The following is a 67,324-nucleotide window of genomic DNA, read 5'->3' on the forward strand; positions in this document are numbered from 1 at the left end:
AACTGGGAACCTTATAACGGGAAAACATCTCTACCTGCTTTTCATAGAAAAGAAATTATTTTACAGAAGTAGTTACCATTTAATGAGTCTTCCCAGCTGAAAAAAGAAAAAAACCCAAACCACCAAAGAAACAAAAAAACCCAACAGAAAACCTTGCAAAATGCATCTTTTAGGATACTTCACGATAGACCATTGAAGCCGGAGTCTAAATACGCAGATTTTACATTTTGCCCAAAGTAGGGCTTTAAAAAAAAATTGGTCCATGGGTTGTCTATTTACTTTGGAAACAGTACAAAGTTTTTAGTTTCTCATGCAAACATCAAGTAGCTAATTCCCTGCACATTCTGCTGAATACCTGAGGTAGCAGACACAGCAGTGTCCCACATTTAAGCTTACATCTAATAACACTTTACATAAGCAGCTGTAGAAAGTGCTGCTTAAAGACATACGTACTTCCCTCAAGCTAAATTCAGGGTGGGCAATGAGGGCACAAAGGCTTTTGAGATTTAAGTAGAATTTAATTGAAGCTGAGTAACTGAAGTTAAGAAAAGTAATTTTCCACACATATGCTAGAACTGACAGTTCTGCAGACGTGCAGTAAGCTATGGAAAAAGGGGATTGTTCTCCCCCCCCTTTATTTTATAAAGATGACTTTGGCACTGAAAGTAGGAAGGTTGGCACAGCTTGTTGGCACAGCTGTGACATGTGTCAGTATACCATTTTACAAAGGGAAAAATTTCCCCCAGTTTACAATGCGTAGCCTAGCTGGAGTCCATTCAATCATTTCACGCCTTCAGGAAAGCTTTATGTGGCTTATTATCAAAATGTTTACAAATCCCTGAAATCTCAACAGATGTTTGCACTGAACTCCAAGGATTTCTCACCCTTTAACCAAATACAAGCCCACCAGACTAATCACTGTTTCACGGAGGAACGGCTCCCTAAATCCCTTGTGAAGCACTGCAGGGGATAACTACTATGCATTGACCAGGTAACACCCCTGGGATACCCCAATAGTTTGTCAGGTGCCATGGAGCGTAAGATGGGTGGCAGCAGCCTCTCTCCCCCCGCACACACATTTACCACCGAGGCCCTCCTGTATGGCAGATACTAAATGTTACTTTCACCAAGAGAAGGACAGCTGAGCAAGAAAGATCTGCTTCAATTCTTCAGGGAAAGGTAAATTCATGGGCAAATCCACAGCTGCAAAGGAAACTAACCCTAGGGAACTTCTCCAGTGAGAAAACATGCGACAGCTGGCAACATTAGGGACGCCCCAGATAAGATTTGTGAGGGAGCAGCAAAAAGAAACAGAACAGTGGGAACCAGAGGGATCAAGGGCTGTGGGATTCTCTCACCTTCCATGCTGCAGGTAAGTCGTAAGGAAAAGAAGGATCACACTGACAAGATCTTGTCCGTAAGAAAACTTTACCCTCAGGGTAATTACAAAGCAAAGCCTCCAGAATCAGAAACATGTACTTCCAGGGGGAAAAAAAAAAAAGCAAATATTTAGCAGGAATAGTGTCCCAGTAAAAATCTACTTTGTTCTAGTCCAGTCCCTTGGTTCCAAATTCTTTTTCTGAATTCATTTCAGCTTTAATGTGTTTATCAACAACGAAGAAGTTGAATGAAATGTTTCCTTCTCTAACAGAAATCTGAACCTAAGCTTAAAAAAACCCCAGCATTTCTGAACTCAGAAAGCAGCATTTCAGTACAAGAATCTGTTTTATTTTTACAGTGCAGTGATTGAAACAATGTAGAAATTTAATTTGCAAAACTGAATTGATACCACAATGTCCATCAGAAGGCAATACGTATGTGTTGTTTTATTTTTAATCATAAAATATTTCTCTGGACACCAGAAATTACAAACTCTTAACACTATACACTTCACTTTATTTTAGAGGCTAATTCATCATAATTTAAATCTATCTTATAAACAATTTATTTTAAAAAACATGTGGAAGATAAAAAGAACTCAAGTATTAAACTCAAGGCCTTGATTATTATTATTTTCTTTTTTTTTAAACAAAGATATTTTAAGAAATGTATCAAAATGATAATTCTGCGTGTATTATAACTACTAGTCAGGCTCTGTAACACACTGCTCCACAATTTCACGCAAGTTTGGATTCTCCATCGCAGCTGCTACTCTCTCTTTGTCATTGATTTGCTTGTTGACTGCAAAACATCACATGGAAAGTAAAGTCAGAGCAGTTTTCAGTGGTACTTTACACATTCTGCATCAGTAACATGACAAATGCAAGATATCATAGTGCAGTGACGATTTTCCAAACCTAGTGAGTGGCCAGCTCAAAGACTGAGAAAATGCTGCTGTACAGTAACAGTACATTGTGTCAACTTTCTTTTCAATTTTCTTTCTAAGTGGAAGATATTATTTGCATAATATCCAACACTGAAATTTGTACAATAGCTGATAAAGCACTGTACAGGCAAACATTTAAGTTGCATGGCCTAGAATAAGAAGGTTGTGTCAGACACAATAGAAGGACGACAAGACAAGAAGAATATGAGGATGCTCAAGAGCCGGCAGTCAAGGGACAGAGGATTAAAAGAAAATTGGGAACAAAGCAAATGAAAGCTCAGTCACAAAAAAACAACCATCAGAAACCAAACATTTTTGTTACTTCTCTAGTTTAGGAAAAGAATGTAAGACACACTGATGACATATCTTAAAAATCAAGTGTGAAGTTCTTGACAAATTAGTAGTCCAAGTTCTCCAGGTTCAATTTCTAGTCATTTAATCGAAAGAGCTGATTTTCCCCATACAAAGATACCTAATGCTTAAGAGCAAAAAAGCCTGGGACATTGCCTGGACAAAGGCTTTATCAGCTGTTTAAGACAGTGATTGGCTATAGCTTTGAAAGAATTTCGATGTTCTGTAAGTTTTACTTTAAACACTGACTAAGAAACACCTATTTTTTTGTTATGATGATGTTCACATAGTGAGATCAACCAGTGAGGAAATTCTTCATCTTAATTATTCAGCAGCACAGTAGCAACTTCTTTTATTATAAACACAACTCAACACCTGCAAGAACTTCGGGGTTTTTTTGTTTTAAAAAAACCCAAAACAACAACAAGCATATGTTCACAGGACCAATACAGCTTTTGAAACGACCTCAACTACATGTTTTATTTTAAAGCCTCAACAGCGCATTCATTTCTGAAAAGGATAGCAAGGTAGGGTTAGAAAAGGACTTCTCAAAAGAACAAAAACACACAGTCTAAAGCAGCACTCACTCATAAGCTCTACTTACTGTCTTCTTCAGTGGAATGTGTACCTTCAGATATGTAGATTTCCAGCTAGAGGAGAGATCATTAATGTTAGACGCATACATCAACAGTTGAATATATTCATTACTGGAAGGAAAAAATTGTACAATACACATACAATGCATGCGATTCATACTTTTAAAAATGTTCACAGACATCGAAAGGGGATCAATATCAAGAGCTAATCTTAGACTTCACTGCAACACAATCACAAGACAATCGCCTCCCCCGTTTCTGAGAGGCCCCAATAATCTTTCTTCAAAATTGTGGAGGCATTCATTCCTCACTAATACCAACTGCTCTTGTGAAAAAGTCATTGCAGTTGGGCTACTGGAAATGGAGAGGAGAATTGGCACTACATTCCCAACAAGTTCTCTGCAGGCCATAACTCAGAACAATTTGTTTAAAAGCCACCAGAAATGCAAGTGTCACTTTCACAAGCTAAGCACCCTTGAAAAGACATCCTTAGGAAGAGATTCCTAATAAGTTTTGCTCAATGATGAGAATCACAGACACTCTATCTGAAAATGGTAGCGTAATGCAGTATCTATTTCCTGCATGAGAACAGATTATAAGACTAGAATCTAAACAGACCTAAATCACCTTCATGCATTTAAAAGGCCTGGGAAAAACAACAAGAAAACCCTCACACATGTTGAGCTGCAAGGAGATTTCATAAAACCGATGTACCAAAGGAAAACCAAGTAAACAATTTCTATGCCTTTTATCTTATCTCACTGAAGCTAAACCTATTTGTTACCATGTGTCCAGCATAACCAATCACTGTCTACATAATTTCCTAGAAATGCAAGTGTCACTTTACACTGTTTAACTGCAAAGAACAACAAAAAAATCAACACCAGAAATCCTCAACTAATTAATTTATACTTTAAATTATTTTAGGCAAGTTTCTAAAGGTCTATAAAAGACTATGTTCATCATAAAGGTCTACTCTTAGTTCCTGCTAAGACCCAAACAGCTTGCTTTAAGGATATTAACCCCCTGTTTCCTGTAGAGTTTCTTGCACTCCAGCAGCATAGCAAGGGCTGGCCCCTGTTAGGGACAGTATATTGACGAGTGTCAGGCCCGTATGCCATCTATACAACAGTTCCTAAGACACAGGTCATAAAGAGAGTCCCTCAATGCAGTTCCAATTTTGAATTCTGCAGTTCTCTAAATGCTAATGAACCTGTTCTGAAGTTTTTACTTCCTAGATGACGCCTACATAAAGTAGTGGAACTCTCCGTAACTGGTTTCTAACTGACGACAGTAGTTCTCTTGATTTCAGGGCTGCTCGCTCACAGAGGGTTGGTCCACTGGAGACAACTCTCAGGTATTCCAAATGGTACAGCAGAGTCATTTTATATTTTTATATTCTATTTTTATATTTATGATGCTTAGATATATTGAAATATTGCAGAAGGCAAAATTCATTTTCCCCCAGGGAAAAGTACGACTTTGATTCTTTGTAACACTGGATTTGAAAACACCCTCTCTTCCACCAAGCAAGAACCTGAGTAATAGCTGGGGAGGAAATCCCTTGAAACTCAGTTATTTCAGAAGTGCAGCAATAAACGGTCTTTTGTAATGGCAAGGAGGAACCACCATTATTCGCAGACCCCTCCACGTGCTACACTGTACTGCAACATTCACTCCCTCCACAGGCAAATGACAAGCTTTAAAAAGACCCCATCCTTAATCACAGCTTGCAAGTTATTTGATCCCGCAGCATACGCTTTTTTTAAAGAGAACCTGGCATACATTCACGTAGTTTAAAGCAAGTTCCAAAACAGATACTTTACCTTATGTCTAAAAGGCAAACATCTCTGAAGTTTTATTCTTAAACAAAGGCCTGTTTAAACAAAAGAGACAAGAGATTTTCTTGTAAAATTCAAGGTTTGAGGTACGTTTTCAGAGAATTCTTATTTAACAATCAAAAACCACCAGTATAATTGACAACCTTCTCCTTTTGTATTCTGAGCAGCACAAGCCACAGAGGAAATGAAATAATTTGTGGTTTGACCCTTTGGATGTAGCTTCTCAGTTAAGCTCATCCTGCCTTATGAGCATAGGAGGTCTCTGGTCTCCAAACACGTCCTAGAAACACTAAATACAGACAAATTCCTCCATTTCCATCTTTCTTTGATGTTTTTTCCAGAGCTTCCCAGCTGTCACTGTGGCTGCATCTGTCCCAAGAAGAATGCTTGGGTTTTTTTCTAACATTTAAAAAAAAAAAAAAAACCAACATAAATTGCTTGAAGAACACAAGCTTGCAATGACTTGGGGGCAATTCCAGCTCATTAACTTCACTATTTAATATCTAGCATACAGACTGAGCAAGGACCGTTGTCATTCATCTTTGGGAGTAAGAGCCACGTTTGCGGACAGCCCTACCACCAGCCCACTGCAGTTTCCCCACAAGGCCTGGCTTTGCGATGAGCTACGCATGGACAAAGCCATACCGCAGCCCCAGTTTGTCCTCAGGCTGAGCTGGTGGTAACAGCAATAGAAAATACTCCCCAAAAGAACCACCAGCTTAGAGTCCTCTGTGCAGATAAGGAAGTTTGGAAAAAAACCTGTTTACTGCCTAGATCCTTACATATACCGAACTATTTAAAATAGTTACCATAACCCTTTCCTATAACAGCATGAGGAACTGTGCTTCGGAGGTCACACAATGCTGATAACGACTGCACAATCAAACAGACATCAAAGACCTGGCTGACATTTAAGTGCTGAGACCATGATTAGCACGAAGTTTGAGATTTGACATGTACATCATTGATCCTCAGGTCTGAGCCTTAACCCACTGACATTCCTAATAGGGTCAAACTATAAATAAATTGTTACTGTTTGGCATGCTAATGCTTTACTATCTATACTTTACCTTCTACATAAAACTGCAAAGGTTTATTTGGGTATAAATACATGTACTTCTTCATTAAATTAAAGACTTATTTTCCCTTAAATCTTTAAAATAGACTGACAAATCTTAGCATTGATACCTAATGGTAAGAGTTGGTAACCTTGGTACATTTAAACAAGTCATTTCAGAGGTTTCAGATGTGATTTCACCACAGATGTCACCTCACCACAAATAATAAGGGGAAAAAAAGCAAAATAAGCCAGCGTAGATTCTCATTCAACTTAATTGCTTTCAAACATCTAACAGTCCAGAACTTACTTTGGTATTCTTGGACTGTAGGTGGGGTTTTTTGTACATGTGTGCGAATGTAGAACAGCCCATAAGGTAAGGGAAAGATAAGGGAAACAATCATAAAGTTTTAACTTTTTTTTTAAAGAACTGACAAATTTTCAATTTAACATTACTAAAATAATTTGGAAAATAGAAAGAAGGAATTCTGTACCACTTCCCAGTAGATTTTTGAGAGCTTTTCTTTGAAGACTTTCCCTAACTTAATAAAAACAGATAGATGTCCCCACATTTCTTCTGGTTTTTGTTTGTTTGCATTGCTAGTAGGGTTCTCAAGATTAAATTCACAGTCAAACTGCTGGCAAAGCAATACTGAATTTTAACTAAGACTGATATTATTCAAGCAACCTAAAATTAACTTTACGCTCATTGTTACAGATTTAATGAAATTAAGATCTTACCAATGAGAGTAGCCAAAGAGCAATGAGGTACTGTTGGTGTAAACCTGATGATAACCAGATATTCATCTTCACCTATCTCATGTACTTCAACACAGCTTTCCGTTACTACTTCCAGTTCTTCTAAAGTATTAGGTTTCTCCGGGTCCCGGATAGTACGGATTATATCTAAAGCAGAAGACAAGTGACCAACAATAAAGTAGCTTTCCTGAATTTAATAAAAGGTACTTTTACTAGAAGCCATCTTCCCAGCATTATTTTGCTCCTCTTCAGAAAGGCAGAGCTGTAAATATCAGTGATACATTATCTCACAAGTTGCTTCAGAACTGGGGAAACTGAGGCGTTTGTTGTTCACTGTGCATGTATTTTTCACATTCCAGTTCTAAACCTGCTATTAATTTTACAATCCCATTATAATAAATAGAAATCAAAACATGCCTATTAGAGGATATGTATTACCTTCAGAACTATAGGTCATATAATATTAGCCTGTCCAAGAGATATACACAGAGGTAGTATTTCAGATAGGTTGCTTGCCTTTCAGGTTTTTCCAAAATCTAACTTGTTAACAAGACAAGCCAGATTTCCTTCTCGTCATCTTCTCTCCACTTCCCAGCTTGGGCCTCACAGATAAGATTTTGAAGCCATCTTAAGAAAAGCCAATACAAAAATAATGCACTAATCCATATTTATCTGTATCAATGGTCACTTCCTTAACTTGTAAAACATGGGGATCAACTAGGTTTAATATACTTGTACAGAAAATGATAAGCAGCATTGCCTTTTATAGAAGCAATGTGTTCTGGATTAGTGTAAGGAGGTTTCGTCATACAATGAACTGAATTACATTTATTGTTGCTTCTCCATAGAGCAAAAGGTTTAAAAGTAATACTCAAAAGCTACAATACTTGATTACAGGACACTGAAAAATAATGCATAAGAGAATATATGAATTCAGTAAATTTCCTAAAAGCCTGGAAAAAATAAGTCTCTGAATTTCAATGTGTTTGCTGAGTAACATAGCATAGAAGGAAAAGCAATGAGATCTCTAGCCTATTCACATCTGTGCCATGGACCCAGCATAACTTGAAGAAACACTAATTTTGACAGCGAAGGCCAAACCTAGGAAGTTCCCAGCTGTCACCTCTCACTCGCTTCTGCCTTGTATGTAGTTGTTTCCCCCTCAGAAGCACAGGTACAGTCAGTTCTGGTATGAAAATGTTAACTAAAGGGATACAGGTTAAGAACAGTTTAAAAAACAGGTGAAAAAAAAGAAAGGGAAGGTTATTTTTAGCTAGCTGTAGTGATTTTCTTTTTAGCATACCCTACCAATAGCTCTACTACAATAGCTAACTGTATGGCTAAAGCAAATGTGACACCAGCCTTCACTAGGACAAATTACTTCAGTCTATCTTCAGGTACAGACAGACCCACCCAGCTCCCCAGAGCTGCAAAGCTGCCTTCAGTGCATTCCTGCCATTAAGCTGATAGGCCCAGTCTCTCAGCAGGGATCACAGGCATAGTACAACATGGCACTAATACTGCTATATTACTTCCAGGCAGGAAGGAAGCAGGCAGCCAGTGGGCAGGAACGGTAGTTCATGGCTGTCTGGACTCCACCCGTCTGAGAAGGGTATGCCTAAAGTCAGAGATCTACCCTCAAGTCTCTGATCTGCAAGCAAGGAAAAGACTTGTATTTGTACAGTTGTATAAGCTTTCACTCCTGGTACAGGAGTACCTCTCAGAACCTCTCACCCTCCTGCAATGGCTACTCAAATAGCTCTCAAGACCTAGGTAGTCCTTTCAGCAGGGCTGGGAAACACCTGCTTTCCAAAGTAAGTTGTCATCACTCATACCATAAAACAAAACTTGGGATGAATGAGAGAACTGAGCCCTGTTCCCTGACTCCCTGAGAAGCAGACAATTGCTTGAATCATTCTGAAGCCCCCAGCCTCTGTTTCTCTCTCTACATCATGAGGATGTGATGCTAATAAATTACAAACCTAGGAGACACAGTAGATGTCACAAGGCTATTTGTTCTGTGTTACCAAAGAACTGGTAACTGGCCCCTCAACTACCTTAAGGATCATGATGGCAACAAGCAAACAAACCATCTAGCTTTATTTAGAAAGTTTACTAGCAAACAGATTAACAGTCTCATTTGTCAGACCAATTAAAAGTATTTTCACCTTTTTTCCATTGTTCTGGCTCTAGTATCACTTTTTGCTTAAAGTCTTAGCCAACTACCGAATTCTAGTCAAACAAGAAATTACTTCACATATACATACAACATAAGTATCTTTGCATACACATTTCCTTGTAATTTCTGACACATTTCTTCCTCTATTTTTAAAATTTATCCTCTTTCTATGTGAAAAGGGCCAAGAGGAAATCAATTATTTCACCAAGCAGCAAGAGGAACACTGAAGTTGATTTAGTTCAGCAGTGCCTTCATGGATGCCTCCGGTCTTTTAAATCTAAATTTTACCCAGACAGATGCTTTACTTCTACAAAGATCACGCACAAGCATAACCCTGTGGATAAACTGAAATCAACAGGATTACTTACATGCTTAAGGCTCATAACCTAAGTTATTACTTAGAACCACTGATGTTTTAAAGTACCTATATTTACACATCACTCAAGTTTTATAATTGAGTTTGTTTGACATTGTTTCCTCTTTTATTCTTTTTAGATAGAACTGTGTACAGTGCTGCATAAAATCCTCACACTACTCCTAATTGCCTACAAAATAACACTGCCTTGAAGCTTGACGTTTTCAGAATCCTCTAAGGTCCTATATGCAGCATTTCCAGAGGTGAAATCTCTCCATATTTTACAAAAAACTCAGTCACTCAGTAACAGACATCTCCATTTCGTTGGACTATCTGGCTGACCTTTCTGGAATTACTTGCCTTTCCAGGTGTATCCAGCTCCTCTTCTGCCTAAGGTGATGAAACACTAAGGTAACTCCCCCCAATGCAGGGACTGAGCCAGCCCAGCAGTAGTGCAGCCCCTTTCCCACTCGCTCAGGAGCTGGGAAGCAGCAGCATCACCCATGAGCCAAGCAGAGCATTAAGACCATTCTCTCAGCACGCTCCTTGCTCAGGATCCTAACAGTGGCCATGGCACACGCTCCATCCCAAGGTCACAGCATCCACCCCATCTCCAGACACAGCCTGGGGCTGGCAGTGGGGGTGGGGAAAGCTAGCAGGCACCCAAGACAGGCCCTCGCCCTTCCCTTCACACTTCCTGGAGGCTCCAGCACCCCAGGGGTAACCCCTCCTCACCCCACATCCCTGGCAGTAATACCAATTCTCAAGCAAGCCAAGTATACTTCCTTCCTGCCCCACATCAAGAGCAGCCACCTTCACTCCAGCCCCTCAGGGACCCCGCAGGAGTGCTCCCACACACTCAGCCCCACACACCGCTCTCGGCCCCCCCCAAGGGCTGGGCAGGGCCTGGCTTCCCCCACCTCACACCCCCCAAGGGCACTGCACCAACGGCCCCCAGAGCCCCTCACACCCCCCCCCAGTACGGCCCCTCACAGACCCCCGCGACCCCTGCCCCGCGCTCCCTCACACCCCGCTCCACAGCCGCTCGCGGGCCCCTCACGACCCTCGCCCCCCGGCCCCTCACCCCCGGCCTCCCCGAGGGACGACCCTTGAACCCCCAACAGCCCCACGACAGTCACCGTAAACCTCGAGCGCCTTGTCCTGCTCCATGGCCTGGTTCCGGGGGGCATGGCAGCCCCTACGCAGCCCGGAGTACCACAGCACCCTGCTCAGCGTGTGCGACAGCAGCCCCAACACCAGCGACATTCTCCCGCTCCGCCATGGGAGAGCGCGAACCGGACCCTCGCGGCCACCGTCCCCCGCCGCTGCCGCCGCCAGCGGGAAGTACCTCGCGGGGCGGGGCCAGGCCTGGGGGCGGGGTCTAGGTTGTCGAGGCCCCGCCCAGAGGCGGGGACAGGGTCTTGAGGGCCTGTGGGCAGGGTTATGCTAAGGAGGCTCCGCCCAGAGGGCGGGGCGGGGGCGTGGTTAGTCGTTCCCTCAGCGTTGGCGGGGTTTTGCTCCTGCGCGGGGGTGGCTGTTCTCGGGGGTTTCATTGCGCTGCCCCGGGTTGCTGAGCCCGGTCGGTAGCCCGAGGTGGCTCAGCAACCCCGGGCAGTGCTGTCGGCTGTGCCTGGGTCCCCGGACGCAGCCGCCGACCTTGGTCTCAGGGAGACTACAGCTCCCAGCTCGCATTGTCGCCCCCGCCCACCGGCGCTGGGCCGCGGTGCCTGCTGGGAGTTGTCGCGCCACGGCACTGGTCAGCGCTGTCAGCTGACCGGAAGGAAGGGTTGCCCCCGTCCAAGATGGCGGAAGGTCGGGGCGCGGGCGGCCGTTAGACCGGGGGTGGCGGCCCTCCCTGAGGAGGATGGAGGGGGCGAAGCGGGAGCTGCGCGTACTGCTGGCGCCCCTCTCGGGGGAGGCGCAGGGCTCCCTGCGGGACGCAGCCTGTGTCCGGCTGAGCAGGGGCCAGGACGCTCTGGGCAGCCTCCTGGTCCCTGGTGGGATCTACCTGGAGTCCCTGGTGCCGGGCGGAGGCGGCCGGGCCCGGGGCAGCGTCCTCCCCGGAGCCTGGGCTGAGTAAGTGGCAGGGGGCGAACAGGGGAAGGGGAGGCCGGGAGAGGTCCCCCGGCGTCACTTTGGTGAGAGGCTCCGGGTGGACCCCAGGGGCTGAGGGCGCTCCCCGAAAGGGAGCAGTCCTGCACAGGCGAGGACAAGCCCTGAAAGCTGCAGGAGGCTGAGCGGGACTTTCAAACCCTGCCTTGAAGTGGGATGCTCTCCACTTAAAATCCTGTTGTTGGAGGGGCCGTTGATTTATATCTACTTATTTGTTTAGCTGTGGGTGTATTCATTACAGTAGATCAAAAAAACAAGAAGAAAATTCATCTGTTTTTGTCAAATTGCTGGCTTAAAATTTCATAGTGCCTTGGCTACTTGACTTCCTTGTTTGCTGATCAGGGGCAAGTTCTTGTGCGTCACATTCAGTGATCACAAGATGTTTTTAATCAGCTTTAGTAGCTTTTAATGCTGAGTCAAACCCACAGTCACATTGCAGCGTCAAGCAATACCCACACTGTTATGGTGCTCCAGTGTCCTGTTTCACTCTGCACTATCCTAAGTGGCCTTCTAGCTGTTCCCTTTCTGCCTGCTTCCCTCTCTGTATGAGACCAAGTGTGGAGACAGACACCTGAAGAGTTTCTCAGCCCAAGCAATGGGGAGGTAAAACATACGGAAATGGGCAATGTGCTTTGCTTCTCCTTAGCTGGCAGTGCTGGTATTCCTCCTCCTGGAAGTCCTGAAGCAGAGCATCACTCACGTAGCATGTGTCATGGATGACTAAAGGAAAGAAACAAGGATAGAAAACCCGTGTATTCTTGAGAGGAAGAGAAGTAGGGATTCCTCAAGCGCTGTCTTGCGTTGCAGTCTCTGCTAGGGATTAAATATGTTCTACCATTGGGGAGGGATGGGGCGGCAGCAAAATCTTTACTGCAAAAAATTAAAATTATACTGTCCATCATTAGTACGCTTCCAGAACTGTTCAGTGTATGAAATGAGGAAAGAGAACAAGGTCAATAAACATACCGAATGTTGTATCTTCAGCTTCGTGTGGGAGAATACAGAAGATGATGATCTACAAGCAGACAAGAGAAAAATACTGGCTCTTAGTAAAAGTCATGAACTGTTTGTCTATGAATTCACTATAGAAGATGGAAAATACAATCCAATTTCCCTGCACAGTTGTAAGGAAGATACACTTAAAAAGCTCCTTGAAGTTAAAAACATTAGTGAGTAAATTTCAATGTGTATTCTATATTTGAAATTGTTATAGGTCTAATTCTGCTTCAGCTGGTGAAACAAATCGAGGCAGTAGGACTGAACATTAGGGAAGTGTCAAATACTTTCACACTGATTTAAGGTGATCAGTAGCAGTATTAATAAACTTGAAAAATAATAGAGACATTTCTGTATTCAAAGATGACATTGTTAGAGGGAATTAAACTGTTGTAGGGTAGGGTGTTTGGATGATACAAAGTTAAAAATAAACTTTAATAAAACATATTCCTGCAACCCTGCTATCTCAAATTTTCCCTTTAATATTGGAACTGATGGGAGGAAAACAGAGGTACGGCTCCTCACTAATCCTGCAAGGACTAATAGTGTGTTTAACCGTATGTTCTATGCTTAGCAAAAATAGCATACAGTTAGAATGCACAGTCTTTGCAGGACCTAAACCTTTGATGTTTTACATGTTCTTAAACAGTCTCCCTTGCTAAAGTATTTTTATTTCCAAAGATTGTAGTTTTTATTTTCAGTGCTGACTGAAATATTGTTTTGTGATGATTTTTTGTGTTCTTCCTAGTACTGTCCACTTAAAAAGCCTGCACTGTTTTAGGAAACTTCTAAAATTAGTGCTCCTGACATAGAAAGCGAGATTTAAAACAAACCAAGCCCCGCCTCCCGAATCCCAACTTTTATTAAGATGGTAGCAGAGGCAATGAATTCAAGCTGTAATTTTCTTGTGATATCTTTACAAATCAAAAGTATCAGATTGCTATAATCCTAAAATACCTTTAAATTTACAGGTCTGTCTTCAATTTTCTCTTTGAGGATACTGTCTTTTGAAAACAACAAATGCATACTTCTGCTCAATAAGTTTATTGTTGTGCATCTTACCTTTCCTGGAAAAGACTCACCCTTAGACACATGTGACTGTTTTACCCTTGATTTGCCTCCACAAGTTTTGGAAAGAATAACAGACACAAACTTCTGCAGGGGGATCCTGTTTCTGTTAGATAGTTCTGGCTGGATTTGTATCCTTTGCAATGGAGACTAGCTCTCAGTGTAAATGATCTGGAAGAACAAAGTCGTTTTTCTTCTCTGTCAGGGTTAAGCAGAAATTTCTGGAAAGAAATTCAAGCGTCTGTTTTGAAGATGCTTTCAGTAAAGGGGTTGTGTGGGAAAGTGCTACTTAATGTAGTAAAAAATGCCATAGTGATGTATCAAATGTAGTTTCTCAACATACCCCTGGAAATCTGTTTCACATTGGAGTAATGGTTTTCAGCGTTTTTGATATATGGATCTGTGTATAACAGGCTTAAGCCTGCTGTTACTAGCCTTTCTTTTCTTAATTAGTTCCTTTAGAAATTATCTACAGATAGGCGGGGAATCACAGCTTGGAAACCAGGTAGCTGTCTTCTGTGTTCTAATGAACAGGAGCTCAGACCTGTCAGATTGTTTCACAAGGTGCTCAACTTTAACATATTCTGTGTCAATTTTTTTCTGACGCGTATGTAAAAAAAACGGAATAAAGTCAGGTTCCTTTTTCTTCCTAATTATATAACTGTCAATATATATTTGTCCCAGTTCACTTCTAAGTTTAAGGTAACTCTTTTGAGATGGCACAAGTTGCGTGTTTGTACAGCACCTAGCACAATTCACTTCTGATCTAGCTGAGCTTAGAATGCTTTTGTAAAACAATTCTAAATTTTTGGTTGTGCAGAGATTGGCTTGGACCACAAAGTTAACAGAAATTCACCATCTTCCCCTTCTATGTAATTTCTTGTTTGTTGGGCAGTCTGAGGCCTGGTGTTTTCTTTGACGCTGTTTAAAGATGTATTTGACTCTTTTGATGGTGCAAATCTAGCAAACGTCAGCATAGCACTCTGCCAGGGAGACGTGCCAGATGAGAACAGGAGTCCAGCCATCGCATCGCCACTCACTGCGGTGAAAGTGTCGCATGATCTCTCTGTTGCTGTGATTATCAGTTCTTCCAACTATGCCATCTCTGTGGATCTAAACACATACTTCAGGTACGTTTGCAGCAGAATTCCTAAATGGAAGCTTTGAGTACAACTAACATTAAAAAGTGCCTAATCTTGGTCCTACAATAGTTGAGATGCTGTCAGCTTTTTATTTTGAGTTCTGGCTCTGTGGTAGAGCAGAAATTTCATATTTGTTTAAAGATTGCCCATTAATATTTGCTCCAATTTATGCTCTGTCACTTTAACAAATAGAAAAACTTTGTATTGGACTTTATCTTTTTCCTAGGAAGGTTAGGGTATGTGCTGTCAAGTAGTGCCAGTGGTGGTTGGTTGCATGTTTTTGAAATACTGTAGAGTACAGGATTGTTAAACTATTTTGATACAGCGTTACTGATTTTGCTTGATAAATTAGGTCTAGGTTGTAATTTAGAGGTGTGTTGTCCACCTCAGAGGAAATAGCATCAGGTTTTCACGGCTTACCTGTATATATTTTTGTGGATGTTACTAATCTGAGAGAAAACTGCTTCTCTCATAGCTCCCATTTTCTCAACTTTCATTCCTGGAGGAGTTAAACATGAAGGGAAAAAAAAAGTCTTAAAATAACTGAGGGAGATGAAATTTAATATTTATTTCTTTACAGAGAGTTCCCTGGGCATTTGCTCTGTAAGAGAGATTCTGAAAATCTTCCAGTGAAGCCTCCTGAAGGACTTGATGAGGATGACCTTGCTAGTTCTGACTATAGCATGGAGCTTTTGTCATTGCCTTTCCGCACAGACAGGTACATAATGAAAATACTTCCTAAAACAGGCTGGGTTTTGCTTCCTTTAGATCATTGATTAATAAACTACTGAATTTTTTTTTTAATTGTAGTTGTGGCAAGTAAAATGACCTCATTCTGCTTTAAGTCTTTTGAATGTTAGGATGACGTTAGGAAGTGGGCTAAGACAACTTTACATCTGTCATCGAACAGCTTCCAAAGAGTAGTTACTGTTTAGGCTGTTACCTTTAGTTTGAACCAGCATTGACAGATTTTTGTATTCCAAGTACTTTACCGTTTGTTGCATGTATAGCACAGATGAGCACACGTGGACTTCAAAATACTGTCTTCATGTAAAACATTTTAACCGTGTTGTGACCCTTAGTAGTAGAGGTATTAATACTAATAAAATATATTGGGGCATTTTCTCTGAGAAAAAGAAAATTTTCCACTAAAAATGCTCAGCTTCATGGACTTTGTCAGCTAATCCAGCTATGATCATTCAACTTGGCTGCAAAAAGTACTTAAATAGAAATAAACAGGATATGTTAAGGTTATAATGCAAGGTGCTGGATGGAATCTATAAGCTTAAAATGCATATTATTTGACTGAGGAAACTTTAAAAATTGATTCATCTGGATTGTTCTTGGTGTAATACCTGGTATTATTGGTAGCTTCATTCTTCACCCAGGTCCTGGAAGGCACACTTATCCTCACTATGTGATGCAGTAAGGAGAAGACGGCCGGGTTCTCCAGATTTGGTGAATGACTTGAGTTTACCTTGGTATCAGTTTTTTACCCATCTTGAAGATCATGATCCTGAAATCTATGAAAATTCTGAGAAGATGGTGGCTTTTGTTCCACGGGCTGTTACGTGGGCCCCTTCAAAACCATTGCAAAGGGATGGTACAAACCTCAGCAATGCAAGACAGCAATGGAAACAAATCCCTGTAGAAGCACCACAAGAAGTGGTGAAACTGGAGTGTAAATTGGTAACTGGAGTTAAAGCCCTGTTTGTAGTATTAACAAATGACAAAGGATTGACTCTTGCTCTCTGGGATTTTGAGTCGCAAGATGTGACGTATTACCACTTCGGCAAAAATAGTGTTTATGTGGATTGCAGTGAAGAGGTGCCATTATGTCTACTTCTGACAGGTGAGGCGTTTTTTGATATAATTGTTCTGATGTAGCCTTCTGATAAAAGGTTGGTTTTTGTTTTTTCCAGTGTTCTTCTTTCTTGTCTGCTTGGCTGCTGTTGGCTAATTTCTAATGCATTCTTGCTGAGGTGAAATCCAAATGGAGCCACTGCAGCTTTGCGTCATTATTTTGGAAGAGAGGCAGTAGATAGAAATGTTGCTGTGTAGCAACTTGCTTATATATTTTTAATTATGGTTTGATTCTTTTATTTAGAGCATGGTCTGTCCTTAGTTCTGTTTGGTTTAACTCAAGAAGAGTTTTTGAATAGATTGATGATGTATGGCAGCGCTGGAGTAGTAGATTCTGTTTGTCATCTCAATGGATGGAAACGATGTTCAATTCCGATACATGCACTAGAGGTAAAGAAATCAGTTTCATGTCTTACAGGTAACAAAAATACTTCTTTAAAGTAATGCATGCAGTTTAGCAATGTTAATGGTGTTTCTAAACACAATTAAAAGTATGCCTCGGTAACCCAGGGGCAAAAAGTAGTGGTTTAGTTATTAAATAAACAATAACAAACCTGAGTAACCCAGATGAGTAACCCAAAAGAAGAAATACAGCAACAAAGTTAACGCACATTAAAGAAAAAAAAAAGTTTTTAAACTAGGCAGTGCTCAAAAATCCCTCTTAATTGGACCCAAAAGCATTTTTGCTGGTTTCTGCAGCAGTTTTTGTCCTCTTGCAAAATGTCGAATATTAAAATAAATCCTTGGAACTAGATTTTTGTTTTTACCATACCACTCTTGTAAAGCCAGGAGGAGAACTTAAAGCTACCAAATGTTGCTTGGTATCCCTTAACAATAGGTGATAAAATATTTTTAATGTACCAGATCACAAAACAAATCTCCTTGTGTTTCTGCAGTTTTCCAGTGCTCTAGTTCTACTTTTAGGTGACAGAGATCCTTGTTTAAAAAAACTGTTGTTCCAGAAGTCTGGGACTCCGCCACGGTCTGTCCACACCATCATTCAGTACAGTCAGTGTATGTTTTCACTTGTGTTTGGAGGGAGGGAGCTTAGATGAAGACATCTGGTAGGGTTCTTTTGGTTTTATTTGAAGGGTGTGATGGAAAGTGAATTGATGGGGGGGAGGGTCACAGCAATTTTCAGTTGCTGTAAGGTTATTCAAAGTCCTGATTCTCACAGTACTTACTTTATGTCCCAAATCAAACTCTGTAATAAATTGCTGAATTAACATTTTGTCTCTGAAGATACGGGGCAGGGTTTCTGCAAAGCCTCTTAAAGGAGCATAGCAGGTACTGAACAGGTCACCTTGTTACTTCAGGCTACAGGTGTTGCACATAGTTTAAATTTCTTCTTTTTTCTGCATGTGTACTTTGTTACTGAGTATGAAGTAAAAATACTAGCAGTAAGTGTACAATATATATTTTTAGAATACATGCGTAATTGTTCTACTGCATGTTTGTGTAGGCAGGTTTGGAAAATCGTCAACTAGACACAGTAGACTTATTTTTAAAAAGCAAAGAAAGTCTTTTCAGTCTGTCTGCACCCTGCTCTGGACCTGAACAGTCTACTGATAGTGCATCCCAGTCTTACCTGAAAAGTAAGTAAAATACCTGCAGCTACATGGAGGTTTAAATTTAATTGCCTTTCTATTTATGGCTATGTGTTTGTAAAAACAGATTGAATTGCCTGTGCTCTTGTATGTTTGGATGACGCTATATTGCAACTTCCCTACTTCTGGAAAATAAGAGAGAAATGGTGCATAACGTGTGGGGTTTTTTGTTGTGTTCTGATATTGGCATAGGTATTATAAGCATTTTGATGTGAAGGTAAAGCGTGTTACATATGTTGTTTGACACGTTTTAGAAGATTTTTGTAGCATACCTTTATGACTTCTAACTTAAATTTTAAAAGTACGTGATCAATCATACGGTAGAATGCAGATGTTTTAACTTTTTATATACATATTGCAGATTTGGAAGAGCTGAGGCCAGCTTTAAACTTGCTTTGCTCAGCGATCAAAGAAAATGATATGGAGCCTCACAGTAAACACTTTTCTGAGCAGCTGCTAAACCTCACGTTGGCTTTCCTTAGCAAGCAACTTGAAGAAATTTTTGTGCACACGGAGGGTAAGATTACTCATTTTGAATCATATGTAGTTATGTAATGTGTCATTGTTTAGGTAAGTAAGAACAACTAATTTTTTTAACTTAAAGCCCACATTTGCCTAGAATTACAAAAAAAAAACTTGCTAGAGTTAAGTAAATGAAAGATGGTATTTAAGGGGAAACAAGAGGAAATTAATCTGAATACAGTATCTGTGTTAGCCCAAACAACCATGATCAGGCTCTCAGATCAGACAGGACACTGTCAACAGGATCATTCTGGGATGCGTAAGAATGGCAGAATGGGACTTTCAGGCTATTGCTGGATATTTGATCATAGTGCAGTTAAATGGCTTGAGTTTAGCCCTCAGCTGCTCATTCTTTTCTCAATGCCGCCACTTGAAATATTCTGGCACAAATGTTTATGTGGCTGTGGAATGGAGTAGACTAGTTTAAGAAACTGATACAGCTGAAAAAATAGCCTACCAGGTTATTTTTTATCTGGAGTACTTCCCAGTCTGATTTGCTGTGTGGCAACACAGTCACACATCCCAGTATAACGCGAGGGGTGGCACAGAAGCAAGAAGCAGCGTCTGATGGGGGGTGCAGACTGGATGTGGGAATGCATGACTGCTTATGCTGGCACAGTTCCTGAAATGTTGCTCTTTGAACTACAGCCTAAAAGGTACAAGAATAGAGTAACAGTATTAAAATGACAGAATTCCAGAGGACAATTCTGTTTTGCTAGCGAAAACTATGGAGAGTGCGGTGACATGTCCCCACACACAGCGTGCTGTCCTGCTGCTTGGGTCTGAATTGCTGTCTCGGTGGTGCATTTTCGTCTGCGGGCTGACAGGCTATACATGTTAAAGCAGAACTGATTTCTTCTGACAGTAAAAGGTGCAGACCATTAACTGTTAATAATTTTTTTCTACATTATTTTTAGTAGGTTTTGTTTCTTAGTACATGAATGTTATGTTTAAAAGTCTCTGCATTTTAAATGGGACTTGTCTGACTAAAAATTGGTTGGATTAGTAAAAAATTTCAGTTCTCATTTACTTGTCCCTGAAGGGGAAAACACATCAGTGAGGACAGGGGGACCTCTCTGGAGCACTGGTAGGATTGTGACTGTATCCTGACAGTATGCTGGTAGTGGTGGACAGTATCAGTACCTCTAGAGGTCAGATTGCAATACGGAGCTGATGTGCTCTTTCCTCTGAGGTGTGTTCTGTTTATCAGTCAGGAGAATGCATTGCTAAGCATTAAAAATGCTGTATTGTTCATTTCTGCTTAATGATAATCTTGGATGCTCTTGACAGAACCTGATGAATTCCTGCAGAAAGGTGCAGATATTTTAACTGATTACATTATTAAACTTAGAAAATTTCTGAGAAAATATCCTCGACCACAAATAAATACGGTAGACACAGGAAGTGATCTTAATGAAGACCTACCTGCTTTAGAAGAAAGCCACATGTGGGAAAAACTAGCACCAGAGGTAAAAATGAGTAATCCATTTTTTGGTATTCTTGTTAAATATATTTAAGGAAATTATTAATATGGAAATGTCTTAAACTATCGGGGGGAAAATCAATATAGGGATTATAAAGGTAGTAACACTGAAGATTAATGAGATCAGTTTGTTCCTTTTTTTTTTTCCCCCTTTTAGGAAGTCATTGCTGAGGCCATCTTAAGCAACAAAATGCCAGAGGCCCAGACCTTCTTCCGAATGCATCAGCATCCTGCTCAAAGTCTTCAAGAATTTATTCAGAGAGGTTTGAATCTAGTCTATGACCGTCTTCTGAAGGGCAATACCAGAGAAGCCTCAGAACTTCTAAGAAACATGGTGAGAGGTGTTCAGTAAGCATGCTGATAGTTCTTAACACTTCTTTATGACTAACGAAATACATGAATGCTAAGAGTATGGGGAGCATTTAGGTGTCTTATGGATGTATTGATTCTACCACGTACATATATTACAGTGATAATTAACTTGCTTTAAAGAACTGCTTTGATCTCTAATGCCTTCAAAATGCTGAGGGAGCCTATTTATGAATGTGTATTGACTGATGTCATGATCAGCAAAGTGTAAAGGAGATTCTGGCAACTCAGGTATTAAAGGGTACACATTTTATACCCAGATGTCCTGGAGACATCACGCAGATCACTGCATTATTATGACATCTTTAGTGAAGTGAGTATCACAAGCATGCTTGTAAAAGGTTGTGAGCTTTGGAAAGAAAGAAAGCAGGCGAATTTATTCTGTCAACGTACAGCTGCATTTGTACAGTTTACATTCAAGGAGTATCTTATTTTTTGTCAGGGCTTTGATGTGAAGGAGGAATTGCGTAAGATATGTTTCTACACAGTTGATAAACACGTACGAGATTTGTTGGTAAGTGCAGAAAAGGCTTTTTTTGTCTAGCTGATGTTCTCAGGTCTGAAGTCTGATGTGTATTTATGCTGAGAGAAGGCATTGTATTGAACACACTTTCAGACAAACAGGTTTTGTCCCTGCATCCTTACAATGTAGTTGCTGAAACATGTCATTGACATGCCTATGTTCTTTTGTATTTGCAGTTATAGTAAAAATTGGTTAAAATGTCATTTCTTTGTTCTGGCTCTGATCTAGTTCTCATCTGCTTGCACAAAGGATGAAGTCCTGGCCCTCTTGTAATTTAAGTGTATTGACCTTAGTGCTTGCAGCATTTTTCCCTACAGTTGGTTAACTCTTTACACTTGCAGGATCATTTACAACTTTAATATAATATAAGCAGATAAAAATTGTAATTGGAGGTAATACTTTAATTTGAATTAAAGGTGAAAGTTTTACAAGAAGAAAATTATTTTTCTGAAAAAGAGAAGAAAATGATAGACTTTGTGCATCAGGTTGAAAGCTTTTACTCGGAATCCTTCCAAGAAAATAAAGAGATTCAATCTCTTTCCAGGTAATGTGGGTCATCAGTTTTAATTATTAATTAATAACGTTAATAGGATTTAAAATATGCTGACTTCTACATTCTGTATGATTTACTGCACTAACAAATACAGTCTTCTGTAATTTTATTAATTTCACACTGGTCTTCATTTGCAGAAATAAGGGTCAGTGTGGGAACTTGTTACTTTTCTCATTAATGTAACAATTGCTGTCTGTTCTTTCCAGACTAAGTCATGACGTACTATCATCTCATCAGTGTAACAGGTCTTCTGTTCATGTCATTGTCACCATAAATGAAGTATTTTTAGTAACAAATGATCTTATTAAAATTACTAACCAAATGAAACATGTTCAGATGGAATGTTTGCTCTGTGATATCTATAATATAGCAAACTAAAGTAACCTAGAAAAATCATTTTACAGTTAAATAATTGTAAAAATGCTACGATACTTATCATTTGCTATGTCAGTTTTCGAAAAAATCAGGTAATTCTTTGCTCATTGCTGTCATATGCACTCTCAAACTTTTAGCTGAAATAGGTCCCTCTACCACTTCCAGAACACTCTTCAAAATGGACTAGCAAAATTTGTTGACCCTTTCATCATCTTCTATTTGTTAGATTGTGGACTGTTTTTTAAGAGTACTAGAAAACATCCTAATGCAATATTTTATTGCAGTTTCAGGAACTGGAGAAAGGAACAAGACTTTTCCAGACATACAGCTGTTCTAGACTCATTGTTGAATTGTGATAGACATCGCGTTCACAACAGGAGAGTCAGAGTGATGTTTAACTGGGCTCAGTGGTGGGATGAGCTTATTCAGGAAATGATTCTTCTCCCCAGAAAACCACGCCATGGCAAGTATTCTGCTACTAAGGCCTTAAAAGAAATTGTGAACTAAAAATCTGTCTTTGATGTAGTATATTGCAGTTGTGTAGGAGTGGCATTGATATAACTAAAGTTGTGTGCTATCACAGTAGGTTACTTATTTTTTGTTAGTGAAAAAGCGCGAACGATGTGTTTTCATCCTGTTGCGTTCTGGCAGGGATCAGTGGTTTTCCTTAGAAGAAAATTTGGAACTAGCTGAAAGGGACTTGTCTAATGCATGGCCACATGTTGCAAATACCATGCTCTGCTACATTCTGTAAAGCATATTACACTCTGTAGTATTATATTTAGCTTTTCCTACGTAAAGCTCTAACAAGCTGTAACAGCATACTTAAACTCAGCATCATATTTGCAACCGTTCATTAAAAATATGTACATGTATAAAGAAATGTCAGTATTTCCCTAAGTAGTGTTTGTGTTGGTTTCATCAGTTTGCCTTTTTGAAACACAGAACTCAAGACATGTAATCCTGAGGTTCTTTGGATGCACTTGACAGCCCAGCATGATTGGCTTAATATTTGTTCATGGATTGAAGAATCTGAGCCCAAGCAGACTTTGTGTGGTCAAGCTAACTGGCCCCCTCTTACTCCAGATATTATTGACCGGAACACGTTATGTAGTAGCTATATGAGAAACGATATATTAAACAAGCTGGCTAGGTATGTGCCCTTAATGCATTATACTAACTTTCCATCTTATGCGTAGCCAAAATCAGATAGTTACAGAAGTACACATTAATAAAATCTTTGATATGTATTAATTTTTATATTGTATTTAGTGCCCTTTTTTGAAACAGCACAAATCCGTTAATAAATTTAGTTTTAGTCTTGTACCTGCACTTTCTGTTATCTGAAAACAGTAAGAAACAGGAGAGCAACAGAAATCCTTTATCAGCTGTTTGATCTTTTATGATGATTATATTCCTGATGCTGATTTTAATGCAAGGGAGAAAACACATTGCATTTCACTCCTCACGCCTCATTCTCTGCAGTGAGCTGTAGTAACTACGATGTTTGAGCACTATCAAATATATTTGGCATGTTGTGTTTGCCTCAGTAGTGAAGTAATCCACCAGAAGGAAAGGACTGCTTTGTAATTTTGAACTGAAAACACTCTTTAAAACTTCTTAAAGAGATAACCGTCTAATCAGTGTGTATGCTTTTTCTGTTTTCTGATAGAAATGGAATTTTTGTCTGTTCTGAGTTGGAAGATTTTGAACTTCTTCTCCAAAGACTGTCTTACCTTGGGGGAGTACTGCAAAATCCTCACCCTGTTCCAAAATACAATGCTGCAAGTGGTTTGGACTTCCATGCTCGTTTTGTCCTTCACTGTTTAGAACATAATTTGCAGTACCTGTTATACACTTACTTAGACTATTACAGGTATGAATGCTTTTCATCCCTCAAATCTCATGCAGATTTAAATAATGAAACACAATTTTAATGGTTGGCTGTAAGAGTTTTCCTTGACCTTTCCTGTGTGGCGGGAAAGACTACTTGGGTCACAGCAGTGTCATTTAATGAAAAACTGTGGGGCAGTGAGTTAGATTTCATGCTGTATTTTGAAGCTTTGTTCAGGTTGTCAATACTAATTTGTGTGTCAGTCATCAGAGGAAACAATTACAGTTGTAATTAGTATAATGTTTTAAGCAATACAATCTTAAATGAGGCAAGACAACTAGTTCTTCAGAAACTCACTTGAGCACAAGTATGAGTTCATTCTTGGTACATTTACAAATAAAGAAATTGCTGGTTTCCATCTAAATTAGGATTAGTTGGGATTTGAAGAAGAAAGCAATATTAGGTATTGGAACTATATGAATACTTTCCAATTAATGAATACTTTGCAATTAAAATTTCTTAGCTGTAACTCCGATCCAACAGTGTAATTATTAAGAAGGTAAAAGTGGAGCAGAAAAAAGCCAACAAATCTTTCTTAGGTTTTTTTTGTTTGTTTGTATAATCAGTTTTCATTTGCATAAAATATTTAGACTATGCAGAGTGGTATTTGTGAGTCAAGTCCCTTCTTTGGAAAGTGTTTGGGGTTGTCAGGTCTGCAAACTATTACTTTGATTTACGGAAACAAGCAAGCACAGAAACATAATCTTAAAGAAGGGAACTGTCAGAGGTGTCTTACCAGCTAAATCTGTACACCTTGTAGAGAAGGGTGATGTGATTTGACTCTTTGTAAGAATGGGTGAAATAAGTCACTGTAACACCAAGTCAGGTGCTCTTTATTTTTAATGCAGTGTTATATTGGGGCAGAGCAGGGTTACAAATACTGTATTTTCACTGTGCTGCTACTCATGTTATTTCCAGTTTAACTCCTTCAAATTGCCCTATTTTGGATAACAAGGAATTGCATGAAGCGCATCCCTGGTTTGAATTCCTTGTGCAGTGTCGAGGGGTTGCCAGTAATCCACGAGGTAGGAGTCTGGCCTCGCTCAAGAGGTGGTCCGATGTTTACGCTGCTAGCTGAGTGTTTGGCACAGCTGGGTTTAATTCTCTGCTCTGCTGCAAACCTTATTTTGACCATGGCAAATCATTTACATGTGCATCAGTTCCTCATCTCTAAAATGTAGATTATAATTCCTACTTAATCTGGATTTGGTGGCTGTAGATATGTGAGAATTATTTTGTGTATGATCATCATTACCTCCAATTTGATTATATTCCCAACAGTATGAACAGAAGGAGAATTCATAAGAAAATGCATATACTATTAAAATTAAAGCTTCCTCTAGTTCTTGTGGTGCATTTTGACTTCTCTGCCCCTTGGATTATGTGTTTGCTTTTTTTTTTGTTATTGTCATTGAAAATCATTAGAATTTGTGCCCTTAACTCATTCACTTTTTTTTAAAACATTTCATCTTTTGTAGAGTCACAGGTTAACAAATGATAAAAATAAGCCCACGTGAAGCTTTTCCAGAAAGCATGATCAGTATAGGATAAAGAATTGAATCAATGCAATGCTAAACTGTGGGACTCAATCCAAATCAATCTGTGTAGGTAAAACTGTGATTTGAGATCAGGGAAAGATTGGTAAGATTTAGAACAGCTTATCTGTATTTAGAAGTATATTGAGAAAAATCACTATTGAAAATTTAGCATTTTTCATAGTCGTAGAACAGTTTTAATGCATGATTTAATGATTTAATACTGGTGTTTTGCATGAAATTAAATCTCACTTTTTTTCTTTTAAGATCCAAAGATGATTTTTCAGGCTAGCCTAGCAAATGCTCAGATCTTGATTCCTAGTAATCAAGCCAGTGTGAGTAGCATGCTACTGGAAGGACGTACACTATTAGCACTTGCTACTACAATGTATGCACCCGGAGGTATTGATCAGGTACTGTGTGCAACAAATTATTGATAAGCTTTTGGAGAAATTCTCAGATGGTGTTGAAAACTCAAAGGAATATGTTAATAAAAAAGAGTAGAGCGGTTCCAGGTTACATGGTTTAGAAATAGCAAGGCACAGTGGCTGTGAGTTGGAGTATTTAACTCCTTCATAACAGTTACAGCTGAGAGTGTTTATAGGCACTTGCGTTCCTCAAATACTTTTAGTTTGGAAAAATATTTTCAGTAAACTTTTCAAATGGTGTGCCTGTATTTGTTAGACAACTGTTCCCTTTTGTAGTCATTTGTAGTTAAGTAAATGAAGCAATGGGTAACTGGACTGCTCTTCTGCTTGGATCTGTACAGGTGTTACTCAGCTTCCATATTTTATTTTTAAAGGCTGTAAATGTGGACACATATCAAAAACTTCAGCTTAATGGTTAGATTGTGTTAACCAGTTGCATTGTGCTATAGAAATCAACAAGCACATTATAAACAATTATACTTTTAAAAGAACAGTGCTTGGTGAAACACATGTTGGAACAGAATTTATTAATACAGATAGCTTTTTGATGCATAGCACAGTAACCTAAAACATCAGGTGCTGTTGAAGATATGTCTGATATAACTTAAAAGGATTTTACAGGAAAAAATGATACTTTCGGTGTTGTCACCGTATGTCAAATTCCCATGAGGTAGTTTTTTTGGTGCATTCAGAGATTGTTTTTTTGTTTTCTTAATACAGTTTCTTTCTCCTAATGAAATAATTTTGCTTCCTTGCAATGTAGGTTCTTCAGAATGAAGGTATGGAAAAACCTCTAAAGAAAGTTGATCCACAGCTCTTAAAAATGGCATTGACTCCTTACCCCAAACTCAAAGCTGCTCTCTTTCCCCCGGGTACTTCTCATGGAATTTTGCCACCTGACATCTCTCTTTACCATCTTGTTCAGGTACACAAAATGCTTCTCGGTAGTGATTTTTGGCAGAACGAAAGTAAACTAAGAGAAGTTTGTTTTCAGCTAAAGCCTGGAGGGTGGGGACCGTATGTTGTTTCCTTGGAATCCTTAATTTGGAGCTAAAGTTTATAGCTTCATTCTAAGCAGTTTTTTAAAATGGTATCTAAATGCTGTGAGTCTGGCTTCCCCTCGCTTCCACAGACGTATAAAGACATCTGGAATGTTTAACTTCAGCAGTCCTGGAATGTCAGAGAAGTGATATTCTTGCAGTGTTCAGTGGGCAGGTTGTTTAGTATTACAAAAATTAAAATGTTTTTAATTGTCCAAGGGAAACTGAAATTTAGAATTAAAGGTTAGTGTCTCATGGAATGTCATGACACATTTCTGGGCAAATGCCTTTTACTTCAGATCTGTGGTATGAGAGAAACTGAAAGTTGGAAGAAATGCTACAAATTATTCATTATTAAGAAAGTGTTAACTTTGCTAAGATCGCAGTTTAGCAAAATACTTAAGCATGCTCTTTCCCTATTTCCTTAGACCAAAGTCTAAACCTTTCCTTGCACTTGTTTGCATCCTGATCCTGCGGAGTACATAAATATGTACCTTTGAGAGAGAACTGCACAAGACATGTCACTGCTTGATAGCAGCACAGGCCATTCCGAATTGTCTGCTATTATAGCTTCCTAAAATATTCTATAGTCTGGACTGATGTGAAAATCTTAAGCTGTCCCAATATATTTTGTTTCTTCTCTTTCAGTCATTAGTGCCCTTTGATCCCACTAAATTATTTGGCTGGCAGTCAACAAATACTCTTGCTATATCAGGTATGTTACTTTATATGCTTTATAAGTTTTATATGCTTTTCTAGCCTGAGCACCTAGGATAAAATACCTTACAGTGCAATGATTTGGCAGGTAAACTTATTCAAAAGGCCATTTCTTATACAAAAAAATAGTGTTGTTTACTAAAATTTTGTTTTGAAATTAAATCCTAGATAGGTGTAACTTTTCCCATTAAGCTCTTCACAGACAGAATTTTTTCTAAATGTATTATGAGACAGAAAAGCAGTATTTTCTTTTAAAAGCAAGTTGAGGGCGTAAGAAGTGATCTAGAGTTCCAATTTTGGAATTTCAGTGGGGTTTGGGTATGCTGGATTTGAATTAGAACAAGAGGAGATGTATTCGATTGTCATCTCATGTTTTGTAGCTGAAAGCCATTTTCTATGTTTAATTCAACTGTTTATCAGCTCATAATAATGATGATATTCTTTCTAGATGCATCAAGTGACTTTCCTCATTTTTCATCCCCTGAACTGGTGAACAAATATGCTATAATGGAACGACTGGATTTTTTGTACTATTTGCACCATGGACGTCCATCATTTGCTTTTGGTACATTTTTGGTCCAGCAGTTAGTAAAGAGCAAATCCCCCAAACAGTTGTAAGTCTTCTCAGAAATGACAGTCGGATGGTTCTTTTGAAGTTATAATCTAGCACATGGAGTAACAATAATCCTCCCCAACAGCAAATAAGTGGTGTGCATTGCATCACTTGAAATTTTAGGTGTCCTAGGAGTCTATTCAGTCTAGGATCGAGTAGGATAGAAATAAAATATCACCTAAAAGAAGGTGAGCTTTATTTTGAATTACCTAAATAAAATCTGCACAGTGAAAGTGGGGAATGAAAAATGTTGCAGTCATATCAAACACAGCTAGGCTTTTCTTCTAGGGACCTGAGCCTCTAGATGACTGTAGAAAAAAGATGCCCCTTTTCTTTGACATTTCCTAAGGATGACACTTCTTTAGTTAAATTAATAAGACAAATAATGTACTGGAGCTTGAAGGAATGAAATGTTCTGGCTGAAGCTTCAAAATCATGTGTTCAAAAGGATATAGTCAAATTACACATCTTGCTTGAATATATTAAATTTAGTATTGAATATATTCAAAATTAATAGGAGGGACATCAGAACACATCACTTTGTTTCTAGAATGTCTTGTTTGTTTATTAGTCATTATTTGTTTCTTTTCAACCTTTCTATACAAATCAGTTTCTCTTGTGTAAACAGCTAAGATATGGGCAAATAGAAAAACACACGTTAATGTAAACTGAAGTACCTAATAATTTAAATGACAGTCAAGCATGCACGATTTTTTCAGTTACTACTCCCAAGTGACTAGTGACAGGACTAGAGGAAATGGCCTCAAGTTGCGCCAGGGGAGGTTCAGGCTGGATATTAGGAAAAAGTTCTTTACTGAGAGAGTAGTGAAACATTGGAATAGGCTGCCCAGGGAGGTGGTAGAGTCACCCTCCCTGGAGGTATTCAAGGAGCGTGTGGATGTGGCATTGTGGGATGTAGCTTGATGGACATGGTGCTGTGTGGTGTTGGGTGGGTTGTGGCTTGTTGTTGGTGTGTGGTGGGTTTTTTGTTTTTTTTTTTTTCAGGTTGGACTTGATGATCTTACAGGTCTTTTCCAACCGTAGTGATTCTGTGATTCTGGTTTACATGGGGAATATTCGTGTTTGAAAGTTGGTTAAAAACTGTACGTGTTAACTGGTGTTCTTTTTGTTTCAGGATTCAGCAAGCAGGAAATGAAGCCTGTATTTTAGCTCTTTCTTTCTTCAGTGTACCTTCAGTAGGAGCAGCCTGTGTGTGTTTTCTAGAATTGCTCGGTCTCAACAGCCTCAAACTCAGGGTCAATATTAAAGTTGCAAACATAATTTTCAGTTACAGAACTAAAAATGCAGAATCTCAGCACAATCAAATGAGAGAATCTTTGGGTAAGGATGTCTTTTGTTTGTTTTAAAGTAGGGTACTATGTATTTATTGGGAAGAGAAGCAGAGGTGGATTGAAAGATGGTGCCTAACTTCTCAGGAATGCAGTAAAAGCATCCTGTCCTTTGAAGAGCTAAGAATTTTGCTCTTCTTCTATTCCTGCTGCTTCCTAATTTTGAAGGTGCCTTTTGAACCTGGCATACCAAATAAGGCAGGAAGACTGTAATGTGACATGCAGCCAGAATCACAGGAGTATCTAATAGGCGCTGTCGAACAGCTGCCTAAGGCTCAGTGTAATATTTAGTAAGGTTCAGCCTAATGTTGTAATAATATAACTAGAGGATTAAACAAAGGGACGTTACCAAGTCTCTTTTCTCTTTCATACTTGAAAACTGTCTTACAGCTGCAGTGAAATCAGATGTTCAAAGCTGTAAGGAAATTAAATTTATCCTAGGAGTAACTTCAGAAAGTTGAATTTCTGATTATAGATCCACAGGTGTCTTGGTTTTTGTGCCAACTAGGAAACTACTGGCATTTATTTATATTTTCCTGATCATTCTAAAAACATGTATGTTTTTTAAAACTATAGGTAGAGCTTATTTTAAAAAAAAAAAAGGTATGTGATTTGAAAGTTGAAATTATTTTTTGAAATCATGTAGCCACTTTGATGCCAGACTTGGCATAGTTATTGAAACATTTAAATTAATAGGATTTGTTCTGCTTGTTGATTCTGGTACTTTTGAAAATACTACCCTTACTCTAATCTCAAGTGGCATTTCAGAAATAGTCTTACGTTCTTTTAAACAGTTGAAAAGTTAACAAAATTGGCTGATGGTGAAAAAGCAGCAGCAGCAGAAGTTCTTGTCTCCTTAGAAGAAGCCTTTTGGGATGCAGTTGAGCATCAAGGAATAAAGAAGTGAGTAAAACATAATTTAAAGGATTATGCTGGCAAATTGAGATCGAGCACTGAATTTTACCATTTGTGCATTCAGGTAATATTAGAGAGATCCGTGTGTGTTTTATTGCTGTAAACTGAACAACAATATTGAGTTTAGAATATAGTCTTGGTATTTTAAATAATAGAGGTAATATATGCATACTGGCAAGTGCAGTCAGCGCGTTAGACTCACTGTTCCACAGAGCTGTTGCGGCACACTTGGAAGGGAAGACTGTCAACTTCTTTTCAAAGCCTACATTGTCAGGACAGGACAGTTTACCTGCCGTGGTAGGTGGGAATGTCCACAGGGTGTAGTATGGAAGCTTCCATAGTGGAATGTGACCTAATCTGTAGTGAAATCAGTGGAACTGCTGGTGCTGCCATTTGCAGGCAATGGATCTCCGGCCACATGATGAGTTTGTACATTGTTAACATCGGGTATAAATACCAGTTTATTACATCTGAAGCTCTTTAAATTCCACGCAGGACATCTAGTGACTCTGGAAGGCAGTGGTCTTTGGTAATGCAGTTCTGTAAACTCCATAATATCGGACTGAGTACATCTTACCTAAAGGAATGTGCCAAATCCAACGACTGGCTGCAGTTCATCATCCAAACCCAGCTGTACAGCTACCAGCCAGATGAGGTAAGCTATCCTTGTATGATCTTAAATGAAGATAGAGTTTATCAAGAACATTCTTTGTCTGTGATGTTCAAAAAAAAAAAAAAGGGGGGGGGGGGGAGAGAAAAAATAGCTTCTTTTAACAAGAGAATATCATATTGTGGATACAACATAAAATTGAAGCCTCATCCATTTTCAGGGAGTTAGAAGTTGTCTCAGGATGCTTGATAGCCTCTGATGATGATAGCCTTTCTCTTAGAGCCAGATTTCCTATCTTTTCTACTTTTCTCTCCCTCTTGGTATGTGAAAAGCTAACACAAGACCAAGGAAATTGACTCCAGAGGGAGCTGACTGTTCAGCAGATATATAATCATATGCTTCTAAGAGCATGAAAGCTAACTATTAAAGGAGAAGATTAGGAAAAAAATTCCCTGTTTGAAAAATCTTATGTGAGATTATTAATCAGTAGTGGAGAAAACAATTTTCAGAGAGGCGTGATTTGAGTGTCTCTCTGAAGGGAATTGAACACAAAAGTATTTGCCAAGAAGGGACTTAATTTTCTTTTTATATTTAGTTAAAGTAATGACATACTGTTTGTAAGTTTAAAATCATTTAGTTAACTGGTTTTTTTATGGGAGAGTTACTGTATGTTCATTGTAAGTTTTAATAAAGCCACTTATCTTTCCTTTCAAAACTTGCATCGATTTTTGTATAAGGATACTTAAGCTTTTGAGAATCCAAATCTTCCGGTTTTGGTTTTGAATGTAATTTAAAAATTAATAAAATATTACCAATATGTAAAAATGAAAAGCAATTTGGGAAAAGTAATGTGAGGAAGCTAAGTGCAAAATTCCAGGTAAGATGATACTTAGCAGGCCTCGGATTTTAACTTGGATCTCTTCATTGTTTTCTTGAAAAGAAAAATACGTAGTTACACAACAGCAACTAACCAGACACTTTTCATGATACGCTGTTAGCAGTACGAGAGATACGACAAGAACGAGTGTCCCTAGGAGGCATTTTAGCTTCATGTAAATGGATAAGCTTCAATATTTTATTAGAATAATTCACACTTTTTCCTCTCTAAGTCTCCAAAAATGTTCTAAAAAATCAAGTTTGAAGAATGTTTTATTTGTCTTTTCTGTGTACTTAATACTTCAGTCCTTCTTCCCCCTCCTTCTCTTTGGATGTCACTCTGTAAAGATGCTTTTGGTTCTGTTTTCCTAGGTCATTTCTGTCCTTCAAGATTTCACTCCCATTTTACGAGATCACTTGATGCTGGCATTGGAGAAGTTACCATTTTTGTGTCCTGATGCAGGGAGTCCTGAAAACAGTGCTGCCAGTGTGTTCAAGAGCAAATATGCAGATAGTCTCTTTCAAATCCTTTTGCAATGTCAGGGGAACCCCAACCCTTCATGTTATCTTTTGACTGAAGGATTGAGAGAGCACGCTCCCATCCTGAGTGTTTTAGCAGCATGCTTCCCAGTGAGTATTGATGAAGTTATTTATCTTTTAGAGGAATAAGTAATAAAAAAAGTGGTGGTGTGCATAATTATGTTAAATGGTAGATATTCATCGAGGTTTTTTCCTCAGTTTTTGTAGTAATTGTGAATAGTATGACACATTTGGCCGAGTGATACATAACGAGGTGATGTTTGTCTCTGGTTATTATAAAACCATCATTTTGCATTTGACAGGATGCAAACATTATTCATTGTCTCTGTGTTTGGATAATTACTACTGTGGATGATGCTACCAGAGCTGAAGCAACAAACCATATTCAAAGCTCAGCAGAAAATTATGAATGGGATCTTCATGACCTATCAGTTATCTGGAAAGTCTTTTTAAGAAAGCAAAAAAGTAAAACACTTCTAAATGGCTTCCAGCTCTTTTTAAAGGTAAGGTAATGTCTTTTTAGTGGTATACTTGAGTGTATCTCAAATCGTCTTGGAGAGGAGATGGCCTATAGATTTCCCCTCTGTCTTGCTATTTGTGGCCTAGATAACCTGGGTGTAATCCACTGAAAATCCCAGTCAAGTAAGAAAATCTTTGCATGGAAGTTCTTCCAATTATTACAAATTTGCAGATCATATATCAACCTTGCATGCGTTTTTAATAAATGAGAGCTTTATTATTCTGGTACTGAGGAAGACAAATTCTACATTTATCGAGGTACTTTTAGGAGAGAATGATAACCTATTTTTGTGTCTTAAAGGATTCCCCTTTACTGTATATACTGGAGATGTATGAACTATGTATGAACTGTAAAAAATATAATGAAGCTAAAACCAAACTGGACAAGTTTCAGGAAAGTCTCACAAAAGTAAGCAAATTATTTTTCTATAATTGTCTTTGCTTTCATCTTCCCTTATTAGAATGTGATAAGCATCTAATGTCATATATGAAAATAATGAAAAAGGGTATGCTTAGAATGATCTAGGAGCTGATTTGCGAAGCAGGAGGTTTCAGCAGATTCTTTTCATTTCTGGCAGTTGATGGAAAAATGTTTTTGACAATTCAAAACCCGCAATGCATTTTTCTAAATCATTTTAAGTTAATATGGCAGATTGAAATACAATGTCGTCCTCCTGGTGTGAGCAGTTTAGTGTTTAAAGGTTGGCATTGACTCAAGTAGGACAACTGTTGGTAAATTTAATTATTTGTGGTGAGTAAGTGTGGGATATTCTCTATTCTATATTGACCAGGGCATGTCAATACTGAGCTGATAAATCAGTGACTTACAGGGAATATCTGTTTAAGAAAGACAACTTTTGTGAATATGTTTCAAAGTTTCTGAAAAAGTCTGTGATACTGCTTTAGTTTTGGTAGTTGCATAGACTTTTCTTTGAAAATGACTCAGTGAACTGTATTACACACTGATTAAAACACTGATTTAGCAGTTGATTTTAGGAGGACCAAAGCGTTTTCATGCAGTGTTCCTTGTTTTTCACATACAGACTTTTTCACAAATTATTTCAGTTCTTTCCTTTCCATCACAATTTTCTAGTTCCCTGAGTATCTTGGTAACTAACATTCCATGTCATTAGTGGTTTTCCTTCCTGCAATTCAAGCAAAGGCTAGATCAGTTTCCTTTCCTGTCTGCTACTCACATAATGGATATGCTTATAAAGTATACAGTTGTATGACAGGAGCTATTAATCTAGCAATTTATTTTATCTATCCATTTCTGAGCCTTCTTGCATCTTTTATCTCTTCCATGATTATCAGGAGTAATTGGTGGTCACCGTGCCATAAAATTTACTACTTTCAGATCAAAGTCAAACATACCTCAGGGGTAGATCAGTGCCCCCTTGGGAATGGCAGTTCATTGTTTTTTAAAGAAGGAGGTAGATCTGGTACACCTTCCCTTTCCAGTGTGATTCCCACCAAAATGCAGAATATATTTGCAAAAAAAACCCCAGCACTTAAAAATCTTTATCTCCACAGCTTAAAAGTGAAGATGAACCAGCAGCTTCAGAATTGCCTGTGCAGTGGTTGGAATCACAAGCATTGGTCCTTCTTGAATTGATGATGCAGCAATGTAGAACAGAGTATGAATTAGGAAAGCTCTTACAGCTGTTTGCTGCAGCAGATAATCTTCTACTCGATGGTAAATACAGCTTCCTCTGTTAGATGATATTACTGCTTTAATCTCAAGACCAGATACAATGTTTCTGGAGTGACCAAAAATGTTTAAGTGTATTCATACTGTTTTATTTTTGTATAAGAATTTATATAACCAGAGGTGGTCCTTACGGTGAATCCAGTGGCGAAAATGTAATTGTGTGAGTAAGTCTGTTTGGGAGAACAATTACGTGCAAGTGTTGGTGACGAGTGCACAGATTACGTACAGAAGTACTTTAGTTGCGGATTTAGAGCTTATTTGCAGTCCCATGAAAGCTTTAGAGTGTAAAATCTGTGCTCCTTCTCTGGCAGGGTTGCATGCTGAAATAAGTAGCAGAATTTCCTCAGGTTTAAAAACCAGCTGCCTTTAATTATTTATACTCTTTTGAAACAGGCCCTTACGTGAAGAAACTCTGTGCACTCAGTGAGACCCTGAAGGATTCCTCCATATCAATTAATCGCTCCATCCTAACAAGTTACAATATGGAGACATTTCAGAGTGAGTGCAGATCAATTCTGGAGCAGCTACAAGAGAAAGGAATGTTCTCGCTGGCTCGGGAGGTAGCAGCACTAGCTGAACTGCCCGTGGACAACGTAGTTACCCAAGAGGTACAGTATAGTTAAATAGCGATACTCACCTCTTAATATTCCTATTGCTGGCAGTATTGAGAATGTTACTTCTCAGTCTTCCTGAAACACAAATTTTTCTTCAAATCACTTTTTATTTTAAATGCAAGTACACCAAACAAGTTGACTGTAAGTGCTGAGCTGAAAAGGACAGTGTAGCTTTCCTTATTCTCTTACTATTTTTACTTGCTATAAAATCAGTTTTATTTGGTGAGAAAAATAAATGGATTTGTTGCATATTGAGACACTTAATCTAAATTCAGTTTTTAGGTATTTTAGCCATCCAGTGGGATTTTTTCTTTTTTGGAAAGATGGTTGTTTAAAAGCTTTGTGAATTTTGCAGGTTCTAAGAGATCTACATCATTTAAGAGACATTGGACAGTGGCATCAAAAGCAGACAAGAACTGAATTCTGGAAAAAATGTAATGACAACTTCATGAAAAATTCAATCTCCAGCAAAGCTGCATCTGATTTTTTTTTTAACCAGGCAAACACAGTATTTGAATCTTTAGCTCATGAGAAGATAAACAGCATTATGGAGAGACATTTGTTGCTTACCCTAGCTGGCCATTGGCTAGCCAAGAATGACTCGGTGTCACTGCAAAAATTAGAAGAAATAGAGAAGCAGATCTGGATTTGTCGCATCGCACAACAAACGTTATCCATAGATGAGGGGTCAGGCAAGTCGAGATTTTCCTCCCATGTTGTAGTGAACAGGGATCTTACCTTTGATAACTTAGCTAAGGAGTTTGCTTTTTCAAAGCTACCTGCTCTGAACACACCAAAGTACTTAAAACTAGAGGGTCTTGCATTCAGAGAGTCTCAACAGACCCTGACTAACGATGAGGAGGAATCACTCAAGTTTCTGATCGGCTGCCTTCTCGATGAAGGAAGTGTGCATGAAGCCAGCCGTGTTTGTCAGTATTTCCATTTCTACAACAGAGACGTTTCAGTGGTATTGCATTGCAGAGCTCTGGCCTCGGGGGAGACTGATCTAGACAAATTACATACAGATATTCAGACTCTCCTTGTGGCAAGAGAGAAGACATCTGAAAGCAGTGCATCTCAGCAAAGCAGAGTCCCAAGTGGTAAGTAACACTAACCAATTCAGCCACTTGACAAGTAATACCGTTGTTGGGGTTCCACTGGATTCTTCCTCTTTTGTTACAGTGGTAATTTCCCCAAAAATTTCTGTGGAAAATAAGGTCTTCCTGACAGCAGGTTATCTCCTTGGTTCATAAATCCTCTAATGAAAGGAATTAGAAGCCTTTTAATATACATTGCTTCTATGTGCCTCAGACAGGGTGTTTCTGTATACAGTTTTTGTAATCTCTTAACTGTTCATTTTTTATAGTTCACAATTCTGTTCCAGTAAAGTAGCACTGAACTTCATCTATGTTCCTGCTTTTGGAATACACACTCTAGCAAATCTTCAGTGTGTTTCTGGAGTTGAAACGTGGAAATGCTTTAATTAATATTTTATCTGAATTCTTTGTACATTATAAAGTGTTTAGTTTTTCTTATTACTAGCAAGGCTGATAATGTTTATATATAAAGTACTCTGCATATTTGTGAAGTCTGAATGAGAAAGCTGTCAGCTGGAACATTACTTTCTAATACTAACATATATAAAGCTTAATAGGAATAGAAGAGAATAAATGAAGCCTAAGCTATCAGAAAGACTGCTGAACCCTTATGCTCTCTTATGCTTAGGAATTTTACATCTGAGGTATTATTGTGGATATTTTGGCTCATTTGTGTTCTGTTGTATTGTTTGTACCCTAAAACTTAAAAAAAAAAAAAGGTCACAGGTATCAAGAGTTCCGTTTCAAAGACTGAGAAAGTATTATGTATTTGCTACAGATTTCTGGAGTCTTGCTCCAAGTATAAGGCTTGTTGGTGTTATCTGTCTTTATGAGAAAGGAATTTATAGTATTTTTGTTTCCAGCATCAAGCTTGGAAGACTGGACACACATTGCGGCTCTGTCTCCAGATGATCAGGTTGTTACCAGTCTGAAGGCTCTCATAGATGAATGTGTCCATGGAAGAAACTACTGCAGACAGGTTCTCTGTTTATATGAACTTTCTAAGGTATGTGTCTAGTAACATTATTGAAGAAACAAGTGGTTTGTATCAAGCTGTGCTGTGGAATTTTGTGGAGGGAAAGCTAAAGAGCGGTGAAAGTACTCATCAGGTGCATGAAACAAGCTTCAGAGGGTGAAATTACCGAGCCTTTGTGTGGAAAAATATCCAGATGCTTCCTAGGCATGAAGTGTTGAAACTAACTCAACTACCAGACTCCCCAGGCCCCTACCTCTGACTCTGCTGAGCCAGATTTCAGCCTGTGTCTCTTTGATGTGCCTTTTTTATAATCTTTCAAGCATATGTTGTTCATCCAGCACTTTGCTTTAGGCCTTTGTTGTGGGATGCCTTCATAATCAACACCAACCCAGAAGTAGACAAAGAGATAGCAGCTGCCTTAGAAGTTTTAGCATAGAAGTGCTCTGCAGGCTCCACGCAGTGACAGCTCTTTACCCAGAGGCTGCGCAGAGGAGTGGCTAATAAGTTCCAAGTGGTTTGACCCAGACAGTGATAGGAGAAGTAGCAGACTGTTGTTTGCTGCCTCTCTGCACCTTGACCTTCATGACTGCCAGCAGCCCACCTCTGCTTCTTCTCCGGAGGGTGTTGCTGAACACTTCTTTCAGGGTACAGAACCCCTTTCTGTGGTACTTGGTCCATATTGTTGGACCGTAGCATTAGTTTTTTCTGAATAAAAACAGTAGCATGTGTGCTGAAAATATTCATATCATCTTTATCACAGAGGTTCTTAGATTTTCCTACAGAATTTTTCATGCCTCGAATATTCGGAGTGAGTGCTTCAGGTTTGAGCTACTAAGTAGTCGTCGTATGACTGGCTTGTTCCCTTTTACACCATCCATATACTTCTTGCCTGAAGCTGGATGTCCATACTTTTGAATTAAGAGTTGATCATTGTGTTTATGAGGTACATTTTTTGATTAATTTGTAAATTTGTAAAGTTGGAATATGTTACAGCAGAGTATTTTCAGAGCCTCACCAACTCCTCTTCCAAATGTAGCAAACATAAAAACTTGTATATCTTTTTCACTGAGAGTTTGTGGTACGTAGAGAAGAGGAGAAGGAACCTCATAAGTAAAACTTATGTGGTAAAACACAGTTCTTTGTTTGGGAGGAAATATTCTTGTCTTTCTTTGAGGTATTTTAAGTGTTAAGGTTTATATTTGGTTCGGGAAAGAATCTCTGTCCATGGCGACAGCTCTGGGAGTATTAAACTTCAAATACAAGGTACTTAGATGCCATCCTGATCTGGAGAACATTAATACTGAAGATATACAGATGAAGGCACTGTTAACTGATACAAGGGCAGATTATGTTTGCATTTTTTGAAACTGAGTTTTGTCTGCGTCTCCAGCAACCCCCTCTTGCATTAGCTCATCGTTCAGAAGATGTACTGCAGGTCAGTATATGTTCTGGACTGGAATTTTTGCTATGTAGAATCTTCTAAGTGTATGTATGTTTCTTAGGAATTGAACTGCTCCTACAGTGAAATGTCAGCCCACAACCCTGAAAAAGTGCTTCGAGCAATTCTGTCGTCCCGTCAGCCGGACAGATGCAGGAAAGCTCAGGCATTCATCACCACGCAGGGTCTCCAGCCTGAAACTGTGGCAGAGCTAGTGGCTGAAGAAATCATGCAGGAATTACTGGCATCTTCAGAAGGGAAAGGTAGGAAAGAGGCTTGATTTTAGCGGTTTTGGTTTGTAAGTGTGGTATTCGTGTGTATGAAAAATGGTCCTTGCTCTCGAGATATTTCAGTGCTAATTGTAGTCAGTAATGTTTGGGCAGCTCTTGTATAAGGTTTGTAAACCTTGTATACCTTATATAAGGTTTTATACAAATGTTTCATTTTAGTTATTTTTGTGTCCAGTGTGGTGTTGCAGTATTTAAGGGTTTGTTTTTTATGGATGTAAATTTAATATTTTTTAAAAAAAGGGTTGTTTGGGTTTTTTAATCATGATCTTTGCAGCCCCTCATCATCTGACTTGGAAAGACTCATGTTAATTTCTTTGTGAAAAGCGTGGCCAAAAGATTTTCCCTTTTTTTTTTTTTTTTTACTTTGTGAAATGAGGGATGTTCCTCAAAACAGCAGGAATTTATCTGGGGGACTTTTCTATTTGAGTAGCTTCTACTTTGCCACAACATTAACAACAAAGTTCCATGAGAAACAATGAGACATCGGATGGAGACTCATAAGTCCGGTTGTGCTCTCCTCTGCTCTGACTGTCTTCCTCTCTGCTCCCCCTCACTCTTGCTGCTCCCCTTGTACCAGTTCACTTGGTTAGCTCAGATGATTTGGTCCACCTCCTTCAGAGGAGTTGATTTACTAACCCAGCAGAAAACAAATCCAAAACCGAAGAGCTTTCTGTTCATGAGTTGAACTGGTTCATAGAAGAGTATGAATCAGAGCCACTCAAGGGATGGGTTAGGATTGTGTTGCATAAGGAAGAGGAGCAGCAGCAGCAGCCTGCTGCTTTTGTGAAATTATAGGTGTAATTACAGTAGCAATACAGTTGTTCAGCAGGATTTCATTGGGTTGAACTGGCAAAGAAGTAGTATCTGATTCTTAAATCTAAGCAGTAAGATACAAAAGTGTCTTTAGAATTTTAGTTCCAAGTCCTAGGTCAGTCTGGATGAAGTTATATTGGTTCGTTTGGGTTTTTTGCTATTAACCTAGCAAATTTCTCCTGAACAGTTAGCACTTGTGACATACTCTCTCTGTGTGGACACAGGACAGAAGCATGTTTTGAACCCTGCAGCTGAGAGTCAGGCATTCCTACAGCTTGCTAAGCTGTGCCAGGATCATACATTGGTTGGCATGAAGTTACTGGATAAAATTTCCTCTATACCACGTGGGGAACTGTCATGCAGTAAGTAAATGGCAAATAATACTTGATGTAACTAGTGTGTTACTAAACATGGCATTACTTGGATTAAAGTCACATCACAAAGAATAAAAGCAATGCTGATGGAAGCATCTGTTACTGATGTCAAATTTGATATTAAATTAATAGATCTGCGTATATGCACAGTAAATAAGCATGTTGCTTAAGTGTTGCCTCAGTTTACTTTCCAAACAAAATACAGATTTTTTTGTGTGCTGACAGCTGGGAAATGCAGTCAGTGAGTTACCTGAACTTCTGTAGTTCTGTGTTACAGAAGGAGGGTACTGTGACTTTCTTCATATTAATCGCAATTTGAAATAGCTTTCTTTAGCCATTTGTTAAACTAACTTTCTAGATCTTTTGTTACTAAAGTCCATTTTACACTTTGCAGCTTTATATACCGTGGAGCTGTTGTCCTTGAGTTTATAAAACATCGCCAAGGTACTTTGGTACCATTTTGCCACCGCTAACCAGCAGTGGCAAAACAAGATCATTTACTTATTTACTTAGACTGTTTTTAAAAAAAGTTTTATTATGGGCAGTTCATCTCTGAGGAAAATGAATGAGGATAAGATTTTAGTGTGAGTTGTCTCGTGAGTATTAACGTGGGCAGAACTTCCAATGCTATTTCATCCAAAGTGGTGAGGAAAGAGCATCCTCTAGAACACATTCTGCAGAAGCGAAAGCACGGCTGAAGGTAACGTTGAAACTGTTCCATTAGAATCCAGCTATAATACTGCAACTTCGGAAAACCTTTGTGAGAAAATAAGTGATTAAAAATACCATGTTCCTTGTAATCTTTATGTCCCTAACACATTTGTCCTGTTGTCAGATATTAACTTACCCCTTATTTTGTCTGGTTAAGTAATATAGGGGTGAATATTAGTATTTTCATGTATGGCTGACGAAAAGTAAGGAAAAGACCCTGAGGAAACAATGTTGGGAATTACCAAATTGTGCTGGAGGATGTCTTTGACTGGAGTCTCTGATAGAGTACTCTTTTACAGGTAGAGGTATAATTGGTTTGTTTCAAAATATGTTGTATAGGTTTCTGACATTAACTGTGTTCTTTTCAAAACGGCATTTTTAAATACATCATGTACCAGTTCGTACAATACTACTGCTTTTCTGAAGTGAGTTGCATGGTGCTGAGAGTAAGGTCTAGGACTCTGCTGTGTCATGATTGCTTTACAGTATTAGACCAGGCCTTCCACAGAAACTGGAATATGCTAAGATGTGCTGGTCTGACTCATTTATTTAGTGTATGGTATTTCTGAATGATTTTTCAAACCCAGATGCAAAACTTGTGGCCTTTCTTTTTGCAGTGCAGAGCTGACTGGTAACAGTGGGGTGCTGATGTGTTATTACACGCTTGTCAATCAGCTTTTGGTGGAGGAGGCTGGAAGTTTTGTGTGTGGAATAAAATAACATTTCAGAAAATGATCCAAAAACCCCAGACTTTCCCACAGATTGGGAAGCCAGGCTGAATGCATACTGTTAGAGAAACTGTTACTTCTTAAAATTGCATAGGACAGAACCATAATAGCTCAACTTTCTGATGCAGTTCTGCTGTTTGTAACTGGAAAGGTTGTGTATCCTCTGCAGAGATGGCATCACTTTTGGAAAGAGGCATGATAATTAACTTCCTCAGCTTATTAAGTGAAATGCCTGAGTTCTTCTATTCTTCAGTTACAGAATTGCTGATTTTGGCCCACAGTTGCTTTAGTTTGACATGCCACATGGAAGGGATCACTCGAGTCCTCCAAGCAGCGCGGCTTCTCACAGACGAACATTTGGCACCTAATGAGGAGTACGGACTTGTGGTATGTGTCTTTGATGCCATGTGTGTTTATCCAGATGCTGTATGAAGGTTTCCACGTACACGTTAGCAAATAACTTTGCTTGTGAGCGGGGCCGGGGGAGTTGGTGGGCGATGGAGTGGAGTACAGTCTTTCACCTCTGGTTGACTGGCCTTGTCCTGCCTGTCCCTAGAAGCTAAAGGCGGGTGTTTGGTCTGATGTGCACAGGTGATGATTTTTATGTCAGAGAAGCTCTTAGAAGGCTTCTCTGGAAAAAAGGAGGTGGAGACAGTGGAATGCTGAGGTGGCAACAGTGTAGTAAATCAGAATAGAATGTCAAAGTAATTCAACTACCGGTGAAATATGATGGTTTGTATTACTGGGCTGTCATGCATCTTTAAGTCCTGCCTTGAAAGGACTCCTGGAGTCTGAGACATGCGTAATATAATGGTGTTACTGCTAAAAGGTTCACTGCATTTTTTATTTGGTAAAGTTATGTCCTTTCACCTCACAGTGAAAAAGATGCAGTAGGTTGGTTTAAAAATAAAACTCCCGTGGCTGTAAGGGAACATCTGCCTGCCTAACGCAACTCGCTGTGCCACATAGCTGTGTCGGCCAGCACAGCACTCTGGCCTCACGCAGCCTTCTCCCTGGCGCTGACTGCTTTGAGAGAGAGGATTTTTCTGCTTTCCTTTGAGCTTCATGCTTACACTGTTATTTCCACAGGTTCGTCTTCTCACTGGAATTGGCAGATACAATGAAATGACCTACATATTTGAACTGCTGCATGAGAAACACTACTTTGAAGTGCTCATGAGAAAGAAATTAGACACAGTAGGTGGAGGGGGATGAAGGGGAGAAAACTTTCAGAGAACTGTGTTGGCTACATCGGAAACTGATATTTACACAATAAGGTGGAATTATTTGGGGATTTTAATTACTGGCGTGTAGGAAGTGTTATTCAAGTTTCATAGTAATAAATTAATTCTGGGGTTTATTCTGGTTTTAGTTTAACAAGTTTGTTATAGTTAGTTCAGTGCGGCAACAAGAGCATCATTGAAACTTCAGGCTTGGGAATGTCACTTTGAGTTTTCATGTCCTGCTTTGGTTTTACTTCTAGTTAATGTTTCATGGGTTTTTAAAAATCATAAATATTTACAGCTTTCTTGTAACATAAATAAAGTAATAAACAAATGTCAGTTTTGACATTTGTATGTAAAGAAATAAATGCATAGGTGCTGGATTTTCTTACCTGACATAGCATAATATTGCCATTGTGTTTTAAAATAGTATGGAGAAACCTCAAAGAGTGAAATGATCACTTTTTGGAAAATTGTACCAGAACAGATTTGCTTGTGGGTACCAAAATGCGAATAAAACAAAAGCTCTTCAAATGTTAATCTGATATTCCTTCATCTAACCAGAGCGGGACATTGAAGACAGCTCTGCTGGATTACATCAAGCGCTGTCGCCCAGGGGACAGTGAAAAGCACAACATGATAGCCCTTTGCTTCAGTATGTGTCGAGAAATTGGAGAGAATCATGAGGCTGCTGCTTGCATACAGCTGAAACTCATTGAATCTCAGCCATGGGGTGAGTGGAAACTGCAAAACCAAGGAAGACAAGTTTGTTGAAGAAGGAAGTCGTGATGGGTGAATGTAGTTTTGATTGCCTGTGCTATCCTGGTAACATCCATTAAACTTCCTCTGACTGGAAGGAGGGTCCTGTGTGCCAGGCTTGGGGTATTCTTGTGCTGAACGTTTTATCTGGCTGCTCTGGTGTTTTTCAAAGAGTTATTTTTGGCTCTTACCAATGTAATGTTCCTGTGGCACCACATGTGGGGAGGTAAGGACACGTGCACGTTTTCCTCACTTTAATAGGATGTGACACAGTGGGTTTTAATATAAAGTGTTGGGGTTTTTATGTTTGTGCAAGGTAACTTGTTAACATCTAAACTTGTGAGTTCTGTACAGCTGGGAGAATGCTGGGGAGCAGACAGGGATCTCACTGCGGAGCAGTTAGCCAGTACCATAATGGCAACTAGAACAGAAGCTATGCCAAATGGTTTTCTGAATTTATCTGGTAGTAGTCAGTGCTGGTATCTACCACAAATGTACGATTTGGATTTCTTTTCAGTTCTTCAATCACTTGACTAGGTTCCACAATAGCTTTGGTCCACTAACTGAACAGGCATCCCTGTTCCTTCACACTTTTTTAATACAAAATTTTTTTCTAATCTTTTGTTGCTTTCTGAAACAACACTAGGGACAGACTTGGTACCAGGAGGTACTTTTGTAACTTGCTTGGTCACCTTTATAAATAATTGGTTATTCGGTTTTCTTCCCCATTTCAGAGGAGTCACTTCAGGATGTTGCAAATTTAAAGAAACTGCTGATGAAAGCTCTGACTCTCTTTATTGATGCCGCAGAAAGTTATTCTAAGGTAAAATGAGATGGAATTGTATGACTTCTGTACAGCATTGGGAGCACATAAGGAGTGAGCTGAACTGGGAGAACAAAGCGAGCTGCTTTAGGGAGGAGGGTGTGCAGAATCCTGTCCCCGTAGAAAAGGAGCAAAGGAGTCTCCTGCTCTGTTAGCTCAGCAGTATCCCAGCAGTCTCAGAACACTGCTGTATCCAAGAGCAGTATGCTGTTCCCTCATCAGGCTTTAACATTGAGGGTTACACTTAGGTTCCCCAGTTTGAGAGGAGTGACCATGAGCTTAACGGGCCAGAATAGAACAATACAAAGAGTGTTTAAAAACTGGCGTGACTGTGATGAAAGCAGTGTTTGTGGTGAGTGAAGCCTCATTTAAAACTAGTGGAATACGATCAGTGATGAAACTGCAGTGATCTAGAAGATGAAATACTAGACAACTCTGAACTCACTGTTGCCCTCAGGAATATTTACTGCTTTCCTCTAGAAGCACACTTCAGAAGCTTGCATTTGTCTTTCATTTATTAAACAGGACTCCTGTGTCCGCCAGTCCTTGCGCTGCAGGCGGCTAACAAAGCTGATAACCCTCCAGCTGCATTTTCTCAACACTGGTCAGACCACTATGCTGATCAACCTGAACAGACGGAACCTGATGGATTCCATCATGTCCTTGCCTAGATTCTATCAGGTAAGGTTGGCTTCCTCAGCTGTTATTTTTTCTGAAAATGATTGTTTTAAACAGCAGGTACTGAAGCACTCCACTCCTGTGAGCGTAACGCTCAGCTCTTCCACGTGGCCACCCAGTCCCGTGACTTATCCCATGGTATTGCTGCAGATGGGACCAAGCTTGGAAATGGAAGCGCAACCCTGGTGTGGACTGATGCTTTTAGCGGGCCTTGCTGCCATCGGACAGCCAGGACCTTGGCTATCCAGTGGCTCTTGTGCTGCTGAGAATCTACACTTGAGCCCTGAAATCTAATTTGCATTGGCATCCATCATTATTTTGTAAACTTGGAAGTAAGAAAGAAAAGGGCTTTTTAAAGAGAACAAACAGCCCCTCCCCTGACATCTTGTTAAGGGGTTAAGGAAAATTTTTTGCGGTATTTTGTTACCCTTGTATTTCTCTGGAACACAGCTGCTCTCAAGAACAGCATTAAGAGATGGGCCAAGCAGAAGACGACCTAGAATATCCTAAGTCTTCTAAGTATAGGAGTGTTTCTGTGCAAGAATAAACTCCTCCTGCTTAGTAGTTCCAGCATCTGTTTTCCCTGCAGGCGGCTATTGTGGCTGAGGCTTACGAGTTCGTTCCAGATTGGGCTGAAGTTCTGTACCAACAAGTGATCACCAAGGGCGACTTCACTTACTTCGAAGAATTTAAACAACAAAGACCCCTGAAGCCTGGCCTATTTGAGGAAATTGCTAAGAAGTAAGTAGTTCTGTGGTCAAATTGGAACTTTCTTTTCCACAGGCTACTCTAGAGGAGCAACTGCATGTTTAATACCATGCAAGTCTTACGTTAAATGTTAAAACCTTCTATGTAATAAAGCGTAGTATATAGGGACTTGAGATCTATTTAGTTTCTTAAGCATATTGTGGGAACAGCACTGGATCTACCATTTTTATTGAGCTGGATAAATAGTGTGCCTTAGGGTTGGTCAGATAAAATCTTTTTTAAAATGAATCAGAGCAAAATAAACCAAGAGAATGAAATGTACATGCTGAGCACAACCTCGTTAAGAAATACAGTTCTTTCTTACAGTTCTATAGCAAGATAGTTTTACACTAATAGTCTGTGAAGCCTTTCTGTTTCAAATATACGTACAATTATTTTCAGAGTTAAACAACACCCACCTACTGATGCTGCTCTGAAAAATCTGAAGAAATTGCTCGCTTACTGTGAAGATATCTACACATACTACAGACTGGCTTACGATAACAAGTTCTACGATGTGGTAAATACGCTCCTGAAGGATGCACAGACTGGCTGTTGCCTTAATGATATGTTATCAAACTAGAACCCAGCCTCCGGGGAGACTGGCTCTGGCAAGTACCAGTGCCACAGCTGCTTGCATGGAGTCTTTAACAGACATTTTTATCAATTACCTGCTTACAATGATACAGGTACTCCAGAAAACGTGGTGGTTGTAAATATTTAAAATGCTGAGACTGTGTTAACCTAAAATTGTGTTTTGTATAATAAATCCTACTGTTTACAAAATACATGACTAACCAGCAAATACAGAGTGGCACAGCGGATGGTAAACCAGAGATCCAGCAGTCCTTTACAGGAGAGGTGTGGACGATGGCTCACCATAGGAATTGTGCCTAAACCAACAAAAGGCTGAACTAGGACGCGCAGAATATCCAGTACGCTGACAATGAAATAAGCAGGAGAAAGTTTTAGATAGATGCCAGGATCATCCGTTCCTTGATTCCAGTCTGAGTAGCCTGGTTTTGTTTTCTAGCTTAGTGATGAAGTGAAATAGTCTTGTACAACTCTAAACTTAATTTGCTACTGTCTTGGAGTGAAAGTAGTAATCAAGCACAAATCTATTCGTAATGGTTATTAGATTTTAACTCCTTTCCACGCTTAGACAGCCCTATTGGGCAGACAGTTGCTAGCAGCACCCTGGCAGGAGCCAGCAACCGGAGTACTCTGCCACGCAGATATTTTTGCAAGTTTACAGGAGCTGGTCTGATTTAACTGGGGAGGGGCACTAAGACTCGGGCACTGCTGCAGGCAGAAACCCAGGTTCAGCTCAGATGCTGTAGGCTCCCCAAAACAATTGCAGCCAGCAGAGCTTCCAACTAATCCAAAGACATTACCTCCTGTCCAAAACGGGGTGGGGAGCGCTGACAGCTGACTGCAGCCTACAGACAGGTTCTACATAAAATTAAGCAGTGATAACATGCTATCTCTAAACATTATCCGAGCAAAAATACAATGCCATAGCAGCCTAGTTAATTAGCAAAGAGACACTAACTTGGATTTCTACCTTACAGTCTCCTTTTGGTTGCTGAACATTCTCATGCTAGCAACCGCTGCATACGATAAATACTTACTTGCACAGTATTTATCTCAAATCTGCAATGGCAGCACTAGGAGTTGTACACAGGTATACATCGTACAAGTCACAGCTCCTTTGATAAATAAAACATTCTGTGTAGGGAGGATTATGCCTGAGCAGAACACAATTTAAAATTCCAGTTCTAGTCAGTCTCATCAGACCAAATTAGTCTGAGCTGGCTGTGATTAATCTAAGTTAAATAAGAGCTAGCAGGCTTTTAGCTTACAGTTCCTGGCATGAAAGAACCTCGAGCTAGCCTCCCAAGAATTACCATCCCAGATCATTTAAAAATTTGGGACCACTAATAACAGGAGGGATCTGGAAAAACACCTGCCTTGTGGAAGCACTCACATATCCCATCCATATTGGGAACAAACACCTGAGTAGACAGCAAGTTGTCAGTGCCGGACTGCTGGTGGTACCAGCAGCTGCCAGCTGGAATAAAATAACTGCTCGCCCTGGTAAGGGCCACCCTAAAACATTCCCAAGGTAAGTACAAGCCACTGAGCTCGGCCCTTCCAGCAAGAGAAAAGGTTAAGTTGTCATGGAAATGGTGGGATTACGGCAGTCCTAGAAGTACTTTGTTTACCATCAGCATCTGTAAGAGCCTGATCATAAGAAACAGCCATTTTACAGGAATGAAATCTTGCCCCTCCGACACCAGTTATGCTGCAAGTCAGAGCAAAGACCAGCCCTAGTGCCACAGGCCCAGCACACATCTGGTTTGCAACTCTGCCACCTGAAGTATTTTTAGTAAGGTACTAGAAGAATTGTCCAAAGACAGCTGTAGTGAAGTCCTCAATAGTGATTTATTAAATTAGTTGCTTTATAAAACATTGCAGATGTCGTAATTGTTAACATAACAATTTGCCCAACTGTAGGAACTGTTGCAGTTTGCTAAGCAAGTTTTTTTTTTTTTAAAATGAAAGAAAATGGCTGAGTCGTGAAAGATCTACCACAACCCGTGAGAGACCAAAAGGAAGTCTTGGTTTTTTACACTTAAACCAGGCAATTAACTGTTAAAGAATACCCAACCCATACAGCTGCATTAGTAGAAATTTAGATGAATGGAAACTAAACTTCATACTCAAGACACACATTTTCTTTTTTTTTTTTCCTTCAAATAAGCAACTCTTCCCTTGTCCTGACCCACCACGTGTTCTGTCTAGATGTCAAGCTTTGAAGTAGCAGGTGTCCCGGGTGATGCGTTTCCAGGTGCAGTACCCTTGCGCTGAAGTTTGCAGTTCCCCTTCACAATGTACTGAAACCCTCAAGCTCTAACTTAAGACAAAGCAATTGTAATACTAAGTGCACACCACGCCCTTGCTGCAAACTGCTTTTGTTCATCAAACAAGTCACTCAAGGAGGTACAGTTAAGGCCGTATCGCTGAACTGTGCTGGTACTAATACTTTGCCATGTTGAAATTCATTTCCAATTTAGAGGCTGTTACTACAAAATCAAATAGCAACAGTTACCATTATCAGAAATCGGGGGTTTTAACTGCAATTTACATAGCTTTTAAATGTCTTCATTCTAACCCCCCCTGACCCCAGAACAGGAAGCCCAGTGCTTTCGCACCGACCCGTCAAGAGTTAAACCACCAGCACAGAGATACTGAAATTCTGATTGTAGCATTTTGGCAGAATTTAAAGGAAGAAAAGTTGTGCTACATGTTTAAGGGATTATGGGCAACAGAAAGACAACAGAAAGGGCGATAAATGTCACATGAAGTCTTCAAAGTCTTGTACGTATTCTCCATCGTATCCTCCATAATCAGCCAGGTCATCTTTCATAGTAGCCTTTAAACCACCTCCAGGCACAACACCTTTTTTCTTCTTTTTGGCTTTATTCTGCTTGAAAAGGAAGAGCATGTTTACTTTGAAACCCACAGTAATTTGTCACTACTCTAATTAGAGTAAGGCCACGCCTTTGGGTATGAGCACTCGCATACCCATGCAGCAAGCGCACTGTTGCCAATAATTTCTACCCCTGCATTTCATCCCACAACACAATCCCGTCAAAGGAGAGCCGGGACATCGCAGGTGTCCCGCAGCTCCCTGCATCACACACTTGCCAACGTTCTGTCATTCATCCTATCTTACCTAGACTCTAAACAAGGAGAATCACGAAGTAAATGCAGAGTCTAGTGTTTAGTTTTGTGGAATTACCAATTTAATTAAGGAATTTAATGTGGCTTTTATCACCATAATGGCTGAATGTCCTCCTTAAAAAAAAAAACAAGCCAAACCCAGAAGTCCTAAACAAACTTTACAGAACATTTCACAGTAAAGCTCTTCCTTACTGGAGCGGCGTACATGTAGCTTTTAGTGGTTGACCAAAGTAATTTGCATGAAAAGCCAGGAGAGAAGAGTATAAAAATAGGAAGTACATGTATTTTTCATTTTAAACTTGTTTGGTTCAACAAGTCACAGGCTCTTCGCCAGAGTGCAGTTCATATTAAAGAAACAGTTTATCATGTTTGCCAAACTCCAGACTTAAACCATCAACACTGGACATGAAGTTTTGCATCAAGGTGCTTCACTCATGCCCAGGGAGTTAGAACTGGCATCACAGAAGAGCACCTGCCACTGGAACAGCTTGTGTCCAAGAGGTTTCCCATTTCACAAGTTACCGCTCGCATTGACCACACTCTGCCAGTTTCCTAACAATCCTCCAGTTTGATTTCAAACATACCAAACAAGCTGCACTGCTAGTCATATTTTCTGCTTGACTTCGTTGCTAATGATTCAGTTCATCACTGAACTCCAACCCACCTCGAGTTTTAACACAGATGTATGCTATAAAACACCGTGTTTCGCATCACATAAGCATCGGTTAACCTGTTAACATCACTTTTTAAAACGTACTCTTCCTTGCCTAGGCAGTTATTGCTCCTTTAGTTTGCCTGGCAGCGTAAAAATCCCAGTTATCTGCTATTCAAAATCCCAAACTTTAGCAAATATTTAAGTTATTCCATAGATCGGTATTATATTGACATTTAACTCTAAATGAGACTGGCTTCTGTTTTCAAGATACGGGTGTAAGCCATTGAACTCCAAGACGGCATAAAAGGGAACAAGGTCAGCATGCAAGTAACATTTCTGTAAATTAATCAAGGTTTTGCCTGTGATCTCTAGATTCAGTCAACTCCTGATTACCTCGCACGGTGAAGAGGATTTAACGCTAAACCAGTATCCAAGGTTATCACGTCATCTCCTGCTACTACCTCTAACAAAGCCAGCAGTTCAAGTCAGCAAGACCTACTCCCATTTCCCCAGTTAGCACCTCCGGCGGGTATCATTACTGCAGCAGAAGCGGGTAGAGGTCTTTCTTACCTTTTCTTGTTTTTGTTTTTCACTGCATAGTACTGTCAAAGTATTTGTGATCTTTTTCAAATCATCAACTTCCACTACATCAGGGAAAAAAAAAAAAAGATTCCTCATCAATATTGTTCTTAGAAGGCAGTTAAATAATCTGACATCAACATTCTCCAAAAACTAGAAATAAACAGTAGTAGTAAGTACGGGCAAGTACTTGATTTAAATGAGCAAAATACAGACTGGGTAATTCTGGTCCTTATAATCACAATTACTGTTGTAATTACCACAGATGGTCCCTAGTACCCAGCTTGAATGCTGCAGAAGGTAAAACTTGCAAATTAAAGAGTTAGTGAACACAAAAGTCTTAATGAGGAGGCATTTGAACAGTAAAATATGGATCCAGTAGAATACAGTAAAACATATCAAAAGGAGCAGTGGATTAACAATAAATTATTAACAATAAATGGTCCAAGAGGTTGCGAGTCCTTCATTTTTGAAGATCTGGAATCCATTTGAAATGTAAGTTGCCAGCTGCGGTCAGCAGCGTGACTGTACTTATACAGCACTGAACAGTATGGGGTTACCGCTTCACTGATGGACAACACGTGTACGGTACAGGAAAAGATCTCAAGCAATGAATTCACCAAGTACTTCAGCCTACCAGAGCCATGGAAAAAAATTAGTTTAAGTTGGTTTTATCTTGATATAGTTACGTGTTGAATTCCAGAACAATTTATTTTGCAGTCCCAGAATTACACAAACTCAATTTTATAATGGTTCCCTTCCAAAGGAGCTACTCCAGTTATCTGGCTCAGAGAATTTGTTTTATTATTATTATTTTAGCAATGGCTTCAAGAAAAACATGCAAGACTTAGATCAGCATAAAAATTCACAGTTTTTAAAAGGACTGTCTCTGACTGACATGCTGAAAGAGTAACTCTTGTACAAGCACACAATCCATAATAATGTTTGTGGGAATGGAATCAGATACTAGTCAGTGAAACAGATTAGTGCTTCATTTAGTATAAATGACATCGATCAGTCTCAGTTTAACGTTACTATAACAGCATGTTTTCAACTTCAACTCCATTGCAGTTTTGTAGCAGTGTATTCTAGGATATCTTTCACTTAACTTACATGAAATACATACGTCTCGAACTAATGCTTCCAAAAAACCGGCATAATGTAATGATTTTTCATACTGTGTAATTTTCTCTTTTAGTAGTTTGCCAAATTCCGTAAAGTCATCTTTTGAAGAGGGATTCATGGCATCTATTCCACAAGTGTTATTTACACCTGCATGGAAAGACAGAGGCATTATAGAAAACATTAGCTGTGATCCCTAAAAGATGACACCAGAGGAAACAAGTGACCTCGCTGACATTCAGCTCCTTGCCTCCGTGAAGCTTTACAAAACCAAAGTTGGGGTTTGCTCACTCTCTCCCCCGGCTTCTGCCACACAACAGCTAACGGCCCGAGTTACCAGCCTGTACGGAAAGAGACTTGGCTGCAAAGCTCACTAATTCGAACCAGCTATTCCTGTTCTCTGGAGCAACATGCACTATGTGAAGCCCCTTTCCCCTTAAGTAAGGAAGTCCCGTCTTGAGCTCCTAAGTGCACAATTTAGTTGGTTCTTTGCAACTGCATTCAATGCACCGCCCCCCCAAGGCACTGTACGCGTTCAGAAGACTCGCAAAGCAGAATTTGCACTGAGTAATAAGCTGTATAATTCACTATAATCAAGGAAACACGCTTTCATGTCTGAAGAATGCTGCTGTGAATCAGTATCTTTGCTAGTTTAAAGCACAAAACCAGAATGATCTGCTTGAAGTCTGCTTTGTCTACGCCGGGAAACAGGCTCATTCCACTAACTTAACTGGCTTTCTCACCACCCAGCTTGTTACGCAGATTGCCTGAAGTAAAGCGTGCGTGAGTTACCCTGTGCCACACTCATCCAAAGCCTCATTAAATCCATGCTGTAAAGCACCTCAGAACATTAAAAGACAGCACTTTTTTCTTTTTACACACTCGTCTTTTTACCAGAAGTACCAATACACTGGAAGATGTAGTCAGCCGTCTTTTTCCTATGACCTCCTACCATGACACGTTAAGAAAAAGCACCTTCTGGGCTAAAGATGTTTTTGTGGTTCCTGCAATTAGTCCTTCGCACCAGGACATGCCGCCAGTAGCTTGAATCTAAACCCCTCTTCACTCTCAGTAACACAACCTGCATGTGCTCCGACAGTCAAATCCTGCTCGGCTCTTTTCGCAGGGTATCCACACCTAACACAGTTTCATTTAGAGGACACCGCTTTTGTGATGCTCCAGCTGCATCGACTTGCTTGACTCGGGCACAGCACACTTACCAAATGTTTCTTTTGCTAACTCAAGGTCTGACTCCTCTTGCAATTTCTTTAGTCGTAGTTTGTCTGCTAACTGTTCTTCTGGTGTAAGTTCTTTGTGTTCCTCTGGTGCCTCTAACTGAATTAAAAAACACGTATACAGGGAGAACATTATATCCCTTACCCTTGAGCAGAGGTAGTACAAGAAATCGTGTTTTTTCCAGTGCCACTTGAATAGCTTACTTCCGCCTGAAGTCAATACACCTCAAGCATGTACAAACCTGAAAACCACCCCAATACCGTATAACAAAGCCACCTTGTTTAAGAAACTGTTCATTTTACATGAAGTAGGAAGAAACGCCTTAGTTCCAAGTTTCACAACTGCATGTTTTATCATGAGCTGCACATAAAAGAAACAGCGATAAGCATTATTTCAGTAACCTGGTTAAACTACAGAGAAATTAAAGCTAACATCCCCCAGATGTTATTAAGTGCAAGACTTAAGTTTGTTTTGTCAGAATAGTCCAGGTCTTTACTGGTCTTGTTCAACCTCAAAAAAAAAAATCACACCTGCCCTCTAAATTTTATGAGTCCCGGAAGGAAAAAGGAGTTACCCTTTTTTTAAGCTCCTCTTGCTTTTTCTTCTGTAGCTTTTCTTTTTCTTTTATTTTTTCTGCTATTTTCTTTTTTTCTGAAACTTTTGGTTCTGTAAAACATTGAACAATACAGCTCTCAAGAGGTCTAGTGATTTTTTTTTTCTCAGCGACTACAGAAACACTAATCAAAGAGAAAGCCACAGAGCTCCATTACTGGAATCTGAACACAGAGAGAGTTAAGAGACATGCTTTGTCAAAAACAAAACTGACCCTATTTGGAAAGTCGTTTTGATTCTTCAGATACACTCAAGACAAAACCAGTGTCTCTTCTGATACTGCATACAGAGCCATGTATTCCTCTTAAGTCTTACCTTGCTTTATCTCTGTCTCCTTTACTTCCTCCTCTTCCTCCTCATCATCCCAGTTATCCTAGAAAATATGTTTTAATTAAGGTTCTTTTACAGATACTTTCTACTTGCTTAAGTAACAAATACGAAGAACAGTAGCTTACATATAACCTCTCTGAATGCTCACGCATCCATTAATCTTACGTATTGGAGTGAGGAAGTGGGGAGGAAGTCACGGGAGCTGTACAAGGGCGCTGCTTTTGGGAGTTGACCAAGATGTTTCAGGAGCGGTTCTTACCATGAGAAAGGCAGCTTTTATTCAAAGAATCAGAAAGCTCATGTCAATATAGTTAGAAAAGCAAGATCACAAACAGTCACACCAACACCCACAGTAAAACATGAGTTTATTATCCTTGTATTACACTTTACAAGACACTGGAACGTCATCGGATGCACACATGTAATGCAGCCACCGCTGGAAACAGACAACTCAGCTGAAACCATTTTAAACCAGAACACGCTGTTGCCACCACCAAGAGACCCATTCCTGCCAAGATGCCCACTCCCCACAGCTGAGCGACACCGGCGTGCCCCTCTCCCCTGTGCTGGGAAAAGCATTCGAGCGGCTGCACGTGGAACTGGGATGCACGGGTGAACACTGACCCCGACCTGCGGCCGACACATGGCGCAGCAGACATGGCCGTGCTGCGGGAGCAGGGAAAGCAGCAGTAAGCAGGCAGAGAAGAATGCAGGGGGCCCACTTTAGGCAGGAATACCAACTTTTAACAGTCACGAGACCACATTTTGGACCAGTTTTTGACCAACAACTACTTCTTTTTTAATAAGCAAAGCAGCTATTAAAAGACTCTTCCCACAAACAAATCTCCAACAGCTGTCAGGTTCCTGAGTGTTTCAAACAGCCTCAGCTGTGGCATTGGCAGTAACTCTGCCTCCAGTTTTCACCTTTAGCATGTTCAGAATTCGGGGTGGTCCTCAGCCACCGCGCTGCACGCCTCACCATCAGCCATCACCCACGGCCCTCCTTCCTTTCAGAGCCACCGTCTCCCACTCGGCACAGCCGCTGTCCTGCGCCCAGGCAGATGATCCCTGGTTCAGAGCACTATGTATGGTTCAACCCAATACTGAGGAAGCATCGTTTTCTACAGAACCGACCTGCTGATGTCATCTGCAACCTTTGCCAGCAGTAATTCCGCCGTTTCTTCCTGACATTTGTCTGGGTAAGACTTATGGGAACGTATGTTCTTGTCCTAATGCCACTGCAAATTCAAGCGGATGGCCTCCGCATGGAAATCAATGCTCTAAAATTGATCTGAAGTTACATCATGCAGTACTCGGCATGTACACACCAGAAGTTAAAGCCAAGAAATCTCACAGGAATCTAATTTTAGGCACCTGTTTCAACTCAGCTTGCAAGCTTAAGAGATTACATTGGACAAGACCTAGTTTATGCAAAAATCACGTATACTCTCAGTACAACATTATAGGTAAGCTTAAAAACCATAAATCCCAAATTTTGTGAGTTCCACCTCACAACAGTAATGCAAGCAACCATGCAAGGTATTTATTAATTTTTAAGGGCTGCTACTGGCATGGCAAAATAAAAAGACATTGGCGGAAGAACTCAGTATTTCAGTGCGATGTGCTGAGCCAAGCAAGGAAGACACCCGAGTTCATCTACCAGCTCACTCAAGTTAATTGGCACTTGTAAGGGATTGAGCTTCCCTTCCACATTCCAAGAAGCTGACTTGAATTTGGAGCAGCATTATTTTGGCTCATATCTAATTAAGAGTTTGTTACACCCACTTCTTAAATAGCTCTTTTCATTACTGCTGTATAAAGCTTGCTGCCTTATCCCTTGCCCTGTCCTTCACAGACGGATTTTAAAATCAGGTATTTTATGGTGCAAAATCCCAGGGGAAGGGCACCCTGTCCGTTACGTAAAGGTACTCACGGGATTGAAGGAAACTACTGCATGTCATTATTACATTTGGGAGCCTTAACAGAGGGTACGTGGGCAAGGACTTCCCCGCGATGACAGACGCGCTCCTTCCCCACGGCAGACCACGTCCCTGCTAGCCATGCCCGCACAGGGACAGTGCACGATGGCACTTGTCGCTTGCAAAGCTGAGATGATAAAGCAACGTAAAAAAAGCAGACTCTTCGGCGGGCAGTGTGACTGCCTGCCGTCTGGCCCAGCTGCCCCCTGAGCTCTTAGGTGGAATTTAAGATCTCAACTTTCACCGAAGGGATCGTCGACTGCTGGGAGCCTACCCACAGCCCCACCAGCAGAACGAGGCTGCTGGAACCGGGGCAACCGCCAGCTCAGCGTCATCGGAGGAACCCTGCTGGTAGGGCAACCTGCGAGACATTGCCATCTGAGGATTCACTCTTCAGCCTGGTGTGCTAAGATATGCCGGTCTCCCAGCTGTGCTGAATACTGTCTCACTCTTTCCCAGCTTTTTTTTTTTTAAACAGCAATAGAACATGATTAATACATTGGGCAGGGGTTTTTGTTTTTTTCACTGGGGGGGGGTGGTGGTGGTGGTGGTCAGGGGGAGCATCCAAATATACACCTATTTCTGTGGTTTATAAATTTCAGTGAACTCTCTTGGAGGAAAAGGAAATTGCCTTAGAGCTCTATCTTTGCACTGATACTAAGTAATTCAAAGAGGACATCTTTATTCCAAAGTATTTCAACAATACTTATTTATGCATACTTAACTAAAATAAGGCTACTGAAAACATCTTCCATGTCATGTAAATAAACCCTTGATGAGAGCAGCTCTCTTACAATTTCACACGCTCCTTAAACATACGATAATGCACATTATTCCCCCCCACACCCAGAAGACGTGACTGGACAGAGACAGGTACTCCAGCATTTTGATTCCCAGCTAAACCTGAATGCTCTCCTTCGAAGAGAAGTGACTGTGCCGTGCCAAAGGCTGTCGCCTGGATGGTAACACGCACTGTTCCCAGTTTTGGCTTTGCAAGCACAGAATTGCCCAAGAGTAAACAGATGAAAATTCCTTGGCAGGAGGCTGGTCTTCTGGGAAACCTGCGTTCTGGGGAACACTGGAGAGTAGTTTTGTTACTGATAAAGATGCTAATTTTAAACCTGGGGAAGTCAAAGTTTCCTGAACTTAACAGTTATTTTAAGTTCATTACTAAAAAACCCTCCAACATAAACTACAGAATCTGAATGTATAAAACACATTCCAAAGTATGAAATACCAATCTGAAGACAAACTCATGGTCAGAAAACACTCTGTGCTTCTATTTCAGACCACGTCATCTTTCTTAGGTGGGTACCTCCCCAAGGTAACTGAATTGGCCTTGCCAACGAGGTACCTCAAGCCAAAGCAACCACCTCCCCAGCTCAGTTCTGTCATCTTTTGTGTTTATAACAGGAAGAGCAAATCAAAGTAAAATAAAACAGCTTGCTTTGCTGGACTGGTCCTTCTCTCTAGATGCAGCTCCAGTACGAAAACCATAATCCCTCAGAAAGAGTTAAGTGGTTGCATTCTTACCCCATGTGGGAAAACTTTGTTCCTTTATTAAAACAGCCACAGAAAGCACAGGTGTCTTCCAGAGAGTAACACTTCAGAGTCCAGTTCTCCTGGACACATTCTATCCTAGCAGAAAAGTTTCTCACTTTCAAAGGAAGGAGGAAAAGCAAGCCCCATGGAGACAATGAGTCTAAGATACACGTGTATATATACACATATACATATATAAATTTTTTATATATATATATGCATAGTGTTACCTCCTAACCACACTCCTTACAATTGACTGTGGCTTCTGTATACAGAGATACCTTTACTTATTTTGCCTGCTGAAATGTGACACCTATGATAACTATAGGGTGTGGGTGTTATTAAATTTAAGAAGGAAAATGGACAGCCTGTAACCTACAAAAATTTGTTACTACTTTTTTTTTTTTAAAAAGAGGATGAACTACTTTTTTCATACTATTTGTAAAAAGAATACCACCCTAAGCTCCAAGGACAACTGCGTTGGTGTTTTTCAGAGATTCTGGTAACACAGCAGCCTAAATAACAAAGCCAGCCAGTCCTCACCCAGTAAGCAGCAATACTCTAGAAGGCGCCATGCTTGTGACCGTACTATAGCGACCAAGTCACCTCCTGAGGTTGTCTGCTACAGTATTGCAGCAGCTCGATTTGAAACAAAAAGGTCTTTTTCAGTTGACCTACTTCCATTCCTTACATTCATCAAGCATGCTGCTCCTATGTTCCCTGACATCATTTTGCTTACTGTCCGTACGAATGTGGAGCAAACGGAGGTTTCTGTGGCATCCCCCATTCAGTCACCCCGCCTCGCTAAGGGACAGCTGGAACCAAGCAGGACAAAACAAGCTTTTAAGGAAGGGCTGCTTTCACAAGCATCAGAAATGAACATCCGCACATTTTAATACCGATTCCATGCAGCCATCGCCCTTTGAAACACAGGAAAAATCTGTTCCAAGTAGTGCCTTAAGTAAACATATTTTAAGCGATCTGGGCACTACTAAACCTGAAACCGCACAGTAAGGCTGCTGTGCTTTCAGCTGCGGCAGTGGGGCCTGGGGGGTGTGGGGTGTGTGAAGAAGTAGGAAAAAGGGGAGGAAAAGACATGCTGCTACGAGACAGAAGTCCCTGGTCAATAGCAGAAGCACGAATACAGCACTGCTCTCATTAAACCCCATCCTAATGTCTCACCCAGCGCACCATACTCAAAACTACGAATCCGAACGGCTACAGAAAGCCAGGGGAAACTAGCCGGCCACGGGAAAGCGCCCAGAAGCCTGGCGAGCAGCTGGGAAGCAGCAGGTGGATCCCCCAGAGAACAGGAGACGCCTCCTCAGGCTTGAAAAGCGTCTGTCTGTCTGTCTGTCTTTCCCTCCCCTGGAAGACCCAACGCAGCGGGAACGAAGGGCGGGCAGGAACGCCGGCTCCGAGCGGGGATTAGGGGGCACGGGGCAGAGGCAGCCTCGATTTCCACTTGGCACGCTGACCTGTCATCCGGAACCGGCCGCTGCCCCTTCGCGGCACCAACGCCCCAGAGCCGTCTCCAGGCAGGCGGAGCCGCCGAGACCCGCGCAGACCCCCGCCGCCTCCCCGAGGGCCCGGCCCGGCCGCGGACACGCGCGCTCCCCCTCGCCCCGGGCCAGCGCGTCACCACCGGAGACGCGTGAATGCAGCCGGCCCGACGGGTCCGGCCCACCCGGCGGGAGGTTTCCCCACCCGCCGCCCGGGCCGCCCCTGCCCCGGGCCGGGCCGCGCCGCCGCGGGCCCGCGTCCCCCGCACACGCGGCACCATATGGCAGCGGCCCGCGGCGGGCCCGGCCCGCTCCCCGCCGCCCCCGGGCCGCGGCCAGCCGGCGGGGCCGGCCCCGAGGCCAGGCCAGGCCAGGCCAGGCCGCGCCGCGAGGGCCCTGCGCGGGCCCGCCCGGCCGCACCTTCACGTCGTCCTCCTCATCCTCGCCGGCCCAGCGGTCTCCGGCCACTCCCGGCACCAGCCGCTTCGCCACCGGCTCCACCACCTCGAAGCTGTCGGCGTCTGTGGGGGAGAGGAGAGCGGGTGAGCGGGCGGGCGGGCGGGGGGCGCCGGCGGGGCGCGGCGGCCGCCACCTACCCCACGAATCCGCCGCCTCCGCCGCCATCTTCCCCGCCGAGCCGCGACCGCCGGCGCTCCGCAGCAGGGACGGTGAGGCGGCCACGCCAGAGCGGCCCCAGCCAGCGCCGCGCGCGGGGCACGCCGGGACGGCGGCGGACTGCCGGGGCCGCGCCCCGCCCGCCGACCGTGCGCGCTCCCCCGCCCCCCGAGCTCCGCCCACCGCGGGGCGGGGCGGGCCGTGAGGGGGCGGCGGCCGGCGCGGCGGGAGGGCCGAGGGCGATCCCTGGCGGGCGGGCGGGGAGCAGGCGGCGGGGCGCCCTCGGCCCTCCCTCGCCCCGCCGGGTCGGCTCCCCTCAGGCCCCGCGGGCGCGGTGCCGGCCCGAGGGAGGGAAGGCCGCTGCCCCGCGGGCTCTGCGGCGCTATCGCGGCGCGACAGCTGCGGCGTGAGGGGAGCCTCACCCGCCCCGGGGCCCGGCGGGTCCGATAGCCCGTCTTCTGAGCGCTGCCAGCGGAGGGACGGGCCCGGCAGCGCTCGGCCCCGGAGGCGCGGGTTGGCGGCCTTCCCGGGGTCGAACGTGTCCGCGGGAGGGAATAAAGCGGGCAGTGTTCTGAGCTGCAGCTCTGGTTACTGGAACCTCTGCAGAAGAGGGAAGAAGCCGTGTTACGGCAAGAATTTTTACGTGGCTGTAACCGTGCCTATGCTCCGCACGTGCTGCTACCCGAAGCGCAGGTGAGGTTAAAGCAGCATTTCATAGCGACTCTGCGCAAGGAAGCCGGCGATTTTCAAACTCTCTTTTCACACCGCTATGGCACGAAGAGCCCGGGGAGTCAGCCCCAGACCTGAAAACTATCCTTCTTCCCTCACAAAGACCAAGCCGGGGAGTCTGGGCCGAGTCCCCACACCCTCTGCGGATGGCAGGGCTTTAACATAAATAAACACCACGAAAACCAGAACTAGCCTCAGACAGGGTGAACTTTGCCCGCTGACACTTAGCGGCGGTCCCCTGTTCTCCGGTTCTTGTTTGCTTTCGGATACTGCAGACAGGCTGGTCTGCGAGAAACATGACGTCTCATTCCGGAACTCGGTTTCTAAGTATCGATTCTTGAAAATATGTAAGAAATGGACACAAAAGTGGAATATAAAGGGATAGAAAAGAGGGGGAAATAGTTTAAGATTTTTTAAAAAATCCTATTAAAGTATGTATCAGGGAATTCACTGAGGAGTGGCCCTTATACCTGGTCTGAATTTATTCCCTTATCTTTGCTGCCATGCCTCCTTCTTTCCTTAGGGAAGAAAAAGCGAGGAGCACACTCTTTTGAAGAGCCTTTACCCATTAAAAATATTAATGCACGATTCAAAGAGAGCAAAAGGCAAAGTCTAGGAAACCCCCCCAACTGTTGATCGCTAAACTTCCTTAGCCGACTTTCCTTCAGCTGACTCGGATTCTTCTTTTCCTTTCATAAAATGTTAGCAGTACTGATGAGTTAAACGCTTGATGCTTTTCAGTCAGTCCAGAACTGCTTGACTCTATGAACGTGGCTACTTTAAAGTATTCTGTGATCTGTGTTATTTCGTAATGTTTACCAACAATAACATGTAGATTAGCATCATCCCATTAAGGTACCTCGACAGCAACCCTCTTAACGTGCTGAGGGACTCGCATGCACTACCTCAAGAGCACCGTTGTGCGATCTTGGATGTAGTCTTCCTAGAAGCATCGTGCTTCTGTTGCAACACTGGAATAATTTCTAATTGATAATTACAGTGGAGACCTGACAAGAAGCAAGAGCCACAAATCCAGAAGTTCCACCTAGCAAGGCCTGTGTCCACCTCAACACTGCTCTGCCTTCAGCTGTTTTCACTTCAGAGGACTCTGGAGTGGGATGTGGAAAAGTTCATCCTCCAATACGGTTATTCGAACATCTTTCACGCTGACTGGACTTGTCAGCCAGTAATCTAAATCAAATGGCAATAATATACTTTATTGTCTTGGAAGAAAGCGGAGCCTGATAAAGTTAGGTGAGAAGACACAAGACCTGATTATCAATGTATTTCTGAGTAAAGAGGTGCACTGGTGACATGACAGCATGTTTCTGCATGTGTCCAGCAAAAGCAGTGAATGAAGTTGGTCAGACTCCCAGGTGAGGACACACTTCCACTGCCGCTACAGTAACCCACCCGCAGGGTGGGGGAGGCTTTCAGGCTGGCTGCATTTGGTCGCCTTTACAGTCCTGCTGGAAATGCGTTACACAAGTAATTTAATGGAATGATTATGTGGCTGAGTGGGCGAGAGAATAAAAGAAAAAAACAGTTGAAGTCTGATGCCTGAACGTTGCAATAAAGTGCCTCCTAATCCCCTAAATAATAGGATAAGCTCATAGTAAAGGTAGGTTATGACTTAGTCATTTCCTAGCTTTTGGGTTCGTGATCAGCCAGGAAGAAACACGGGCAAATGGTTGCAGTAGAGCTACTGGCAATAGTCTAGTAGCCAGAGTGCACTTTCACAGTTTATCCACATGATACTCTTTAGGGTGTGATTTTTAGCTCAGATGCCCGTGGGATCATGGCCTTGTGACCACCAGAGGCATATAGGCGAGTCCTTTACTAAAAACTTCATACGCAGTAGCTGACCTTAACCAAATGGAGCAGAAGCATAAAGATCACCTACAAGAATTAAGTATCCACAAATGCAACTCGGTCCTCAGGCTGAAGACAGGCGCAAGGGATGAAAGGCTGTAGCCCCAGGACACAAACCCAACTGCGGGCCATCGCTCTTCTCCAACCTCCTCCCCACCGATCCCAGGGAGTGTTTTATTTTCAATCTCTCGGGCCTGCCTTGTCCCTTTAGAGGGCTCTGCCCACCAGACCAGGGGAGAGAGACCTCGGTGGCTCCAGAGCTCTGGTTTGGTGTCAGAGGTAAGCAGACCTCTCTCACAGCCCTGATGATGCTCCGCACTGTTCGGATGTTCCTGGTGGAGCAGGTTAGAAGTGGAGGACACCTTTGTCTTGGGATTAAACACCAAAGCCATGATGCGCCTAGGGGCTACCCCTGAGCCTCCTCGGTGGTACGTTTCCTTCCACCTTGTCAAGGAACATCAAATAAATAAAAGCTGGAAACATTCACTTCATCCGGTTTACTTCACTGCCACCTCCCAACTCTGTGATTTCTGAGAGATCCGAGCGATTAAGTGGAAGAGTAGGATATATTTTGCCTGAAGATAATAAATTTAGAAGAACACGTGTCTTTCATGTAACAAGTGGAATGATCTATGATATTGTGATATGTCAGCTAGGAAAAAAATAGGACTTTCAAATTTATCATCCTTTTTTTGTTGTTACCCATTTACCAGGCAACATAAATAACAACAGAGACGTAACTACAGATCAAATAATGTCGTAAGTTATAACCTCACCAAGACTACAGAGAGTTTCACACGCTCAGTATGCTGTGAGGACAATTACGAAACTGCCAAGAAATGTGCAGTGATTGGGAACATGTTAATTATAAAAATACTGTGTATTTACACAGCACATTTAAAGTAATTTAAACGTTTGGATTAAAACAGTTATGTATTATTCCCATTGTGTAGATGAGGAAATTAAGGCACAAAGAAAAAAAATCCCGCTCAGCACAGCTCTGAGTCAGAGGAACTACTGCCTTCTAGGAAACCGAACAGTTCTCATTTTGGAGAAGTCTAAAGGTTTCTGCTTAGGAGGAGAAACTAACAAAAATGAGAGAGATGGGGCCTTGGGGTCATTTTACAGAAGATAGCCACTGGAATATGTATCACATCGAAAATCAGACTCAAAGCAAGACCATCTTAAAGGAATCTGCTGTGACAATTTTAGTACATCAACCGCATCTATTTTTTTTCTTGTTCGGCCTCCAGTATCCCTAGCTTTTGAAACACATGCACAACACTTCCTTCCTTCCGCTTTTTAAAGGCTGAAAACTGACATGAGAAATGTCTTGCTTTACAGAAAACAAGAGACTTCAATGAAGGATGATATCAGCTAAAAATCATGAAAACGGTAGGCAGAGCATAAATATTTAATATAAATCTTTATGATTCTATACACTAGAAATGATTGCAGAAGAAACACAAATTTGTAGAACATGAGTTCTCTTCCAATTGTATTTTACAAGATTCAGCCTATCAGTACAATGACATTTTTGCAAGTATCAAAAAAATAAAGCACAACAGTATTACATTACACGGTCAAGACAAGCAAAATAGTGATGTGCTTCACAAAATCTATACAAGTTAATCCTTAGCAGACCATCCTTGCTTGCTTCCAAACAAAAACGCTTGCTGCCAATCTTTTGGGGGTTTTTTTAATTATTTTTTATTTTTTTTTTTACAAAATTATGACTACTAGCTAAGACAATGATGCACCTATGCTACTTCTCATCAGCCATTTATCAACTTGTTTAGGATTCGATTTAAGTATCAAGAACATAAGATGCAAATCTGAAATGACGTGGGTTTGGTGTAATCGAATCTCTGAGAGCAGTCCTTTAGCGTCTTCAAGACACACAGTGACACTGTTCTCCAGCAGAATGAGTTTAATGCGACAATTCTTCTTTCCAGAAAAATTGCCTTCCCATGAACCTTCACTTAGCTTCCGCTCGCTGGCAGCTTTAATGGATCTAAGGCCTGGAGCCCCTGTTGCCACAATCCCACTTTTTCCTCTTCCTTTAGTCCGTCGTGGTTAGTTTTTGGCTGGATCAGCTCCTGGCACAGGCTTACCATGTGGCTGCATGAGCACCAGCACTGGCACAAGGAAGCGGGTAACAAATCTCACCCAGGGAGGGAAGGAAAAGTAGGAGAGAAAGCCTCCCAGCATTCGACCAGCCCAGACCGTAGGGGAGCTCTGCTGCGATTCCAGGTTTTCTTGTCAGTCTTCACATTCCAACTTCATACTATTCACAGAACGGATTTTAAAGTCCCTTTTAACTCCAATCCTCAAAAATCTGAAGATACTGACAGAACACCCATCCTGGATTAATTCTCCCAGAAAGAGCCATTTATCTTCTAATAATGAAGACATTTACCTCGCCCTCAGGAGGCGAGGGCCACGAACGATCAGCTGTGCACCACGGTCTGACGCTCACTGCGTTGCTTGTGTAACTGTGATTGCTTTATTTCTTCCTGTGTTGTGTTTTTGATAGAGTTTAAAGAAGTTTAATGGCATGAAACACGGACTTGGCATGACTGCAGATCAAAGGTACCATCTGTCGTCTTTGCCACATAGATCCATAGAAGTCCTTTCACCAGAAAAATACTGCGTGTTTACCTTAACGCTTGACTTACAGTGGAAGACATTATTTTAATAGACGAGTGATGAGCTTCTCTTGGCACCTGCTGGAACAAACTTCTCCAGCTAAGCTGGTATCATACCAGCAGGTATTGTCAATTTTTTAAATTGACAGTAGGTTGTGAATGTTTACCTTCTGGCCTTGATTTCTATGATGTTCTAATTTAGCTATCTGTACTATGCAAGCATTAATGTTACATTGAAACTTCAGCTTTGCAAAGGTGCGCCCTTCAAACGGAACATAATGGGAGCACACCACAGCGAGGGGACAAAGAAGGCACGGTTAACTTTTCTAATTCCCCACGCTTGGGCGTACTCGGTGCTTCTCCAGTCCTGACTCAGAAGCACGAGGAATGACAGCAAGGGTCACACGACTGGTTCAGTAGCCACGATTCCCTGCGATACAGGCATCTTATCACAGGCAGGGGCTTGCCTCAGTTTTCCTATAAACTGTGAAGTTATGAATCTCATCATCTACTTTAATATACTAACGATACACGGTTGAGTCAAGTTGGTTTAGACAAAGAATAATAAAGGGTACAATTTGCAATGCAATGCTATAAGGAAGCCAGAACCAGGAGGAAAAAAAAAAGGAATATGGTATTTACTCAGTAGAGTCACAGTATTTTTGTGCTTCTGGACAGCTTTCCTTACTGAACAAACAAGCTCTACTCTTAAAGGGCATTTCGGGCTGCAGGCCTGCATTCCTGTTCTGCCGGTGGCAGAGGGGTTGATGAGATTTCCACCCACTCCACCTTCTCCTCATCCACTCCTTCCTGGTCCCTCTCCCCATCGGGGCTCGATGCTTTCTCAGCTGTGCCAATCCCAGCACCAGTACGACTGCCCTGGAACTCAGATGTCGGAAAGAACTGCGTTTGGGAAGGGGGAACGATGTGCTACGGAAAGGACACTTGCTTCTCGCAGCGAGCGAGAGCAAACCATTCCAGCAGCAGACCAAGCCGGCACTGCTCCCGCCAGCGCTGCCTCCTGTTCTCCTTCAGCACAGCACTAGAGCACTCACATAAATGTGTTACCAAAACGATCAAGTAAGGGCTTTGTTTTAAGAAGATATGTCTCCTTAGCATGCCTTTGGTTGATACCACTCTTGTTTTGGGAGATTTTTGATCAGGTCTTGAAACATTCAGGCTTTCTGATACATTTCAAAAGTAATGAAAAAATGTTCTCCTAAAGAGATGGAAAGTGAAAAGCTGGAAAGGAAGCCAATAATACCAAGGTGAACACTATTCTAGCTATACAGCAACTCAAGGAAAAAAAAAAGATTGAACATGTATTGCCAAAATAAGTATGAAAGACATTGTTTTGCTGTCAGAACCAAGAATGCTCAAACCCAGAACAGAATACATATGGACATGTAAAATTAACACACGATTACCACCATCAAGCAAGAGACCACAAATGAAATCATGAAGAACTCTGGAAATAGGATGTTGTGTTTTCTAAAAATACATAAAATTGGAATAAATGATACAGCTACAAGATTAACTACTTAAGCTGCGCAATTCTACATTCAAGACTCGAGTAATGCACGTAGTTGAGACTCCCCGGTTATCAGTGTCAATTTTGGTGTGCACAATTCATCCAGACTCACGTCAGTGAAACAGTTAAGTCTCACCTTCGAGACTATTAAGATGAAAATAAAACCTGATGGATTACAACTTTGCTTCATGCAAAGACCATTTATGCCAGAAGTGTTTGACATTTTTAGGAACTTACATTTTGAAGAAGGTAGACTCATTCTGCAAAGAAAGTTCAGAATGATAAATACCAGACTTGCAGCACATTAAAATATTAATATTTAATATGTTTACTAAGCAGTCTCTGTTATTTTTGTTGTGCATCTATGTAGAACTAAATCCCTCAATTTACATTTTGATTTCCCTCACTGATCTGATCATCACAACACAGATACAGCTGTAAAGTGCAATGTATGCTTTGGTTTCCTTAACTAAAGAAAGCACTTTTAGAATGGTTTAAGCCAAAGATAGGACCCCCGTGTTTAAGGACAT

At 41.1% G+C, this 67,324-nt stretch overlaps 3 protein-coding genes across 4 annotated transcripts; 1 reads left to right on the forward strand and 2 right to left on the reverse strand.

Annotated features, from left to right (window-relative positions):
• Positions 1-1,751: 1,751 nt before the first annotated feature.
• On the reverse strand, positions 1,752-10,766 carry CIAO2A (cytosolic iron-sulfur assembly component 2A). Its single transcript, XM_059824046.1, has 5 exons — positions 10,604-10,766; positions 6,913-7,077; positions 5,100-5,149; positions 3,282-3,327; positions 1,752-2,181 (listed from the first exon to the last, which is right to left on the reverse strand). The coding sequence occupies exons 1-5, from the start codon at positions 10,728-10,730 to the stop codon at positions 2,084-2,086; spliced, it is 486 nt and encodes a 161-aa protein (XP_059680029.1). The 5' UTR covers positions 10,731-10,766; the 3' UTR covers positions 1,752-2,083.
• A 562-nt stretch (positions 10,767-11,328) lies between these two features.
• Positions 11,329-46,877, forward strand: SPG11 (SPG11 vesicle trafficking associated, spatacsin). Its single transcript, XM_059823683.1, has 40 exons — positions 11,329-11,540; positions 12,561-12,745; positions 13,544-13,771; positions 14,572-14,770; positions 15,363-15,500; positions 16,171-16,634; positions 16,890-17,035; positions 18,108-18,240; positions 18,614-18,769; positions 20,065-20,243; positions 20,415-20,591; positions 21,069-21,140; positions 21,566-21,693; positions 22,362-22,540; positions 23,023-23,230; positions 23,750-23,953; positions 24,890-24,996; positions 25,774-25,919; positions 26,698-26,859; positions 27,623-27,689; positions 28,140-28,305; positions 29,440-29,645; positions 30,448-30,556; positions 31,064-31,223; positions 32,427-32,684; positions 32,897-33,097; positions 33,415-33,522; positions 34,647-34,809; positions 35,218-35,432; positions 35,794-36,538; positions 37,399-37,541; positions 39,014-39,212; positions 40,277-40,414; positions 42,119-42,252; positions 42,955-43,062; positions 43,653-43,821; positions 44,582-44,670; positions 45,196-45,351; positions 45,938-46,089; positions 46,498-46,877. The coding sequence occupies exons 1-40, from the start codon at positions 11,329-11,331 to the stop codon at positions 46,676-46,678; spliced, it is 7,290 nt and encodes a 2,429-aa protein (XP_059679666.1). The 3' UTR covers positions 46,679-46,877.
• A 1,644-nt stretch (positions 46,878-48,521) lies between these two features.
• EIF3J (eukaryotic translation initiation factor 3 subunit J) lies at positions 48,522-60,023 on the reverse strand. Of its 2 annotated transcripts, none has more exons than XM_059823957.1 (8): positions 59,996-60,023; positions 59,820-59,920; positions 54,362-54,419; positions 54,009-54,100; positions 53,419-53,533; positions 52,190-52,348; positions 51,068-51,141; positions 48,522-49,582 (listed from the first exon to the last, which is right to left on the reverse strand). In XM_059823957.1, the coding sequence occupies exons 1-8, from the start codon at positions 60,021-60,023 to the stop codon at positions 49,454-49,456; spliced, it is 756 nt and encodes a 251-aa protein (XP_059679940.1). In that variant the 3' UTR covers positions 48,522-49,453. The 2 variants fall into 2 exon arrangements, with proteins under 2 accessions (XP_059679940.1, XP_059679939.1); XM_059823956.1 differs by having other exon boundaries at positions 48,522-49,585.
• Positions 60,024-67,324: the final 7,301 nt, after the last annotated feature.

The sequence above is a fragment of the Gavia stellata genome, chromosome 13 (assembly GCF_030936135.1).
Source record: "Gavia stellata isolate bGavSte3 chromosome 13, bGavSte3.hap2, whole genome shotgun sequence".
Lineage (NCBI taxonomy): Eukaryota > Metazoa > Chordata > Aves > Gaviiformes > Gaviidae > Gavia > Gavia stellata.

What these genes read in the sequence shown, in the direction of transcription:
- EIF3J (XM_059823956.1), bottom strand. Translation starts at nt 60,023, where the DNA reads ATGGCGGCGGAGGCGGCGGATTCGTGGG. An exon ending in ATGAGGAGGACGACGTGAAG is followed by an intron (nt 54,420 to 59,819) that starts GTGCGGCCGGGC and finishes CATATTTTCTAG; the next exon opens with GATAACTGGGATGATGAGGA. An exon ending in TCGAGACGTATGTATTTCAT is followed by an intron (nt 51,142 to 52,189) that starts GTAAGTTAAGTG and finishes TCCCTGATGTAG; the next exon opens with TGGAAGTTGATGATTTGAAA.
- CIAO2A (XM_059824046.1), bottom strand. Translation starts at nt 10,730, where the DNA reads ATGTCGCTGGTGTTGGGGCTGCTGTCGCACACGCTGAGCAGGGTGCTG. An exon ending in CTCTTTGGCTACTCTCATTG is followed by an intron (nt 5,150 to 6,912) that starts GTAAGATCTTAA and finishes TTGTTTAAACAG; the next exon opens with GCCTTTGTTTAAGAATAAAA. An exon ending in ACATTCCACTGAAGAAGACA is followed by an intron (nt 2,182 to 3,281) that starts GTAAGTAGAGCT and finishes GATGTTTTGCAG; the next exon opens with TCAACAAGCAAATCAATGAC.
- SPG11 (XM_059823683.1), top strand. Translation starts at nt 11,329, where the DNA reads ATGGAGGGGGCGAAGCGGGAGCTGCGCGTACTGCTGGCGCCCCTCTCG. An exon ending in GAGATTCAATCTCTTTCCAG is followed by an intron (nt 21,694 to 22,361) that starts GTAATGTGGGTC and finishes ATTTTATTGCAG; the next exon opens with TTTCAGGAACTGGAGAAAGG. An exon ending in GCTTCCAGCTCTTTTTAAAG is followed by an intron (nt 33,098 to 33,414) that starts GTAAGGTAATGT and finishes TGTGTCTTAAAG; the next exon opens with GATTCCCCTTTACTGTATAT.